The 72,089-nt window shown below is 38.8% G+C and overlaps 3 protein-coding genes and 1 long non-coding RNA gene across 4 annotated transcripts; all 4 read left to right on the forward strand.

Annotated features, from left to right (window-relative positions):
- Positions 1-13,172: 13,172 nt before the first annotated feature.
- LOC110719321 (isoprenyl transferase-like) lies at positions 13,173-18,973 on the forward strand. The gene is made up of 3 exons (XM_021898220.1): positions 13,173-13,686; positions 14,594-14,664; positions 18,172-18,973. Exons 1-3 carry the CDS (start codon positions 13,294-13,296, stop codon positions 18,611-18,613), a joined length of 906 nt encoding a protein of 301 aa, XP_021753912.1. The 5' UTR covers positions 13,173-13,293; the 3' UTR covers positions 18,614-18,973.
- Positions 18,974-37,724: 18,751 nt separating this feature from the next.
- On the forward strand, positions 37,725-38,015 carry LOC110719722 (isoprenyl transferase-like). The gene has a single exon (XM_021898711.1). It carries the CDS (start codon positions 37,725-37,727, stop codon positions 38,013-38,015), a length of 291 nt encoding a protein of 96 aa, XP_021754403.1.
- Positions 38,016-42,103: 4,088 nt separating this feature from the next.
- Positions 42,104-43,983, forward strand: LOC110719255. Its single transcript, XR_002511050.1, has 3 exons — positions 42,104-42,354; positions 42,608-43,328; positions 43,482-43,983. It is a non-coding gene; the product is annotated as an uncharacterized LOC110719255 (long non-coding RNA).
- A 4,425-nt stretch (positions 43,984-48,408) lies between these two features.
- Positions 48,409-49,494, forward strand: LOC110719723 (myb-like protein Z). The gene is made up of 2 exons (XM_021898712.1): positions 48,409-49,048; positions 49,160-49,494. Exons 1-2 carry the CDS (start codon positions 48,409-48,411, stop codon positions 49,492-49,494), a joined length of 975 nt encoding a protein of 324 aa, XP_021754404.1.
- The last annotated feature ends 22,595 nt before the right edge of the window (positions 49,495-72,089 follow it).

Consider the following 72,089-nt stretch of genomic DNA (forward strand, 5'->3'; position numbering starts at 1 on the left):
CCAACAATCTAATATTTGGATAAAAATTATGAGGAACGAAATTCAGTGACCGGTTTTGGGATTGGAGTTGTGAAAAAGGATAATGGGCTAAGTTTGGGCTAACGAAATGGATAAAATGGCTTTAAAAATAATTTTGGGTTAGAACAAAAGGACTATTCAAGTAGTTCTTTGATTCATTACGCAAACCGGATCAAATTAGGCAATGAGAGGTTGTTTCGTCTTCGGGCTTTGGTCGGGGAGACATTTTTAGGTGTCTACAATTACTATTGCCTGATCACACCCCTTTTTGCAGGTTTAAAGAGAATTTGTAATTAAAATCGCGCCTAATAAGATAATTAATAATTGGATTTAGGTTTAACATGATTTTAATTCAAGAGATCACAAGTATTAGATTTATTTGTGTATTAATAATCAACCAACATAGATTAAACAGATTTAGGATTAATTTGATGTATGTATGTCGATTGAAAAGTGTGCATGAACGTCAATAAGGATTAAGAAGAGGCCTATTCTAGGGCCGGTTTGACGTCTTTGAAAGTCAAGTTCGTACCATCATTCCCGAACATCCAGTCATGGTTTCAAACCACTATAGAGTTAGCAATCTCTGTGATTATGAATGGGGTGTAACCTTCACAATCGTGAACGGTTTGCAACTTCCTAAAACTTGTTGGAGACTCTCTTTCTCTAGCTTCTTTCCTAAGATCGTTGGCATGCCTAAAAACATGACTCACGGTAGGATGGGATATAAATTCACTACAGATCTTCAATTTGTATGTGGCTCACTGTAAGCCAATGTGATACAATAATGTACATAGCTGTTTAAGCATAGTTTTGCTTCCTAATGATAGTTTCGCTCCTTAATGATGATTTTGAAAGGCACAAATTTCGTCTTATTTTTAATTGAAAACTTCGGTAGATTGGCCTACCGTTAATTGTGATGAGACATTTACCCTGTTTAATTTAAGACAACTATAATTCGAATTGTACACGGTCACATTTATTCTATTACTCGTAAAGTATCTTAATCAAGTGAACTGCTATTCGTCGCTCCCAAATTACCATGCGTCGCTCCCATTTTAATATGAAGTGACCATTTTGCCCTTTTCTTAATTTGGGCTATATAAGGCTCCACCGCTTTGTCACAAAGATTCCCGAGCACTTTGACCCACCACGTGCTTTAAAAATTTCCGAGCCCACCACCAAAAATCTAAATTTTTTTTTTTAAAAAAATTATGAAGCTTTAGCGACGAGTTTTGGACGATGAACGACGACTACGATCGTACACCAGAGGCATCGTTGGAAGAATCTGTGAGTCGTAAAAAAAAAATTTTTTTGTATGAAAAGGGGACATCCGCCCAGAAATTCCGGATCCTCCATGGAGGATCCGCCTAAGATTTCCGGATCCGCCATGGAAGATCCGGAAATTCCAAGCGGATGTATACATACGCCTGGAATTTCCAGATCTTCCACGGCGGATCCGGAAATCTCAGGCGGATCCTCCATGGAGGATCTGGATGTTCTGGGCGGATGTCCCCTTTTCATAAATTTTTTTTTTTGTATGTTATTGATTATTATTATTATTATTATTATTATTATGATTATTATTATTATTATTATTATTATTATTATTATTATTATTATTATTATTTTTGTATATTATTGATTATTAGTATTATTATTAGTATTATGATTGTTATTATTATTACGATTATTATTATTATTATGATTATTTTTATTATTATTATTATTATTATGATTATTATTATTATTGTTATTATTATTATTATTATTATTATTATTGTTATTATTATAATTGTTATTATTATGATTATTATTATTATTATTGTTGTTGTTGTTGTTGTTGTTGTTGTTTTATAAATATTGTTATTAATATTATTATTATTATTATTATTGTTGTTGTTGTTGTTGTTTTATAAATATTCTTATTAATATTATAATAATAATTATTATTATTATTATTGTTGTTTTAAAAATATTGTTATTAATATTATAATTAAAATAATAATATTGGAGTGTTTTGTGTGTTTTCTTTTATTTTTATAGGATTCAAAGTTTGAAAACGGCGGTGGCGGTGTGAATTATAGTGTGAATTTTGTCACAGACACGTTTTTTCCAACGTTTGATGATGCAGTTAAATGGGCGAATGCTGTTGCCATAACTCTTGGATTTATTTTGGTTAAATTGTCTTACAACAAAACCAGAGATGGTCGACCGTATCGATATTTGAGATGTGATCGGGGACGAAAGAGCAAGCTGAGAGATCTTGAGAACGCAATTCGGAAGGACACAAAAACCAAAGCTAATGGTTGTCCTTTCTACATCAAGATATATTATGAGTTCATCACCGATAGTTGGAAGATTCGGGCAAAAATTGATGCAACTGGGACCAATAACCATCCAATGATTGTGTATCAGGAGGGTCATCGTAAAATTAGTGGCTTGAGCCCGGATGCGAAGAAGGTTGTGTGTGACATGACAAAATCCAAGGTTGCACCGCGTAACATCATGGCGACTATTGCAGAGCAATTTCTTGATGATCATCCAATTATCAGACATATTTACAGTTGTCGGAATGACTTGAGAACGGAGATGTCTGATGGGAGAGGAGTTGTTCAGCAATTTCTTCATTTGGCGGGACAGAGTCAGTATATTTACTGGGTCATGTCTGATGATCTCGGCGTTCTATAGCATGCGTTTATGGTGCACCCAATCACGGTAAACATACTATGCATGTACCCACATGTGATCAGTATGGATTTGACTTACAAGACCAATCGATACGGGATGCCGTTCTTTGAGATAGTTGGTGTGACACCGATAAATCAGACTTTCCTCGCCGGTTATGTGTTCATGCGCAACGAGTGCACGACAAGCTATCGGTGGGTTTTGCAGAGATTAAGAGAGTTGATTGGGTATGATAAGGAACCCTCGGTATTTTTGACAGACCGTGAGCTTGGCCTCTGTGCGGCATTGAGAGAAGTGTTTCCAGGGACATCGCATTTACTTTGTCGATGGCACATTAACAAAGATGTGGAGGCTCGGGTCACTGATATGTTCAAAAACAAGAGGATCGGTGCGAGTTTCAAAAACGGCAAATGGAAACGTATCATGGATGCTGCAACCGAGGCGGATTATAATGATGTTGTGGATACAATGAAAGCTCGGTGGTCAAGTTATCCGGCAGTGATTAGTTATGTTGAGAGAACATGGCTTTGTCATAAAACCAAATTTGTGACATTTTGGACGAACCAAGTTCTTCACTTAGGTAACACGAGTACTTGCAGAGTTGAGAGCCAACATTCGGCCGTGAAGATGTGGTTTGAATCTTCGACAGGTTCGTTGTTATTATGTTGTAGTTGATGTATTTACTTCGTTTTAGTTATTTTAATTATAAATCATAACGGATTTTTATAATTTTAATCAACGGCAGGTTCTTTGGATACCGTATGGGCCCGAGTACATTGTCATATTGGTAACCAGATCATTGCAATTCATAATGGTTTGGAGGCGTCTAGGTCGAAGATTAGTGAGAAGTACGGACAACTGCCACTGTCACGTATTAACGACAAGGTGTCTCAGCATTGTTTGAAATTTCTCGATGACGAGACGAGAAGGATGAGGGAGCTGAGTTAACATGTGTATGAGCGTTGTGGATGTGCAATGTGTGTGACCCACGGTTTGCCATGTGCTTGCCAGATACTTGATTCGCTAGTTGCACAAACAAGCTTGTATATAAGGCAAATTCATCCATTCTGGAAGACCTTGGTTATCGGTGATGGTGTTGATGTACCGGTGTTCGTTAACGAGGTCGACCGAGGAAGCTTCACATTTTCGTTCCCTGGTTGATGAGGTCATTGGTAGTGATCCTGCTGTACTTCGAAATGTATCTCGCATCATTGAGGAGGAGCTGCATTCGGATCATTCAAACCTTGAAGATCCACATATAAACCACAACGTTCGAGGTCGACGAAGGAACAATGATACAAGACGTGATCCCTGTTATTTCGAACATGTTAACCGTCGAAACACTCAATGTGGTGCACAGCAAACAGGTACGACTGGATATTGTAATTTACACGTATTTCATCTTGTAGCTTACTAATAACTGAACATTAATTTTGTGCAGAAGTAGAAGATCCATGTGACATCCGCCAATGCAGGTATTTTCACTTGCTTCTAGGACCGATGTTGCCTCACATCACGGCATGGAAGGATGTCATTGGCGATGGTAACTGTGGCTTTCTTTGTGTGGCCGACTTCTTCTTCGGTGATCAAGCGCAATGGTTTGACGCTCGGGAAATAATAGCAAACGAGGTCGCCGCTCATCCATTCCTGTACGAAAGGATTTACGGGATTAGAAGGGTTCGGATGAATGTGGAATGTATTCGATGGGATGGTGGGGCGGTTGATTCATGGCATTGGATGGTTGCAATTCAAGATTTATTTCCTATTGCTACTTGGTTCAACGCAAGGGTTATTATTCTTGGTGTAGGCACCGTACCAACCTGCTACTACCCATGCCTCACGATCTTACCGTTGTGGGCACGAAACATAGTCAGGGCACCCGCCTGGGAGTTTGTGATTGCTACAGTTGGGGGTCACATTTCATCCGTATTGATCTTGCAGAAAATTCACCGCTTCCCCCAATCGGAGGATGGTGGACCGAGCACCACGAGCCAAGTGTCGACGGATGGGATCAGCAATATGAAGTTAGAAGGAACATGTGGGATGCATTAATTAGGCAGTGAACTGATTTATGTACTTTTACTTAGGTTGAATAGTTGTAGCTATGTAATATAAATCAATAAAAGTAATTAAACAAAGTTTCAACAAAACCAAATATTAAATAAGTCTCTAGTTCTTAAATTACATGCAAAATACAAAGTAGTGTAAAACAATGACTACTAGCTAATATAAAACTAAAAGACAGGTAATTCACAACCCCATCATCGCCTTCCAGTCATCTATCAGCTGCTCAGTCATTGCCCTTATTTCACGCGACATGCTGGGATACTCATCCAGTGATCTTCGGTGAATCTCCATGGATCGACCCATCCACTGCAAATAAGAGAACAACATATTAATTATAGAAATTACAATAAGTTTAAGCGGTATTTATAGTATAATAAAACACAAGTACTTACATAGTCCGTGTTAGTCCTCTCGGTTAGTCTGGTACTCCCATCTGATGACCCACCAGGAGAAAGACGAGGATGAGAAAATCGGTACAGCCACGAACTAGGAGCGACCGTAGGAGCTCCACCACCAAGTCTGGTGAGGGCACCTAAAACAACACTGAAAGACGAACCAAGGACAAACCGAGTCCACATCACAGATGTCATCTGGGTCGAAAAGTCTACCCGATACATCTTCAAGTTCGTCGGTCTCTTGGCCTTCTCAGGCCTGATAATGGTCCTTGGAATGTCCTGCACGAATCCAAGTTGTCGGACCACTCGATCAGGCATGTATGACTCAATAATGCTACGGATGCAGCTAATAAATAGAGTGGCTGGCACGCGTCGTGCAGGATTAACTCCGTACGGTAGCCAGTTAACCTCATTGTCAGTCAGCTGGTCCAATCTAGCACGAAAAGCGAGGAGGCGCTCCATGCTCTTGTTGGAGCATCCCGATCCCACATCCCAAGCAGGCGCACGAGGAATACTAAGCTCCCTCGTCAAGGTACCCTGCTGAGGCCAGAAGCATGGAAAGTACTCGTAGATCCACGCCTGTAGAAGCGTGAGACAACCAGCGATTGAATCGACATCTTTTCTTGATGCCGTACCTAACTGGCGATACAGATATGCTAGAGCAGCTGAACCCCAAGAGAACTTATTGATCGGAAGATTATCAACAACAAGCTCGTTGAGGAAGGGTGGATGAGTACGGTTACCACTCCTGTCCGAAAACAAATATCCGCCCAGTACTAATCACATGTAGGCACTGTAATGGACACCGAAGGGCCTCTGCGCCTCCAAGGTCGACTCCATAATCCTCTCGGTCAGCACCCCACTACCCTGCCAAATGGTTTTCGTACCGCACTTCTCATTCAGCTCTTCTGCAATCATGTCCATGGTAATCGAGCACGCGTCCCGTATGACGTCCGTGCTGGGAGTAGTGGAAATCATGGAACCATCAACACGAAGCCCAAGAATATGGTACACATCGTGCAGCGTGATCGTGATCTCCCCAAATGGCATATGAAACGTATTCGTATTTGGCTGCCATCTCTCAACAAACGTAGAAATCAACGGCCAGTCAAAATGCCTAAACATGATCCCGAGTAAGTGAGACAGACCACTGCCATCAATCAATTCCAGGTACTCCTGTGTAAGACGACCTCGCCAGATAACCAATGTAGAACACAACTGTGTCATGCTCAAACAGCGCAAAACATTACGCTCCTGCCCACCCCATATATATGCAGCCACGTGACTACCAAAACTAGGGATAACAGTACCATCCTTAGGACAACCTGACATCGGCTGCTGACTACCCATGTCTCTGTTGAGCTGGTGGAAGGCTGACTCGCTTGACTACTACTAACAAATCTCCCATGCTGACCCCTATGCACCATATGATAACCCTGAGGGTCATACTCTTCATCTCGATCAGCCTGACTTGCCCGCTCTTCGTCCTCATCGTCAGATGTAGGCACTCCACCCGACGAGTACATGGGGAGGCTCCCTTGTGACTGATGCTCCGCCGACCAAGTACCAGGAGACCCATATTGCTGCTCATGATGATACGGTGCCCTCGTATTTACCGAACGACCTGACTCCCTCCTAACAGACGCATTCAAACGTCTTGATATTGCATGACGAGCACCCGAACCCTCAATCTACATTAAATAAGTACAAAATCAAATATCAGTAATAATTACAAATATAACTATGATATTAAAGTTGAACAACTAATATTCAAATTCAAAAAAAAACAATATTACAATAATAACAATATTAATAACAACAAAAATAATAATGGTAATAATACTAATAACAACAACAATAAGAAGAATATTCCCAACAACGATAATAATAATAGCAACAATAATTATAATAATAGTAATATTGCTACTAATAATTACAATCCTAATACTAATAACATTACTAATAATAATAATTTTAATCGGTTATTAAAAAAATATTAATCACGCAAAAAAAAAAATATTTACAATAATAACAATAATAAAAATAGTAATTATAAACCGCAAATTTCGCAACATACTACTAACAACATTACAAAACAACAACAACAACAAAAAATAATAATGGTAATAATACTAATAACAACAACAATAATAATAATATTCCCAACAACGATATTAATAATAACAACAATAATTATAATAATAGTAATATTGCTACTAATAATAACAATCCTAAAACTAATAACATTACTAATAATAATAATTTTAATCGGTTGTTTAAAGAATATTAATCACGAAAAAAAATATATGTTAAGCACGAAAAAAAAACATGACATTAATCATGAAGAAAAAAAAATTCGGATTAATTTTAATCAGTTATTTAAAGAATATTAATCACGAAAAAAAATATGTTAAGCACGAAAAAAAACATAACATTTATCATGAGAAAAAATAAATTCGGAATAATTTTAATCGGTTATTTAAAGAATATTAATCACGAAAAAAAATGTTAAACACGAAAAAAAACATAACATTAATCATGAGAAAAATAAAATTCGGAATAATTTTAATCGGTTATATAAAGAATATTAATCACGAAAAAAAATATGTTAAGCACGAAAAAAAAAACATAACATTAATCATGAGAAAAAAAAATTCGAAATAATTTTAATTGGTTATTTAAAGAATATTAATCACGAAAAAAAAAATAAGTTAAGCACGAAAAAAAAACATAACATTAATCATGAGAAAAAAAAATTCGGAATAATTTTAATCGGTTATTTAAAAAATATTAGTCACAACAAAAAAAAAATTAAGCACGAAAAGCAAAAAACAAAAAATTAAACAACACCAAACAAAAAAAAAAAAATTCGAAATTCAGGGACATCCGCCTGAAATTTCTGGATGTCCCTAAAATTCCGAATTTTTTTTCCCAATTAACGACCAAATTCAGACCGTACCTGTTCGCCGCCGCCGCCACGACCGTCGAAAGTCAGCCTGATTCGTCGCCGGTCCGCCATTGCTGGATTTCTTGTACCCTCCTTGGATTGGTGGTGGTTGTTGGTGTTTTTCTAATTTTCTGTCTTTTTTTTTTGGGTTTTTCAGATTTTTTTTCCTAAATTTCTGATTTTTTGAATTTTGGAGAGAATTTGAAATTTTAGAGAGATAAAATTTTAGAGAGAGAAGTATGAGCGTGAAATGTGTTGCGCGAGTGAGTGTCGTGAGTATTTATATATGAGGGGCAAATACGGAAATTCATGACAAAAATACGAGCGATCCCTTGTAATTTGGGAGCAACAATCGGATGTCAAATATGTCTTCTAGCTTACACCATAATGCAACCTTGCCTTGACTACTTATATGCCGCCCCAAATAGTCCTCGATATTCCATTGAATGCTATAAACTATGCGAAATTGCCAATCCATTCTATTTGAATTATTTCTTTAATTTTACAGCTTTTCTACAATTTACTCAATAGCACATGACCAAGACAAACTTTTTTCATTTCATTCAACAACTATTTTTTATAATATTTTTAACAAAACATTGAACTAATAATAACTACTACGTATATACAATTAGGTCATCAATTACTTCCACAATTATGAGGTTCACCATTAACTTAAAGTTTTTATTTAGTTGATCCTCTAAAGTGCATATGATGGACAACTAATAAGTACTTCATTTTGTTAAAATCTAGGGACACACATGTAATAATGAGGACAGAAAAATGCTCCAATAACACAGGATATCGTAATCACTATATATACAGATCCAAATAAAACGCCATAATTTGTGTTTAAGAAAGCTTGAGGTATTTCGTAAATTATTACTACTTGTAATTGATAACTAGTGTGTAATCCGAGTATTACACCGAGTTAATACTTTAATTATTCTTTGTGATTATATTTATTTGATAATTAGGGTTTGTTTTTTTTTTTTTTTTTTTTTTTTTTTTTTTTTTTTTTTTTTTAAATTAAACCTTGTGATTTGTAATTATATACATTTATTTTCATGTTTATTACATGGTTGATGATTGGCTAGATCTAAAGAGATACTACGAGTCCTCTGTCCCAGATTCTATCGCTGCGGCATTTGCTTCACCCGGTACTACCAAAAAGTCTCATGCTTATGTTACTCTTATAGATGGTTTTCTTATCTTGGACAACGAAGACTCCGGACGTGCTTTTGGTTTCTATTCTCATCATCACATTTGTTAAATTACTGTCCTTCGTATTAGAGGATGGATGTTTGTCTTGTTATCCTCATGTTTTTACTTGGAGTAATGTTCGCTGATTGGGTGACGTTGCATAATGAAAAGGGATCTACGTGGCACATAGACGTTCTTAAGAACGTTTTTTAATAGATTAGTATTGTTTAAGAGCATTTCGTAAATTATTACTACTTGTAATTGATAATTCTATGTATAAACGTAAAATACCAACTAAAGTGTTAAGTCTCATCAATTATACTAGTATTAAGTTCGCTCCTTCACAAATAAATATTCAACTAACGTTTGCGTGTAGATTCAATTAATTTATTTCCATACATTAAATTCATAGATACCCGATCTGTTTTTTTTTTTTTTTTTTTTTTTTTTTTTTTTTTTTTTTTTGTAAGTGGTACAATTCTCATTAAAGGTCATATCAATATATATTATTAAAACTCATGACAAGACATGTTGTTTTGTCATGTGTCACCAATTTTGCCATTTGGCATATGATGTGTCGCCAAATCATACCATACCATTAATGATTGAAAAACTCCATGCATTAATCTTCATGTATTAATGTTTAGTTTAATTGATAAACTCTTTATATGCGGCATAACAATTTCCCTTGGAAATGTAACTCCTTAATAATTATACAATAATAGAGTTTGTAAGAAATTAAACATTACTCCATTTTTATTTTGTGCATTAATTCATAAAATTGTAGTTATAGAGAAAAAGATTTTTGTGCATTATGGAGTAGTATATATTTTGACATCAAATTTATAAAGATTTGATTTTTTTTTTTTTTTTTTTTGTTTTTACAACGAGTTAATTTTAATGCAAAAAAATTATTCTTATAGTCAAACTAGCTCATACAAACAGCAAACTACTTAAGCTATCATCTTTAAGGAAAAAAATATTCTAAATTGTTACATTTCTCATCATCAAAATAAATAGTTCGATTAAAGTAATAAATCCATTAAATTCATACAATACCTCTGATTTTCTAAATTGTTACATTTCTCATCATCAACGATCTAACATCATTAAGTACTACATTTCGAACGTAATAAGTTTTGTGTGTGGCCAAATTTGTTTATAAGAGTAACTGCTATTCGTTAATATTAGTAACTTTAATTATTCATATCGGTAACCTTATTTTGCCTATAAGAGTAACCCTAATTTATTATACGAGTTATTCCATTTGTCTCAGAAAAATTGACATATTTAACTTTTTTTACTCAACTTTGACCATGTATTTTTGATATTATATAAAACAAAATGTTGATAAATAAGTTGTTAGCTTTATCTTAATGTATAATAGGTTAGTTCCCGTACGATGTACGATTTTTATTATGAGAAGTACTTAAAAGATGTACATGGCTTAATTATGAATCTATAAAAAAATCAAAACAAATTAAGTACAATTATATTTTTACACATACGTGACTTTTTTTTATCAAAAAAACAAAAAAATAATCAACGTGACTTAAAATACAGAGCAAGGCAAATCCTTACAATAATCTATCTTTTAACTAATACTAAAATAGCAATCGCTGACATCATCTTATCCTAAATTTAGACACATGTCATGTTGTCATTAAAAAATTTCCCTCCAAAACATTAAATGATGTCATTATGTTATGAATTTTATTTTATTTTATTTTATTAAAATTCAAGTAAGATATATTATTAATAGTATCAATTTCTGAAAAACAATCTATTCTTTCTAACAATCATAATTTAATTTTTCTTTCTTAGATGACCTTTCATCATTCAATTTTTCTATGAGCTCTAATTTTTTTTCCTTAATATTTGACGTATTATTTGTTTTTGGAATTTATTCTTGTTTTTAATTTTGGTATGAAAAATTAAACAAATTTTGAAAATTTCATTTATTCAAATCGTGCTTCGCACGAGACTAATCTAGTTATCTATTAAATCAAACTCCAATAAAAAATGACTAGAACAACCTAATTTGGAGTAATTAAATATATAAAAAAAATGTGATATCAAATGGAATATGATCAATACTACCATCCTAATAGCTTTTGCGAATAGTCATGTATCACAATAGTCGTTAGTTGGTTACAATCTCAGCCTACACATTTCAAAAAGACAAATGTCTGTGGTTAATACATATTGAAGTATTATAACATAAAGTCAATAATTTTAGTATCATATATAAAATTGGTGACATCACATATAAAATTGGAGGGAAAATATTTTAATAAGAGCATGACATATATGATAGTTTGGGGGTTGATGATGTCAACATGTTTTGTTTTATTAATAGTTAAATAAATTATTGGAATCTAACAAGACGCCACTTAATATATATTTTTTCCTTATAAATTATTGTACACTTAAGGTCAAAGTTTGGTCAAATCAAACAATCAGATCACACCAAATTAGATAATTCATATAAGCACAAATAAAGTGAACTAAACAAGCCCTTAGTCATATGTAGATAGTAGATCCTCAAATCTTCCTTTTATAATAATTGTGGATCTTAGGTTGTTGAGATCAAAGTGACCTCTCTCTAAAAAAAAAAACCCTAAAAAATTCTATGTTCGATCTTCAAACCTAGCCATCATAGTAAAACTTAGGGGCTGGCATCGATTTTATTAATAGTAAACCCCAAATTCTTCTTCAATTTAATGTTTTTAGCCAATAAAGATCACCTTCAGTATGGGGATTATAAAAAGTCCCTCAATGTAAGGTTTAGTGAGTTCCCTAATGGTGGATTTTTTAGTATTGTTTGTTTGTTTGTTTTTCGTGTGTGCAGGGATGCAAATTTGGAAGATTCGTCTTGCTAATTTGTAGAATTGTGGGTCTGTTGATTTAGGGGTGCAGATTTAGAAGATTCGTCTTGCAAATTTGTCGATCATAATGACTTCAAGTTTTATCACTTTCGCAACTATACATCAATAGAGCTCCGTCAAAAACGATGCAAAGACATTTAGAATTGTTCAGGAGCAGTTCATAACCAATGCCATTAATTTGGAGGTGTTAAATACGTGTATTGAAAATTTAGATTCCTTAAGGGATGATTGTAAGTGCTGACTGACTATTATTTATTTAATGAAATCACTCCTTCCTATTCCATTTAAAAAAAAAAAGGAGGTTGTTGAGATTTGAGATCATGTAGGTAGGGGGTTAGGGATGATATTAATTAAATCATGTGATACATAGATTTCCTAGTTTGTAGCTCTAGTTAGTTACGGAGTATTTGTTTTTCTCTATACTTCTTCATCTTTACTATGACCACTAATGTTCATAATTATAAAGTTGATAATTTGAGAATATTATGGTCAAAATTAAACAAGTAAATAGTGTCAATAGTCAAAATGATGTAATTATGTTTAGACGGAAGTAGTTTAAATTTCAGGAGTGTATTGGATACCTAGTAGTACAGGTTCATTTTTCTTTCTCTATTATAATTTCAACATTAATGTGCTTTACAAGTAACTTTGCTCTTTCCCTTTCAAAAAAAAAATAAAAATAAAAATAACTTTGCCATCATTCACAAGTAGGGTTGTCAATTCAACTGTCTAGCATGTCGGGATCAGTAAAGTCGAGTCGGATCGTGTTTATTTTAAATTTGAGTCATGCTAAACATTGTAACCATACAAATTAAAATCTCATTTAGAATTTTTATTCCAAGATCAGGTCAGTCGAATCAGTTTTTGTGCTTCTAGTCGCAAGACTTACAACTCACTATGGCACATGCCTCAAAAGGTCAACGCATCTGATCACTTAATTAAATCATGCGTGTAGCAATTTTAGGCATAATCTTAGATGTTTATGCATATATATAACCATCATAACATTAGTTGATTTAGAATAAAACCCAAAGAGCAAAAATCAACCAATTCTAACACCCAAAGAGAAATAAAAACAATTGAAAACATGAGAATTTTAATTAAAATATGGTCGATTATCATGGCAATAATCCCAAGTTGGATTTTAAGCATGCCATTATTCCTATTTTTCAAAAAGAAACAAGAACAAGTGTATAAAAGGGAATTTGTGAACATGTTATCATCAGCATTCAAGCTGGATGGTAATATTGAAGGTGATGGTGAGCTACCGAAGGGGCTACGACGTGAACTGATGCCACGACACGTGGCTATGATATTGGATGGGAATCGGAGGTGGGCTAAGAAGAGAGGTCTTGTCCCTGTTGAAGGCTATGAAGTTGGTCTTGGGACTTTAGGGGAGATTATTACTCTGTGTCGAAGATGGAATATTCCTATTATCTCGCTTTTTATGTTCTCATCTGAGAATTGGCTTCGCCCAAAGGTGAGTTTGGTTTATAAGGATTATTGTGTTCTTTTCACCTTCATTCAATAACAGACGTACAATTAAATTTGAATAAATTCGGATTAGAAAATAAAGTCCATGTATAGCAAAATCAAATATACGTGAGATTCAAAATTTAGTATAGTAGTGTGCAAATAATTTTTTTTTGGTATTTAGAGAGCCCCAAGGACGGGGTGAGGATCGATTGCAGGATCGACTGCAATTGAGAAGGAAGCTCTAACTACTTGAGTTATCCTTCACTCTCAGTAGTGTGCAAATAATGATAGTGGTGTATTGTTAGGAAATTATTAACTTAAGGTGTTGTCAGTTAACCTCTGTTAGTGGGTCAATTTGTTACGTTGCTAAGGTCATGGGATAGTATTCAAGTCCCCCCTTTGCTTAGGGCGTATTTTACATAATGATATAGTTGGCGTGGCTCTACCACGTTTTATTCCCCCTAGTTTGTTTTTGTCTTTTTTTGTTTTCCAGGGCCTAGTGTCTTGTTTTGCACTCCCAAAAAAAAAAATAAAAAAAATAATGGATAGTACTGAAATCATGTTCCTAAGTCTTAGGCTATTCTAGTTATTCAGTTTGCTATTTATTCTTCAGTTTGCATTAAATATTTTTATGAGAGTATTGAATTAGTCAGAAAATTTGTTCTTTGTTTTATTCTCTCATCAGTTTAGTAGTTTTATGTTTATCATTACAACCTTCCCAATTCTATATATTAGTTCAACAGTTTGTCTAGTGATCCACGCAACAAATAATACATGTAATATTAGTTCGTTAATTATTATGTATAAGATATAAACTATTCACATTAAAATAAAATAAGATTCGGTATATATAAGTTCGTATTCAAACATCTCGATTAATTCATATTTTGTGTTTTTGTTGTTTATACAAGGATGAAGTTGACTTCTTGCTCGAACTTTTTGAAGGATCATTGAAGTACTATCTACTACGCTTTTGTCGTAGGTAAAGAGCACCTTATAATTACTAAGAATTCTTATGCATGTATTCATTAAAGTTCTCATATTTCTATTTTATTATACCAAGTTTAGCAACTATTTGAATTGGACATGCATGCTAAGCTTGCACAAGTTGCACTTGGAACTTTTTTTTTTCTTTTTTGTTGTTGTTGTTGTGAGAGCCAAAAGGCAAATTGATGAGAATCAATCCCAAAATCTCCTGAAATCGGAAGGGAAGCTCTAACCACTCGAACTATCCCTCACTCTCTACACCTAGAACTATAAAACTGAGATGGCATAAGAATAACTTGAAAATACCCGAATTGACCTAATTAAAAAGATCTGATCCCACAATTGACTTATTTAAAGTTCTTTGTAACTAAAATTCGATATGACCCGGCTTTAAGAGATTTGATCCGAATCCAACCAGCACACTTGATTTAATAACTTTTTAGTCTTATAAGTAGTAGGTAATAATTGAAAGGCTCTACTTAGGGGTGACAATTCGGGTCAGATTTCGGGTTGTTCTTAAAATCTATAAAAAAAATAGTATAAAACTTACTCCCTCCGTGTTTTAATAAGTGTTGCACTTACTAAATGCGACCGTATTTCAATAAGTATTACACTTCCTTTTTTGGCAAAAAACTACATTTTAATATTATATCTCTCTCCTCTCATAGTCCCCACCCAAGCCTAGTACTATTTTTTTTATTTCTATTTTTCAATAAATTATTAACCCCACTATCTTTCTTTTACAATTTTTTAATACTCCAACTATCCCACTTACCTCTTATTTTATATAAGTCATCAATGAAATTACCCAAAACCATGTGCCGGTCAAAGTGTAACACTTATTAAAACACGGAGAGAATAATATTATTACAAAATATGAAATTTGGGTCAAATTCGGGTTGTTCGTGTTCGGTTCGGGTTTCTCTCAGTAACTTCGAGTCGGGTTCACGTCGGGTTATCATGTCGGGTTAGGGATTGCCAGCCCTGGCTCTACTTACACCCAGACACTATTTAAAAATAGTACGAGTACTCATGACATCTTGTTTAATTCTTTTAGGGGGCGTTTGGTTAGAAAAATAAAAACGGAGTGGAAATGAAACAAATAAGAGGGGAAAATGAATCATTTAGCTATTACCTTTTTATTTGTTTGGTTTAATCATTAAAAGGGATTTGTTTATAGGAGGGTAAGGGTATTTGTTACCCCAAGTTTTTTAGAGGTAACAAATAAGGGGTTAACCATTACCTTTAGGTAATGGTAATGGTAATTGTTACCATGCCTTCTAACCAAACACATGATAACGATATCATTTTAATCGAATCCGTTTCCAATTCAAAAAATACACTAATCAAACGCCCCCTTAATGTGTGTGATGGTTGCATACTACTCCCTCCTTGTTTTAATAAGTACTCCCTTCGTATTTAAATAAACACAGACTATTGGGTGCGGCAAATTGTTTGTGCGGCAGCGTTTTGGTGGTGCGTGACACTGCTACTTCTCTTCCCCTCTCTTTCTCTCTCCTTCTTCTCTTCCCTTCTCTTTCTCTCTCCTGCGATTTGGCGGTGCGATTGCAGGTGTGGAGTTCGCAATTTACGAGATTCGGCAGATTTCCATTTGAATTCATCAACGTTAACCCTAATTTAATAATCTTCAAAGCATCAACGTTTTGCTTCAAAAGAGAGTAGTGTTTCCCGGAGAAGCGGCCGCGATTCGCTGGTGCAGGTCGCAGGGGAGTTCGCTGGTTCAATTGTTGCTTCAATTGCTGGAGTTCGCTGGTTCATTCGCTTGTGATGAATTGTTTATTAAGCTACTTGTTCGTACATAAACAATTGTTGGCTTTGTATCATTATTATTTGTGATACATGGAGTATTGTTTTTTAAGTTTATGATATGATTTAGGAAGGTTTTGGAGTTACGATTTGGTGCTGGTGGAGTTCAGGAGACTTTTTATTTTTTTTATTTTTTTATTTTTTATTTTTTTTATGAGTTAAAGTTTAAATGTTTAATTTTGTGGATCAACCAATATAATAAAAATATTAGCCAATAAAATGAATATGTCAGTCAATTGATGCCTTATATTAGTTAACATTAAGAACATATCATACATTAATAAAAACGTATCAGCCAACAGAAGGAACATATCAGCAAAAAAAAAAAAAAAACAAAAGAAACATATCAGCCAATAAATGAAATATATCAGCCAACAAAACATATATATCAGCCAACATTAGGAATATATAAGCCAACAAAATAAACATAACAACCAACAAAATAAAACATATAAGCCAACAAAAGAATAAAATCAACAAACAAAAGCAACATATAAGCCAACAAAATAAACATATCAGCAAAAAAAAATGAAACATATAAGCTAACAAAATAAACATAACAGCCAACAAAATAAAGATATAAGCCAACTAAAGAAACATATCAGTCAACTAATGACTAATAGCAACCAGCAAAAGGAACATATCACATATTTAAGAAACATATCAGCCAACAAAAGGAATATATAAGTCAATACAAAAAACATATCAGTCAACAAATGAAACATATCAACCAACAAATGAAACACATCAGCCAAGCCTGCCGCACGCATAATTTGCGTGCGGCAGTCCGCACCCAATACCCTCTAAAATAAATGAAACGTTTCCATTGTGCATGTATGCCAATTCAATACTTTGATTATTCAATACTTTGATTGATAATATCTTTAATTATAAATAAGTAAAAATGATAACAATTGAATATTAATAATCTATTCATTGGGACGATTACAACAAGTGCTCACAAGATTATACTTATTATTATTTATAAATCACAAACATTAGTCAAAGTGAATTAGATGAATAGTGCAAAAAGTCAAAACGTTTCATTTATTTAAATACGGAGGGAGTACTATATTGTGACTTTTTTCACTATTCACATAATGATTTTAACTTGATTAATTTACTAATATATAAAAAAACAAATATAGGTTATTGTATAATACATTTTTTTATTTAAGGTAAGGAGAAGGACCCTGACGATACCTCAACCCTCACGATTTTTTTGGTCCGATATTTGCGAGTCAGACGCTTTGAGAGTGAGGGGGGAAGGGTAAGGAATCCCCACCTCAAAGTATCTTAAGTGGGGGATTGAACCTCCAACCTCAAGGTTAGAAGGTAAAATCCTTACCACTAGACCAATCTTAGTTTGGTATTGTATAACACATTGTTGGATTCGTTATAATGTATACTTTCATAATATGAATTTTCCTATAATTTTACTAATATATATAAGATAAATTGATGGTTAAAGTTATGTCTTGACATACGTGTTTGGTTAAATTGTAACACTGATTAAAACACGGAGGGAGTATCAGCTTTCATACTCACTCTCTTTCATGAATCTTTATCTGCTTCTATCTTAAATATGCAACTTTTATTTTTCAAAGTATAACATTGACCATGAATATTTTTAAATCCCTAGAGTTCTCTTGTGCTAACATAATAAAATAAACAGATATGGAGGACGAGTTTCTATGATTGGAGATAGATCTCCACTATCCAGTTCCTTAAGAAAAGCAGTTGAAGAAATCGAAGAAGCAACAAAAGACTACAATGGGATTCATTTTGTCTTAGCAATGAGTTATAGTGGCCAAAATGATATAGTGCATGCTTGTCAAACCATTGCTACCAAAGTGAAGGATGGCCTTCTTCAACCTGAAGATATAACCAAGTCTTTGTTTGAGGAAAATCTTCAAACTAATGTTACGGACATGCCATCGCCCGATTTGCTCATTCGAACAAGCGGCGAATTACGTATAAGTAATTACTATCTTTGGCAATCAGCTTATAGTGAGATGTACTTCACTGATACACTTTGGCCTGATTTTGGAGAAGATGAATTTGTTAAGGCATTACGTTCTTATCAGCAAAGAGGAAGACGATTTGGCAAAGTATGATATGGATCGTCGTAAAAATGAAACTCTATGTAGTACGATTATCTGGTATTAATTTGTTGTCACATTACTAGTCGAGAACGCAACTATTATTTTTATATGAAAAAGGTAATTATTATGTGTGAAAGTATGTGTGTATATCAAGGAAGTAGTACTTTCTTTTCAAGAATAAAGATGACATGGATGTGTCACAACTTTTCATTAAATAGTTGACTTAAGCTATAATTTAAGGTATGTGTAATATGAATGTGTTGTTGTGTACTAATATATTTGATTAAAGTTATAACTTGTAATCAAATTTCGTGTATATCTTTGCTTTCATGTACTAAATACCCTCACGGACCTACTTCAAATTCTAAATTTTCAAATATTGCAAAACAGAATGAGGGAGTAATATGAAAAGAAAGGAAAATGGACATTGATTGTACAATAAATGTAAAATAAATTTTTCTTTAAAAAAAAATGAAAAAAAAGAGAGTTCTATGGTATAAGAACTCTAAGAAGTATATCAATAATTGAACTTATAGATTACAATGGAACGTTGATACGACTTTGATGAAAACCAAAAGTTACACTTACAAATCTAAATCCCCAACTTATGGAAACTAGGGAAATTATCTAAGATTCCGTAGTAATCCTTTGCTATGAGCCATTTTACAAACTGACCTATTTTTTTAACACTTAATCGACACAACTCTACCTATCTAGAAAATAATTCCAATAATTTATAGAATTGATGATAAATCTTTAAAACGAGACCAACTTTTTTTTTAACATCATACAATACAACACGAATTAACCATGAAAAAGTATGTTACTAAGGGTTTTCAACACATTTAACTAAACAGGTTAACACAGAATGACACGACACTTTTAAGGAACCTCAACCCATTTATCTTTGACTATGAACATGAGCAAGACACGACACACACTATACATTTGCCAACTCTAATTGCAGTAATAGAGCGAGTTGCATTTAAAAAATAACCTATGATCTGATAAGAAGCAACATATAGATTACTCCCCGAATTTATCATTCATGCACATGAAACCCCTTCCACTTTTGGACCGCTTACTGTGCTATGATTAGAATTTTGAAGAAGAAAAGTGGAAGAGATAATGGCTTAAATAATGTGTTGAAAATCAAAGAATCAACAGCTAGGTTATTATCTTTAAATTCTCAGAGCCCTGAGATAGCCTCAAGATTATACTTGGCAAAAGCCGCCTCTGCAGCTCCTTCCTTCTCCTGTATATTTGGCTTTTCCATGGCCTCGAAAGCCTGTAAATATGCGTATGAAGCATTACGATTCGGTGGAGGACTAGGATTACTAATCCGGCTGGCGGCCAAGAAACGGCGTAATATGCCCCGCGAAAAGGGAGCCATCGTGTCCGGCTCATGCTCTAAATAATACATGATCCCGCCCATACAAGCACAAAACAAAGCCAACTGTTTAAAGCAAAAGGAATTGTATCAAAAAAATGTATTAATTTATGTGCAACTATTTTATGCTGTGAAAATGAGGAACTTACGTTAATTTTTGGCCAATTTCGAGCTCGCTAAAATGACTCCTGAAATCTTAATATAATATTTTTGGCACGCAAATTGAGGAAAAAATTGGATTGGGTGGCAATTAACAAATTATTAATACTTTTGGGTTGCAATTTGCGATTTTTTTTAAATGGCTGCAATTTACAAAATACAAACTTTAAATGGATGCAATTTGTTTCGGGGTTTTTGGAGTCCCTCGGGAGAGTTACAATTCCAAGAATGCGCGTCGGTCGTCTGTACCTGCAAAACCACGGAAACTCCGGTTGGGTGGAGTTCCGCCTTCGACGATCAAGTTAGAACGTGTTCGGATGTATAAAAGTGCGGAATGTAAAGGTTTTTCCCTCGGGTTCCGAGAGGATTATGCAATTAATATTGCTTGGTTTTGGTGTGTATATTTATGAATGTGTAATAATTGAGGATTTTCCTCTATTTATAGAGGAAGGGGATCAGTTCCCCTTTTAGGGTTAAAGTGTCACATGTCTGTAGAGGATTGGATCCCCTAAGACCTCTCTGATCACACGTGTCGGCATGCTATAGGGCCACGTGGATAGGGTATTTTTACCCTAAACATTTTCCCCTCGCAGGTGTGACTAGCTTGCCACGTGGCACCTGTGACAGGTGTCACGCTCTGAGAAGGTGACGTTTCGTCTCCTTCTCTCTGTTTTTTTTTTAATTTGAATTTGAAATGGGGAGGTGACAGTTCGCCTTCTGGGTTCTTCTTCTATAAGTAGAAACCCTCCCCCTTATTTTCAACACTTCACATATTTTCAAAAAACTTCCTGAGAAAAGAGCTCTAAGACCGGCTGCTTTTATTTGCAAAAACTTCCCCTCTTTCACTCATCCAACTTCCGTATGAGTGCTCTTTGTCTAATACAGACTTCAAATCGCCTAAGGACCCTTTGACCTTTCCCTAGCTTCCAGTACACCCACAGCTGATCACAACCGTCTGGGGTATCTTCAAGCAAACTTCCAAAAAAAGGTCTGGGTCTTCAGTGAAATTCAGCTGTTATTCAGGGGGTACATTCGGGCTACCGTCTGGGGTATCATCAAGCAACAAAAAGGATTTCCGGCTGCTGACTTCAAGGAGTCAACCGTCTTCAGATTTTTTACAACTTCAAGGTACCGTCTCTACCCCTTGCAATTTTTTTGCGTTTTTCCGGTTGTATAGCTTGTAAAGAATAATGGACTCACCCAACACACACACGGCACGACCTAGGACAGTTGTCAGCCGCTCACTGGATACGACTGAGTCTAGGACTGGGGATGCCGTCTGGGGGTGTTTGTACCACCCTTACTCTTCTGCGAATCCGACCGTCTCTGTTCATGTGTAGGACAGAATGGCTCAGACGTGACGAACGGCTGTAGACCTCGAATATCAGTCAGACGGCTCAGCAGAAGTTCCGTCTGACTTTGTACCTTATGACCAGCCGGGCGTACCTAGCATGCCCGGAGATGATATCTTGGACGATTCCGAGGATACAGGCGGCGAAGAGACTATCCAGCAATTAGACTCCACAGAGTCTACTATGGAACCGGATGCCCCCAAGAGGATAAGGAGGCATATAAATGGCCCTCTATTAACAATCCAACAGAGGCGCACATGACTGCCCGGGATGTGGTCACTCTAAATGCCACCTTTCTCGCATTTTTGAAAAAGCGCCCGGTTGGGATCGGATGGGAGATTGTGGTGCCGCCTGTAGAGGCAACCGTCGTCTGGGATGACGACCTTGATCATGCCGATAATTATTTCGGCTGCTATGAGGCGGCGTTCAAAGCCGGCCTCTAGTTCCCCTTCCATAATACAATAAAAGCCATTCTAAAGGGATACAATCTTGGCGTTTGGCAGCTAACACCCAACTCTTGGGTGAATATACTAGGATATATAGCCGCCTGCGAGATGTAGGACATAACGCCTAGCTGGGAGGCGTTTGCACATATGCACTACCTCAGTCGTGCCCCAGGTGGCTAGAATGCGTGGTATACATTGACCACGCACCCGGAATACATGATGACGCTTGACAAGCCGTCAAAGTGGAGCAGCTGGAACGACAAGTTTTACATGGTTTCTTCCCCATTGCTGCAACTAAACCACCGGCTGCGTCGCTACAATACATACTCGGCTCTCCTTAGAAAGAAATGTGCCCTTCCTAGGGTGCCGGAAGAGGCTTGGACACAAATAATGGAGACGGGTCTCTTCGAAAAGACCTCCTTGCCTTTGGATGATGGGACAGAAGTCATTGTCGCCAACAACTGGGTCCCTCATCCGGACTTGCTAAAGGACGAGGCGTTCCTTTCCGCCTGTGGCCTCAACACAATGTGGAGCAGACGTATGTTGATTGTTAACCGGTACTTTATGCCGTATGTAACATACTTGAATGGGTTTTGACTTTTTGATTTTTTTCCTTCCTTGCAGAGAAAGGATTAGAGATGGTGCCTCTTGAAAAGGCACCGGCTAAATCTGCTGCATAGACCCGGAAGGATCAGTTGGAGAAAAAGAGGGCCTAACTGGCGGCCAAAGATGATGGGGTAAGCGCCAGCTAAGCTCTTTTACCGTTTGTATGGTTTGAAGCTAATTTTGATATTAACCGGCTGCTTGGTCTTCTATTTCAGACGGGGAGCAAGAATGTTCCTCGTTCTTTAAGACAGATGCTGAAGAGACTGGGAGAGGAGCCCTCCCAGCCTGCTTCCAAATGAAGAAGGGTTCCGACTGCCCCTGCCTCTACCGGAAGGCCGCTTGTGCCTGAGAGGCCTACCTCAGCAGGCAAAAGCCTGAAAGACCTTGGCCTAAGCACAGGGCCGGCTGAGGTTGGAACGAGGGAGCCCGAAATTCCCTCAAGACGGGTGCTTGCTGTAGCGTCCGACTCTAATGCGGCTTGGGGTGGTTGACCCCTTAGCTTGAAAATCAAGGTACGACTCTCACCTTTAAACCCCCCTAGCCGCTTGAGCTTATGCGAGTCAAGTCCCAAGCTACCCAATCAGGGGATTCTTCAGGCAGCCGACAGAATATAGGTGCCGCCTACGCTCAATACTTAACCGATAAATCTATTAATGCAGATGCCTCTTCTCGTTAGCCGGACCTCCAAAATTATTCCAAGAGAATGCTGAGGACCCTCACCCGGTCCGAGAAGGAGGCGGTGCCGGGTGTGCACCAAGTCAACATAGACCGCATCAACTCACTGCTCGCTGAGGTAATTAACCGGTTGGGGTGCTTTTGTGCCACTTTATTCTTTTGCCGGTTGTATCGTGATTGAAAGACTAACCCCTTTTCCGGCTGATTGTGTAGGTGATGCTAAGGGTGGACGGCATGAAGGTCCCTTTGTGGAAGAAGCAAGAGGAGGTAAGGGATGTCAATAGAAGGGAAGCCGACCTTATTGATGTTACCCAATATAACACCCTTATGTATGAAATTCAAACTAAAAGCCGGGAGATGAAATAGGAGGAGCTAATCAAGGAGCTCACGGCTGCTACTGACACAGCCAACAAGAAAGCAGCCAACTTCAAACTTCAAGTTAAAAACCTACAAGCTGATGTCAAAGCATTAGGGGAGGCTGACAAGGAGAATACTGAGTTGCAGTCTGAGGTCAACCGCCTGAAGAATGATTTGGCCCAGACCCAGGCGGACCATAAGGGGAAGCTGGCGGCTGAGCAAGACCAGCTGATCGGCGAGAATGAGCGTGACTGTGAAGAGCGCATGAAGATGGCCTGGTCTATGATCCATCCGGACACCGACTGGGCTTTCTTTGACCTGCGGTACAAGTACGCCACTGAGGTGTTCGATGCCCAGGTTCTCGGAACAGAGAAACCGGCTCCCTTTGATGAATGGGCTTGCATTGCCGAGGAGGAAGAGGAGGAGCAGACGAAAGATCAAGTGCCGGGTGAGGCTAACGAAGCTCAAGCCCAGAAAATTCAAGCCGCTCCTCCTTCCGGCCAGGGCCAGCCGTCTCAGCATCAGCAGCAGCAACATCAGTAATCCGATTTGTTTCTTTTTTCTACTTCCGGCCTGCGAGCCGTGTACTTTAGATGTATCTCCTTTCCCCGGGCATAGGTCCGACTGATAATCATTTCTTATCAATATATTTTCCCGACTGATTCGGTTTGCCTTTGATGTTATTTACTTCAATTTTTGCAATTTTTGCTCGTACAGATCTTTTTCTTTTTGCAATTTGATTCGGTACGTGCGGTATGCCGGATGCATTGGCTCTGCCTGCCCCTGGACGGTTGTTTGCTTAATATACCCAACTCTAAGTAGGCAGCCGTCCAAACAAGCATCCAGACGGATAGATAGGCGGTCATTGATCGTATTTAAAGAAGTAGAATTATTCTAAGTTGGATTAACAAACGGCGCCGGCTAGGGCCAACCTAGATTATTCTTCTAACCGTTTGCCGGTTACCCTTTGGGTATCCGTCATTGCCGGCTGTTGGGATGCAAGCGGCCAATGGCCGGGCGTATGCATCATAACCAAGTTGTGAATTAATTGCTACGGTTTTGACCTTGCTTAATTTGGGTTTGTAACCGGCTGTAGTGCTTTTGGGCAAAGACCGGTTATATTCGACCAAGATTCGAGTTACCACCTGTGTTGCTTTGAAGCAACGACCGGTTGTATCTTGGTTTCAATTGATCATTCAAACGACTATGAGTTATCTTTAACTTAGACAGTCGGTTAAAGTCGCTTGAGTTATGATTTATAGAACAATGTACCACCAAAATGAGAGATGCTCTCTTCGGCGAATTCACCCAGATGGGCGTCGCCGTTTGCCTGCTCATGTTGGAGCAGGCGGTTTAATATATATCCGGCCATTGGCCTTATGAATAGCTAAGTTTGATACTTAGCCTACGTCTACTCAGTTTAGAGCAGACGGTTGCCCGATTGTGCATTGCACAGATGGGACTTTGTACAAAAGACAATGAAAATAAAGCATTTTTTCATTAATATACTCTATTTACAAAGATTTACAAGTCTTTAGAAGTAGTACTTTTTCAAGTTATCTGCATTCCAAGTTCTGTTTAGCTGCTTGCCGTCTGGAGTTTCCAGGTGGTAAATGCCGCCTCTTACTTCTTCAAAAATCCGGTAGGGGCCCTCCCAATTAGGGGTTAACTTTCCTTGCTCATTAGCCCTACCGGTTGCCTCCATCTTTCGTAACACAAAGTCCCCCACTTTTAGGGGCCGTTTGTGTACTTTCCTGTTATAGGCCCTCGTCATTCTCAGACGGTATATCTCATGACGCAAGGCGGCATTGCCCATGAGCTCCGGGAGTAAATCCAATTCTAGATGCATGGCCTCCCAATTTGCCTCTTCATCATAGAGCATGATTCGAAGTGTTGGCTCATAAAGTTCAATAGGCGGGACGGCTTCAGTTCCGTATGTCTTGAGAAACGGGGTTTCACCGGTTGCCCCTTTTCCAGTTGTTCTGATGGCCCATAGGACATGAGGCAACTCATCCGCCCATAGACCGCCAGCCCTTTCAATTTTGTTTTTAATGCCGTCTGAGATGAGCTTGTTGAAGGCTTCAACTTGGCTGTTTGCTTGGGGACGACCGACTGATGCAAAACAATGTGAGATCCCTTGATCTCCCAACCAGCTCTTGAGGGTAAGTGTTTCAAACTGAGGGCCATTATCAAAGACCATAGACATAGATACCCCAAACCGGGTGATGATGTTTCTCCAGATAAAAGAGATGACATCTTTTGTCTTAATGCCCTTGACTGCCTTCGCCTCAACCCATTTGGTGAAGTAATCTACAGCCACCAAGATATACCTCCGTCCGCCTGTAGCAGGTGTATATGGACACAGGATGTCCATGCCCCAATTTGCAAATGGAACCGGGTTGTAGATAGCCGTCAAATCAGTAGCCGGACAGTGTATGAGCCGACCGAATCTTTGACACTTATCACACTTCTTCACCATTTCCATGGCGTCTGCCTCATGAGTGGGGCAAAAGTAGCATTGCCGCCTAGCCCTCTTTGCTAGAGTTCTGTCGCCTATGTGCGATGCACAAAAGCCCGAGTGCAGATCCTTTAGAACTTCTTTCCCCCTTTCTAGGGTAACGCATTTCAGCAGCGGCTGGAGGTAACCTTTCCTGAAGAGTTCTCCCTTATAGATCTCAAAACTTGAGGCTCGCTTTTTCAACGCAGCCGCTTCTGAAGGGGCGTCCGGCAAAGTGTCGTCTGCCAAATAAGCCCGGATGGCATCCATCCAGGTAGAGCTTCGGTCAAGAATTCCAATGGGATCATGTTCAATGCTTCTTTTTTCCATGACTTCCCAAAAGACTGACCTAGGCGCATCACAAGAGGCGGATGATGCCAACTTAGACAGTGCATCCGCCTGATTATTTTCTAACCTGGGCACCTGACTTAGATGAAATTCGTCAAGTGTCCCGGCCTCGTCTTTGACCGCCTGCAGATATTTGATCATAGCCGGATGGGTGGCCTCATAGTCACCATGGTATTGGCTAACAATCAACTGAGAATCTGAGCTGGCGTCAACTTTCCTTGACCCTGCCGCCTTACACATGCGGATACCGGCTAACAGGGCCTCATACTCCGCCTCATTATTTGAGGCTTGGAATTGAATCGTAGTGCATATTCATATTGGTCCCCTTCCGGAGACTTGCTAATTACGCCTGCATCACAGCCATTCCTAGTAGAGCTCCCGTATACATAAACCTTCCAGACCTGATCAACATTGTCCGGTTGAGCCGGCATTGTCATTTCCATAATGAAGTCGGCGAACGCCTGACCCTTCACTGCCTTTATTGGTTCGAAGGTGATTTCCAGACTTTGCATTTCAATAGCCTACTTGAGCATTCAGCCGGATGACTCCAAGGTTGTCATTGGCCGCTTGAGGGGTTGGTCTATGTAGACCACCACCGGATGTGCCAAGAAGTATGGTTTCAACTTCCTGATTGCCATGAACAGGGCAAGGCCAAATTTTTCAACCAAGGGGTACCGCAGCTCAGCATTTCAAAGAACATGGCTATTGAAATAGATCGGGAGCTAAATGTCGTCTCTCTCAACTAGGAGAACGGCACTGAGGGAATGATCTGAGACGGCTAAGTACATATACAAAACCTCTCCTGCTAGAGGGCTGACCAGCCGTGGCAATGAGTAGAGGTGTTCTTTCATTTTCTAAAATGTCGCCTCAACATTTTCCCCCCATTCAAATCTAGTCTTCTTTTTGATTGCCTGGAAGAAGTAGAGGCACTTGTCGCTTGACCGGCTGAGGAATCTTCCCAATGCCGCCAGACAGCCGGTAAGTTTTTGGACTTCTTTAACAGTGCGGGGTGACTTCATGTCAATTACAGCCTGTACCTTTTCTGGGTTGGCCTCTATCCCCCTTTGATCAATAAAAAATCTGAGAAACTTCCCAGACTCAACACCAAAGACACACTTTTTGGGATTAAGCATGACCTTGTGCCGCCTGAGGGTGGTGAAGGTTTCTTGGAGATCGGCAAGGTGATCCGTCTGTAGCTTAGATTTGACTATCATGTCATCAATGTACGCCTCTACATTCCTCCCAATTTGATTAATGAAGACTGTATTAATCATTCGTTGGAAGGTAGCAGGCGCATTCTTCAGCCCAAACGGCATCACCGCATAACAGAATAACCCTTGATCAGTGACGAATGTCGTCTTCTCTTGATCTTTCTTCCGCAAGGGTATCTGATGGAAGCTTGAATAGGCGTCCATGAAGCTCATCAAGGCATGACGGCTGTAGAGTCGACCAGACTGTCAATCTTTGGAAGTGGGTAGCTATCCTTTGGACATCCCTTGTTTAGATCTTTATAATCAACACACATCCGCCAGGTACCATTCGGATTTTTAACAAGGACAACGTTTGCTACCCAATCCAAGTAGTAACATTGCCGAATGAACCTGGGTTCCAGCAGCTTCTTGACCTAGGCGGCTGCCGCCTGAGATCTTTCCTCGCCGTGGTTCCACTTCTTCTGCCTAACCAGCTTCTTTTTTAAATCTACGGCGAGTTTGTAAACAGCAAGATCCGGGTTGACCCCTGGCATCTCTTCCACTTCAAAGGCAAAAATGTCTTTGAATTCCTTCAGTAGTTGGTGCAAATCTGCACCCAACTTTGCAAAAGAAACCATCCCCACTTTCACGGTTCGTTCCGGACGGCTGTCGTCTAGAATGATGTCAATATTTTCACCAGCCGGCTGGGGACGGAGATCATCTGACCGTTCCCCGATCAGTGATTGCTATTGCTTCTCTTTTTTGACGGCCACTAGGTGCTCCGCCTTTCTCTTTTTGCCGGCTGCTTTGGGAGCAGGCTCGGCTTCCATGAAGCCATCAAGGTCAATGGGCTCCTCGCCTTGGCCAGCTGCGGCCACAGTAGGCTTGACGTCTGAGAGATAACACTCCCTTGCCGTCTTCTGATCCCCATTCAGGGAACCCACTAACCTATCATCCCTCTCAAATTTTATTAGCATGAGGGATGGGATGATGACTTCCTTGGACTCGTTGAGTGTTGGACGGCCCAAGATCAGATTATAGGCGGTCAATTCCTCGACCACCAAGAACTTGACGACCATGTGCCGTCCTTCCCTCTTTTCTCCAAGCCGGATGGGTAGGTCAATCCTCCCTACCGAATGCACTACCCCTCCCCCAAAACTAACTAAGGGGGTGAGAGACTTTGTGCATGGTGCTAGGCTTGTACTTGAGCTTCGCCAAGCACCTGTAGCTGATAAGGTCAGACGAGCTCCCGGTATCAATAAGGATCCGGCCCACTCGTTGGTTGGCAACCTTGCATTCGATGACTATGGGGTCATCATGAGGCCGCCTAACCTTGCCCCGGTCCTTCTCAGAGATGGTGACCTCAGGGAAGGTGTCTTTCGACGCCTGGCCCTCATCCACTGAGTTAACCTCCAACTTTCGGATGTTGTCCTTGGTACCCCGGATGGTAGGACCTCCTCCCGCGAAGCCACCTGCTATAGTAAAGATTTGCTCTTCATAAGTATCAGAGCTTATAGCAAGGTTATCAGGCTTCTTGGACGGCTGTCCATTGTTTGTTTTGGGGTTACCCTTGGACTTTAGCATATAGGACTTCAAAGCCCCCTCATCAGCCACACGGTCCAGTAACTGCCTGAGGCTATAGCAGCCATTAGTGTCGTGGCCTATATTCTCATGGAAACGAAAGTACTTAGCTTGCTCTTATCCTGGCTTTTGATGGGACTTTTCATTGCAACCGGTTTTTCAATGGCTAACCGGTCTTTAATCTCTATGAGGATGAAGGAGCAGTCCTTGTTGAACTCATACTTGGGGACGTATGGCTTCAACTCTCTCTTTTTCTTCTAAGACGGCTGACCAGAAAGGTCCGCCACCCAGACTTCTCATCTTTTCTTGCCCTCTTCTTTCTTAGCCGGCTGAGCAGACCGGCTCTCCTTTTTGTCGGAATTTTTAGGTCCGACGGCTATTTGATGGCACATAGCTCCGTCGCTTGTATGTAGGCTTTGGCTTCCATCAATGCCTCTTGGAGGGTAGCAATCCTCTTTCTAACCAGGTCAAACTTAAAAGTCGATCCGTCTTTCAGACCCTTGAAGAAGTTTGTGTAGGCAACTTCATCAGACAGCCCTTGAATCTTAATTCTCATCTGATTGAACCGCCTGACATAGGACCTTAGTCTTTCTCTATCTCCCTGCTGAATAGCCCCCAAGTCGAGACTTGTCTTTTTGCCTGGGATGTTCATAAAGAAGTTGGACGCAAATAGGTATGCAAGCGTCTTGAAGTTGTTGATGCATCCGGCTGGCAGATTTCCAAACCATCGTTGGGCTATGGCCTTTAATGTTTCCGGGAAGCATCGGCACCAGGCGGCATCGCCCAAGCCCTGTAAGTACATGAGGTTGGTGTAAGCTATTAGGTGGTCTTCCGGGTTGGTGGTACCATCATAGGTACCAACTAACACGTTATTAATCTTGGGCGGCTGAGCCGCCTCAGTTATCTCCCTAGAGAACGCCGATGGTTGTTCCCCAAGGTTTAGCAGTCGGAGCTTCCAGTCCATGGGCTGGAGATTTTGTGCTGCTTAACCCCCAAAGAGGGTCGGCTGCATGTATGGTGATCCATACGGCATGTATGGCCGTTGGGGCACATACGGAGCCGGCTGGATAATCTGAGGGCCAGTACGTGCAGACATGTCGCGTGACTGACTCTCTTGGTTTGTTTCCGAATACTTCATTGAAGTATTCCGGAAACTGTCTGGGTAAGTCGACGTTAAGGCCGACTCAAACAATTGTTGACTTCTCTTCTGCTGGATTAACATCCGGGCATTTGAGTAAGTCCTTTTTGACCCATCTGGCTGTACTTGCCGGATGACCTTCCTTTGCCCTGATTCAGGGAAACAAAGTTTGGACAAGTCGATCATGGGCCCGTCTGCCCCCTTTGGTTTAGGTTGTGGCGTAGGCACACGATCTTTCACATGCTTCTTCCCAGAAGGAGAAGGCTTCTTGGCCGACTAACCCTTGTTGGTGCCAGTTGACTTATTTATTAGGTCCTTGATTCCCCTTTGAAACTCGTCATGAATTTCATGAGTTCGTCTCTAGATACGGGGGCAGCACCCTCCGCCGCCTGGGGTCGCCCAGCCGGCTTGACGGTTGGGCTGCTAGGACCAGCTTTGTCTTCGCCCCATTCCCTTGTTTCCTTGGAACGGGTGCGTCTTGTTCTGAATGACCCGTCTGGGGCCACGTAGGTGTCAACCTCAAAGTTGTCACCACTATCTTGGTCCATGTAGACCTCAGTTTCGGCCATAGCCGTTTGCCTTCAACAGGCAGTACAGACTCTGATGCCATATAGGAAGTACTCTCCCCACAGACGGCACCAAATGTTTCGAGGTTTTTGGAGTCCCTCGGGAGAGTTATAATTCCAAGAATGCGCGTCGACTGTCTGTACCTGCAAAACCACGGAAACTCCAGTTGGGTGGAGTTCCGCCTTCGGCGATCAAGTTAGAATGTTTCCGGATGTATAAAAGTGCGGAATGTAAAGGTTTTTCCCTCGGGTTCCGAGAGGATTATGCAATTAATATTGCTCGGTTTTGGTGTGTGTATTTATGAATGTGTAATAAATGAGGATTTTCCTCTATTTATAGTGGAAGGGGATCAGTTCCCCTTTTAGGATTAAAGTGCCACATGTCAGTAGAGGATTGGATCCCTAGGACCTCTCTGAGGCTGACACGTGTCGACATGCTATAGGGCCACGTGGACAGGGTATTTTTACCCTAAACACAATTGGCAAAATTTCCTTAATATTCGACAAACTTTTAATCTTAACATACATAAAATAATTTATAGTTTTTAATACATATCTTATATAATTGTCATATTTGCATCATCAAATTCGATTTAAAAAATGCTATAAAACAAGATTATGATATATTTTCCGTATCAAAAAAAAAAAAAAGATTCTGATATATTTTAACCAATTATTAATACATTATTTAAGTATGACAAATACAGAAAAATATTATAAGAAAGATTATTTTTCTAAATTTTCAAGATTAATACATGAGCCATAATTATGTATTATCCAAAAAGTATAACGAGTTTACCAATTTAACACTCATATATAAAGGTTAAAAAAAATAAAACATAATTAAATATTTACATGCATAATACTTTATTTGACTTTAAAATATTCGTGTAATTAAAGTTCTCTATAGTTACTTCCTTATCAAACATTACTCTTTCCCAATTTAAATTGATTGCCTATTTATTCAATAAAAAATAACGTTATTAAATCATTAATAAGTGAACTATGTAATAGATTTAGGATTGGTTTACAAATTTACCATTCATGCAACCATTTGAGGCATATTTCTTGAATGAAAATAAGTTTCAATGAGTAAAAATACGAACTTTTATGTGTGACTGGCCACACAGGCACACAGTGTGGCCAACTATTATTGGGATTACTTCTCGTTAGTAGTGTTATAAGGGTTAGTCGATCAATATTGTTATAAAGGTTACTTCGTCAGTGTTATAGAGGTTACTCAATTAGTGCTAGGTGTTACTTGGCCAGTATTACAGGGGTTACTCAGTCAGTGTTATGGGGGTTAATTTGTTCGGCCACATAGTGTGGCCAAGCACACAAAACGCGCGAAAGCATAAATTGTCTAACTTTAACGATAGATTAAATACTCCTTCCGTTTTTAAATACTTGCTCCACTTTTCATTTCCGGTCGTTTTTAAATACTTGCGCCATTTCCTTATTTGGAAAGCTTTTACTATATTTAATTCATTTCACTCAACTAGTGGACCCAACATAAATCATATTTTATTAATTTTATATTATTTCTCCTCCAATTCTCTCAACTACTTTATCATTTTAAAAATTTTTATTCTTCCACAAACCCCGCTACCTCTATATTTTATTACTTTCTCCAATTTCTCCTTAAACTCCGCGCATGGAGAACTGGAGAAAGTATTTAAAAACAGAGGGAGTAGAAAATAAGAAAAAAAAAATTAATAAGTAAAAATAATTTAAGTTTAGTAAAATTATCACTACAAGAAATAAGATGATTTCTGTCGGAAGATTTTTTAAACGATGGATATTTTCAGTCGGAAAAGGTGTTTTGACGGAAATCCGTCGGAAACTTCGTTATTTCCGATAAAAGTGTTTACGACAACCCCTTTTTGATGGAATTCCGTCGAAAACACCTATTTCTGACGGAATTGTGGATATTTCCGACGAATAAATTCCGTCGGAAATCAGCTTATTTCTTGTAATGTATTTAAGTTTACGAAATTTAAATTTTGGTTTAAATAAATAAGATGATAAAAAGAATAGAGCCATAAGGATATATTTTAATTTATTAATAATTAATCACAATCTAATATGATTGTTATAATGTGTTATTACTATCAAGTGATCATTTTACATTCATTTATTCTTGAATAACATATTTCTTGAGTAACAAAGTAAAGTAAACTAACATATATGTCTAATAAAACTACAAAAAGTACGCTACTCTCTCCGTATTTTATTACTTGCTCCATTTCTTCTGGACACGTGTATGCCGATGTAATTCTTTGATCAGTAATATTTTAAATTTGCAATAGTAGAAATTATAACAATTGAAAATAAATTAATAATCTATTTATTAAGACGATTCCAACAAGTACCCACAAGACTATAATTTTTTCTTATGTATAAATCACAAACATTAGCCAAAGTAGGTCAAATGAATAGTGCAAAAGGTACAAATGGAGCAAGTAATAAAATACGGAAGGAGTATTATATAAATCAATGATATCGTATGTCTTAATATCTTACTCCATCTATTTTAACTCACTTTGTTTTTAACCGTCTTTTTATGTTTTACTCACTTTTGGTTTATTCCTTTTATGACAATTTTTATCATCCACAAGTCCACAACCCCACTTTGTAGACCCAATTAGTACATCCTCCATCCTATAATAGTTGACACAATTGATTTTTTTTTTACCAACTTTGACCATCTTTAATTTATTGTTCTAATATAAAATAAAATTTTAGTAGAAACTTGATATTCCAATAATCCATTAAGATAAATCCAACAAAAACTTATTTATTAATATTTTATTTTATATAATATCAATAAAAGATGGTCCAAGTTCATAAAAAAAATCAAGGGTGTCAATTATATTTTTTTGGACGGAGGAAATAATCTCTTACTCTCTATCTTTCTCTCCTTTAATACAAAAGCACCACATGTATAGTTCTCATTTTTACTTTTCGTTGATTTGGTTAACTATAGTAACTGAGTAACACTCAGCAAAACAGAGAGGTGTATTATCAAAAGGGGTTATATATCAATACTATGTATGTGATAAAATTTAAAATTCAAGTCAAAAGGTTTATCCTAAAAGACTAAATTTTTATCAACAATTTGGGACATTGTCTGGACACAACTATTGACTAATATATAAAGTCGTGCAATTATCCAAGCTACTAGAGAATAACACTTGACATTCCAACTTTTTACCAAGTATGCGCCACGTAATCGACAACCAATCATTATAGTTATTAATTAAAGACACATCGTAACACTTAACATTCCACTTTTTTCGGACAATTTTTTTCAGGTAGGGTCATATAAATTTAGATCATGCAAGGTCTATATGTTTATGTGGATCAAATGTAGAATCGGAATTTTTGTTGGTTATTTCGAACATTTTCTAATTGTACTCGGGCCAAATTGATTTTATAGTTCTAGCTTAGGCTTCTAGGTTCAAGTAGAGGTGTCAATTTGGATGATCGGATCGGGTTTGGTGAGGTCGGGTCAGGTCGGATCAATTTTTAAAGTTGAGTCATGCTAAATTATTGTGCCTACAAGAGTCGAAATCTGAATCGGATTTTTCAAATTGATTTCGGATCAGGTCGGGTGTGGTTTAGACACTACCTAGGTTCAAGCATAACATGTCCAATTCTAATAGGGACAAAACTAGATAGGTAAAATAAATTATGTGTGTGTATGTGGCAGGATGGAATATGTTAAGATAGAATATGGGAAATCAAATAAATACTAAGAACTTTAATGAATAACATTACTTGATTTAATATAGGTCATGTTCACTTCACCTTAAATAAAAATATTCTGTAAAAATACATTTTGTTCATTAAAAGTAATTTCAGGTCTCGTTTGGTTTATTTGGTGTAATACATTTTTAATGAAAAACTAGTTTTTATGGAAAACATATTTTCAGGGAAAATTACAATTGCAGATTAGTTCACCTTGTTTGATTGCATACAAGTAAAGTTCAAGAGAATATAAATTAAAAATTAAAAACTTAAAAAATAAAAAAATAAAAAAAGGGTTGTACTAAACAACGCTCCCCTTTTACCAGGTAACGCTCCCATTTTATTTTGAATGGACCTGTTTACCCTTCTTATAAATTATACCAATCTCCTTCCATCATTCACTTTTTACTTCACTCTTTCATCACTACTTTGACAAAAACATTAACATTTACACACTTTTCTCTTCTAAAATAAAAAAAATTCAGATTTTTTTTTTTTAAAAAAAAAAAACTAGAATACATCCACACACCACTAGATCTTCACTAACAACCACTAATAATAATAATAATAATAATAATAATAATAATAATAATAATAATAATAATAATAATAATAATAATAATAATAATAGGAAAACATAAATTCACGAAAAAAAGTTTAAACAGGCAAAACGCCTAGAAATTTGCTTGGAATTTTCAGATCTTCTAAGGGGATCTGGAAATTCCAAGCGTTTCCCCCTTGAAGTTCCAAAATTTCCAGGCGTTTCTTAAGAAAATAATAATAATATGAAAACATAAATTCACGAAAAAAATTTTAAACAGGCGAAACGCCTGGAAATTTTGGAACTCCAAAGGGGAAACGCCTGAAATTCTCGGATCTTTCAAGGGGATTCGGAAATTCCAGGCGTTTCCCCTTGGAGTTCCAAAATTTCATGGTGTTTCTTAAAATAAGCAACTTCATATGACGTATTATATTACAAAATTTTTTAAAATATTTTGAATTATGACGTGTTTGTGATGGGGTCAGGGAGGTACAATTGCATGTGGCAAAGTATATGGGAATTGAATAATGAAATTAAAAGTGAAAATGGACCATATGGGACTATTTTATAAGGAGGGCAAGTTAAAAAGAGAGTGTTACCTGGTAAAAGGGGAGCGTGGTTTAGCGATTCACTAAAAAAAAATGGGAATGTGAGGTTGAATAAGAAGGAAGTAATAAGGAGATTAGGAGGAGGGAGGAAAACGTAGCTTCCCTTATTTAGTAAAGGAAACTGTTTTCCATAAGTGAAATTCTTAATACCGCCATAAAAATCATCAAACCGCCATAATTTCAAGCAAAGATACATCCTTGCCCCTACTAAATTTTTTTTCCATTTTCTTTCTCTAACATTAGTCCATCCACCACAACCAAGTCAACCACCACCAATCAAGACACTGGTACAATCCACGCCACCACATCAACCACCACAACTAACCCACAACCACCGTGTCAACCCATCTACATCGGACTGCCACCACGACCGCGAAAGTCGACGAGAAATGGATGGTGATCGGGGTGGCAAGTCGAAAAACGAAGAGAACGCCGCCGTCGGCTTTTCAGCAGGTACGACTTATTTTCCAGTGGTTTATAGTGGTTAGATTGGCCGGAGAATTGAAACCGCCGTTTGACGACGATCAACCGGAACCAAAAACTGATAAACCGTCGCGATAACCGTACCGGTTTTGGGCTCTAGTTACCTTGGACAATCGGAGCTGAAAACCTGTTACCGTCCACGGTAACCAATTTTGACCTTCGGTTACCGTCCACCGTAACCTATTTTGACCTCCGGTTACCATGGTCAATCGGAGCCAAAAATTGGGTACCGAGTACGATTAACAGCGGTCAAAACTCAAAACTGGTACCGTCCGCAGTAACTGGTTTTCGGCTCCGGTTGACCTCTGCCTGACCAACCGCCTACTTCCGCGCTGTCGCCACCACCAACTGCAGCCGGTAACCTTTACTATGTGGTTGACTGGTTGTGGTGGTTGTGTGGAAAGAGGTTGGTGGTTGGGTCTTTGATGATAGAGAAAAAAGGGGATAAAAAATGGGTTAGGGTTTAGTAAGGGCAATAATAACCCTTTGCGTGAAACGATGGCGATTTTGATAAATTTGGAAGGCGATATTTAACACCTTCCATCCATAATTAAGGATGCAATTTTCCATCATTGGATAAATTGTTTTCCACCCCTTCACAAACCAAACAATGGAAAATGGGAAATCATTTTCCTTAAAAACATTTTACATCAAACCAAACGGGGTCTCAGTCAGTACAAATAATTTCAATTCAGTATAAATTAGTAACTTTAAAGAATATAAAATAAAATCAGTAAAAATAATTTGAGGTCAAAATAATATCAGTTGAGTAAAATTAATTTCAGCTTTAGTAAAAACCTTTTATATTCAACAAAATAATTTTAGTTTAGTAAAAATAAGGTGAAGTGATCATGAGTTTAATAAGTTTGACCAATTTTTGATTCATTATATGACATATATCATATGATTTTGAAAAAAGAAAACCAATAAACAAAAATTCCCAGCGAAACCAAATGAACCTTTAACCGTAAATTTTTTTAATTACAATAAACTAGTATTTGGGTCGAGTCATGACATGAGATTAACCAATGGTGTAAATTTAATTTTTAACTCCATATTCTCTAGATTAAATTTTTTATTCATATCATTAATCGCTACATATTAATGTTTTCCAAAGAAAATACAAAAGTATGACATATTTTGGTGGTAAGGCATGCATACAGTGTTAGAATTAGAGATTACAGCATCTTCAGATTTTTAATGGGTAATTTTTTTAATTTATTTCTTAAAAAAAAAAAAGTAGATGATAACATCAAATGTGAAACAAATTATAAGTTTGATCTTGCTCGTACTTACATAATAAAATAATAAAAAGATATGAGGACTAGTTTCAGTGATTGGAGATAGATCTCCACTCCCCGATTCTTTAAAAAAAAGTAGTTGAAAAAATTGAAAAAGAAACAAAAGACTACAAAGGGATTCATCTTGTCTTAGCAATGAGTTACAGTGGCCAAAATGATATAGTACATGCTTGTCAAATCATTGCTACCAAAGTGAAGGATGGCCTTCTTCAACCTGAAGATATAACTAAATATTTGTTTGAGAAACATCTTCAAACTAATGTCATTGCCATGCCATTGCCTGATTTGCTTATTCGAACAAATAGCCAATTACGTATAAGTAATTACTATCTTTGGCAATCAAATTATAGTGAGATGTACTTCACTGATACACTTTGGCCAAATTTTGGAGAAGATGAATCTGTTAAGGCGTTACGTTCATATTAGCAAAGAGGAAGACGATTTAGCAAAGCATGATTTGAATCAATGTGAGATTGATTGAAATCATATGCACTACAAATTATCTTGATTTAATTAGTTCTCACATTATTAATTTAGAACGCGATTGTCATTTTTATAAGGAAAAGGTGAAAATTATGTGGATATAGTATGTGTGTGTATCAAGTAGTGCTTTCTTCTCAATAATAAAGACATAAGATGTGTCTCAACTTTTCATCGATAAATCTATTCTAAAGGTGGATCTCATTAGTGGATCTCAAATGACATGATGTGTACTTACATGATTAAAAAATTGCCCACCTATTCTTTCATTCAATTTTTATAATCTTACTTAATCTTAATATATCTTAAATACTATAGTATCTTTTTCACGGCTAAACCTAATAATACCTTTCTTTTTTTCTTCTTCTTCTTCTTTTTTTTTTTTTTTTTTTTTTTTTTTTTGAGGAGCTATCAAGCTTTCACTAATTAAGGGACATACGGGGATACATCCTTAGGGCAATGTTTAACCCATACTTATTCTAACCCCAAAGGGAATAATACGAGATAAATGATGGGCTACGGCATTCTCGTCCCTTTTTCCATGAGACCATTTAATGAAAGAAAATCAAGAACAAATATCGAAAACATCTTCAAGCAGATTATCCAGCTCAGAGAGATAGGTGTTTCTACTAGATAATCTTGAAATCAGACTCCAGAATGGCCTCCCTGATTCCATGGGTTTTGGCAAGATGAGCAGGAAGCAGCAAGGCATCACATTCAGCTATTATTGGAGACCATCTTCCCCTGACCCTCCGCGAATTAGCAAAAAGAATCTCACCAAGGTGGTCACGAGCAACCGCACCAAGACCAATCCAACCATTATTATTAAGAGCTGCATCACAGTTGATCTTTACACATCCTTGAGGGGGGGCTATCCACACTGACAGGCTGACAGTAGCAGCAGGTTTTTTAACACCATAGATTTTAGTTGCATAGCTGTCATAATCTTCAACAAGTTTGTGCATTCTAGAAATGATCATGGAATGGGGAGTATCAGTGTTATTGAATACCTTGTCATTTCATCTTGACCAGATTCGCCAGATATGTGTAGCACCTTTTTTTTTTTTTTGCAATTTTACATCCAGTCCGCTCCAAGCTTCAAAGATGTCTTTGAAGTCATCATTGAGGTCAAATTCAGTTAGCTTTTCACAATTGTCTTCCACCCAGAGGTCCCGAACCGCCATACAGTTGAATAACGTGTGGCTGATGGTTTCAGGTTCAGAAAGGCACCATGGGTATGTTGGAATATTTGCTTCAAATTGTTAGTGGTTAGTTAACTCCTAATGTATAGGAATATGCTCTACTAAGTATTAGTTTGTGTTAGTGGAGTCATAATAGTAGTGGGTTAGTTTAGTGGGTTAATGTTCGCATGATCAATGATCATGGGATCATGTTCCTTACTTAGCTTAGATATTTTGCACTATATATATATTGCTATGTAGTACATTTTTCAATGGATTGAGTACAACTTTATTTATTCTTTCCTTTCTCTCATCTCCACTTATTTTTTCAATATGGTATCATAAGCTTCAGGTTAGATCTTTCCTTCTCTCATTATAATTTCAACTTGGTATCAGAGCCAGGTTAGATCCGGGAAAAGAGAACGGAAAAAGATAAAGCCCCCAAAAAAAAAAGCGAGGGAGAAAGAGAAAAAGAGAGTATTATTATAAAAAAAAAAGAGTAAGAGAAACAAGAAATGCAGCTTGATTTCATTGTTTATGAGAAATATCTTCTTTTTTTTGAGTGATTTTTTTTGTGAGTGTTTTTGTGTTTAACCATGGAAGTAATGGTTGGTTTGGTATGTTGATGAGTTCCCTTTTAGCCCATGAAATGGATTTTAATCTTGTGAAAAAGAGGGAGAAACATTGTTTGAGGTAAAGATCGCATAATCTTTACGAGTGTGGAAGTCGTAATCAACGCAGAAACGGTTTCCAAGATAATTCCAAAGATTTTTGGTACAAGCAAATTGACATGGTCAATTGAAGGACAATGTCAAAGAGAGTTAATGGAGAGATGTGCTCCATTGAATGTAAGTTGGTGAAAATATTCATCAACAAGATCAAGTAGTTGATGAGAAGTGCATCAACAAAAAATGTCGAGGTTTGATTGTGCGGAGAGAAGTGCTCCGAGAGTATCATGTTGGTGATAATGTGCATCAACAAATTATGTGTAGGAGATGAGATGTGCATCACAAATTAAAACGTCTAGCAAGATGTTATGAAATTTGAACAGGAAGATTGCAAGCTCTTCCAAAGTCGAGTGTGCGGTTAAGTGTTCGTGTTGAGATCAAAATATGTCAAGTAGTTCAAGTTGAAGAAGTCCATTGCAATGTGGAATGTTGAAGTCAATAGCAAAGTTTAGTGGAGTGTATGAGACTTTGAATCAAGGGGGAATGTTGGATTGATTCAAAGTAGTTCCTATAATTTAGGATAGGAACATGTTTTGTTAGGTTGTTAAGTATTTTGCTGAATATGTGGAGTTAGTGGGTTACTTAGTTGTGCATTATTACAGTTAGACGTGGGAATATGGGTCATGCATTCTTAGCTATACCTTTGTTTGTTAAGCCTATATAAGGGCTTTTATTGTAGTTAGTTTTAATTGAATAAAAATACAAGTTAGTTTTGTAATTCTTTCCCTTCTCTCATCATAATTTCAACTGGGTAGCTATCAATCTCAGACACGTGCCTTCTTTTTAAAAGAGCTCGAACAGGTAGGGAGTGGGTACAGGCGTGCCAGAGCATGTGTCTCACCTATGGTGTTGTCTCCAGCTTCCAGAGGTGGACCCATGCTTTGTGGAATGAATCAAAATTACATCCTTTCCCAATCATGTAGGCTGTCTTGGCAGTGTACAGACCATTATTGGAGAATGCCCAGGTAAGGCAGTCCTTGGGTAGCCTAGTACTCAAGGGGATTGTGAGGATGCAGTTGATGTCTCTTTCCTCAAAAATAGAGCTAATTAGCTCAAAATTCCACTCCGTTTTATCAAAGTCGATGAGCTCATCCGCCACCCAAACATCGTCCCCAATTATTTATGTTGCAACCACTGCCTACTCTCCAAATCAAACCATCATGCAGAAGATATTTTGATCCCTAGATACTACACCAAGAGTGGCTAGTAACATTGCCCACCTTGAACTGAAAAAATCACCATTTGGGTAGTATTTCATTTTGAGAACCCTGCTCATCAAGGAATCTGGCAGAGATATGAGGCGCCACGCTTGTCTGCCAAGCATTTGGGCGAGCAAAGAGTGTCCCATTTGATCCAATGCACTTTCTTCTTAGCTTTCGTGTGGCCCCTAAAATACCGAGCCGTCATGGCCTTAATCTCCTCTATGATGCTAAGTGGATTTTGTGGACACTCATAATATATCATAATATAGGTTAGGTTTTGCTTGGATCACCGATTTTATGAGAGTTTCTTTTCTACCTCTGATTTGATGAGTTTATAAGATGTTTTTACCTTCTTTTTATATCTTTTTTTCTTAACAACTGCTTGGTTTTATTCTTTTGCTCTGTAGTTTCCTTATTCTTGTTTATTTGTGTTTTCGTCCACTTTTGTGGTTTTTCTCGAGTTTTTCCCTTTTATTTGTTCTTTTCCTTTATTTGTAGGTTTAAGGCGAAGCTCGAGACCCGTCACGATGATTTTTCGAGTTGGAAGAGGCTCAAAGTGCAAGGTGGAAGCTCACGAATAGCTCACAGGGCAAGGAATGACTAGCTCAAAGACTTGGTGTTTGCGCTCTCATGCTACGCTTGCATAAAATCGTGGTGTTGAACCCACCGTATGTAATACCCCGTATTTTTTTTCTTATATATTATTATTTTAAGAAAAATTTAAACTATTATTTTAGGTTCAAAACAAGATATTTCATACGATATAATAAGTACTATCGATAGTACTATTATCTTTGCCTTTGAATTTATTTCCAAAGTTGATTTTATTTCTATTATCTTTTACATGTTTTTAAGTCTAATATATATATATATATATATATATATAATATATATATATATATATATATATATATATAGGGAATGGATCATGTAAAAACAAGTCTAAGGCTGAAAACTAAAAACAAGCAATCTAGACCATTAATTCTAATCTGACGGAGGAGATTAATTTCGTGTATTAGACATACACTCCCTTACTTCTTTCTCATTCACGCATCTTCTCTCTAAAATTTCTCTGCATTCATCTTCAGATCATCTCTTCGTTATCGTCAAGATGATGCTTTCTCGAATCGGACGTTCTATCTCCAGATCTTCTCGCTCTTCTCTCTTCAATGCTGTAAGTTTCATCCTTAATTTCTTCAAATTTCTGTATATTTCGCCAATTTACTGTTATAATTCGATTTTAATCTGTATAAATCAGTTTACAATTCATTATAAATCACTGAAATCATCAAGCAAATTCAATTCAAAATCAATGAAAAATTTCAGTTTCAATGATTAAAATGATTGATTTTAACCTAGAAATTCGTAAGAATGATTTTGTTGTTTCAATCAATTTGAATTTGATTTTTTGATTGATGTGTATGTAGACCCTTGGTTGTGAGGGATATGGAGCTAGAATTGCTAATCAATCGGGCGGAATCGCGCCACGCAGCAGTGAGCAAGGGCTAGGGTTTCTCAATGCTTATTTTTCATCAATTGGTGCTGGAACTGGAAAGCAGACATAAGGAGGAGTATCGTTGGAGTAATATTAAAAAATCTGATTTTAAATCACCAGGTACCTCCTTTGTACTGTTGGAGTAACGATCAGATATAATCTGAATTCGTGAAGCATAGTTTTTTGAGGAACTTGAAAACTGTTGGTAATACAACCTAGAAAAATGGAAGGAATATTATTGAGGAGATAGAGAAATAGTATATTGTGTAGCAAAGAATTGATTGGCAAAATTAATATAGTATAACCAATTTAAACTGTAATGGAAGTGAAAATATATAGCAAAATTTTACCTAAAACGCTAAACCATGTGCAAGACAAGTAGCATTTATAAAGAAATGAGATTATTTGGGTCTTGAAAGCTAGAACGGTGTCTTATAAAATAAGTTGCTCAGGTTATACGAGGCTTAGTAGCAGATTAGCATTGAAAGCTTTGTTAACTTATGTTATAAAAGTTCTTTGAAACTTTCAAATGTCATTATGCCAGAGCAAGTTACTAGTGGTAATGACAAGTTGTATGAGGCTCCGGAGATTTTTCCTGAAAGTGACTGTATGAACCCTGAAGTGTCTGCTTTTAGACCCACAACTTTGGAAGGGTATGTGATCTGCTTGAAAACTCTTCAATTTACAACTGAAAACTTCCCTTTCTACTGTAAAACTAATAGGATGGTGAGTTACTATCCCTGTGCTTGGCAGCTGAGTCTAATTGGTTCATGATGTCCACTCTGACTTTCTTGAGGTTGCTGCAGGCGTTGGTGACACTTAGCACCATATCATTTTCTGTCGATAGGCCTACATGCTGTTATGGATTTTATGTGTGGTATCAAATGTTGAAGAAGCAAGATATGAAACTGTCAGTGACAGTAAATCAATACACTCATCAACATGAAATTCCTGTTGACGGTGTTGATCCATCAACTTCTGTTGCACTGTCTGTTTTCCAAAGGTCTCTTAAGAAGGGGGTAGTTTAGAGTAATTTTGAGCTTGGTCTTGAATATGGCATGTACACAAATAGTTCTTGTGATGGAGGATAAAACTCAGCTCACCACTTTGTCGCAAGATAATCTTCTTACTGATGTTGAGCTTCACCTGATATTACCTCTTACTTTGATATTTAATTATACTGTGTTTGTTGCTTTCGTTCTTTTGAAATTTAGTTTAGCTGATCTGAAGTTGTTCTGCTTAGGTGTTTCCTTCTTCGTTGAGTGTCAAGGCTGCCATAGGTAATCTGAGTATACATGATGACAATATTTCTCCGGAGATCCTATAATCTTAGGGCCTGTGTCATGAAAACCAGGGAGGAGTTAATTTGTAAAGGTACTTGACTTTGGTGAATATGTTTATGAATCTAAAATATGTGTTGGTTTTAAGCCTCTACGTTTTTGGCATGTTGAAAGCCTATTAGCTCAATTGGTCGAGCACCGTGTAATCACGGGATGTAGGTTCGAATCCTACATAGACTTTTTTAATACTTATTTTTATATTTATTGACCTCTGGGTAAATGGTGTCAAATTGATATATATAATTACCCGAAATTTATATATAGTTACCTTATTTTCGATATAATGACCTTAGATTTATGGAAATGTTGTAAATTTTGGTTCAATCACCTTATTTTTATATATAGTGACCTTTATTTTTGTATATAGTGACCTTTATGTAAATGGTGTCAAAAACTCAGATATAGTTACTTTATTTTTGTATATAGTGACCTTAATGTAAATGTTGTAAAAATTGTTATAGTTACCCTATTTTTGTATATAGTGACTTCTATGTAAATATGGTCAAAATTGATATAGTTACCCTTTTTTTGTATATAGTGACTTCTATTAATAGGATCAAAATTGATATAGTTACCCTATTTTTGTATATAGTGACAAATGTTGTAAAAATTGATATAGTTACCCTATTTTTGTATATAGTTACGTTATTTTTATATATAGTGACTCTATGTTATTTTATTTTTTTTAAACCGTTAGATCTTGTTAGTAATAATGGATGGTTGAGATTTTCTGTTTTTAGTTTTCACCATAAGCCCTGTTTTTAGCGGAACCTCCCCGTATATATATATATATAATATATATATATATATATATATATATATATATATATATATATATATTATATATATATATATATATATATATATATATATATATATAAACTGATTTTATTATTTCTTTTATGTTTAAAAAAAAAAAAGAAAAAGAGAGGAACTGAAGCATTTCTCCAGCCTTCTACCGTCACTATTATTCTTCAATATTGGTAATCAATATGTGTCATGAATAATTAGCTATACAATTCCATCTGTTACAACGCTTCAGTTGCTAAATTTTTACTTCTAAGACTGATTCATTGAACCTTGTGAAGGTATATATACCCCTATTTTCATCCTTCTGTCATCCTTCATTTTCAATCAATATGCAATTTTCTTTCTTGAAGGTAAGAACACCATTGGAATGTTTTCCATCATCCTGCTCAAACTACAAAATGGAAAAAAATATTATATCAGTTACTCATTCGATTACTACCGAGTACCGACCTCGCAAGATTTTAATCTGCGGAGACCTATCTTTGTCGTCGTTTTTTTTTTTTTTTTTTTTTTTTCTTTTCCCTCTGTCTTTCTTTTCTCAAATAAATTGTTCTTCTCCCAAGTAATAAATTACCTGGTATCTCGCTGTCCCCTATCTTCTTAAACCTCTTTCACCTTTTCGGCGGCAAATCCTAGAAAAATTAGAGAAATTAGGGCATGGTTAACCCTTCAGGGAAAGGTTTGTCTTCCTTCTCCATTGAACCTTGTTCGTGCATTTCTATTTCTCCATTAAAGGTTTTTAATTTTTGCTAATGGAGGTGAGAGAATGGAGGAAGAAGAGTTAGCTATTTCTGCTAGTTACCTCCGTCAAGGTCGTCCACCAAATCACCCCACGTGGAAACAGTTGGCAAGCATCCTTGTACACATCATATGACAGCATACCCCTAAAATGACTATAGTGCCCCCAAGAGAAACAAGTTTGTTAATCAATAGGAGAAACAAGGAATCATCCATAATTTTCTTTCTATATTTATATGAATGCTACGATTTTGCAAACTTATTTTGCTTTGTTTTAAAAAGTTTTGTATAAATATACTATTAGTTTAAAAGCACTACAATATGATTATTGTGGGAGTATCTTTATTTTGACTTATACATTATATAGCTAACTAAGTGGTATTAGATTTGAATAAGAGTTTAATTGAAGGTTTATTTTGTGGTTAACTTGTAGACGGAGGTTGTATAGACAACGGTCAAGGGTACTAGTTTTGGATTCTACGCGGTTCGAGAACAACACGCTTTTTAAGGTAATTTTCGATGTTCATCAAGAACTTAAAATTCTGTTAGGAAATCGTTTTGATGCGACTATGTGATAGATGTATTATATGAATAAATTATAAGTATGTAATTTATGCTATAAAATTTATAAACGATTTTCATTTAAGTGAATGGTAATACTCTTATTACTACTAATATCTTCGTATCTGATAATATTGAATTATTTTTGGTATTATACTTTGGGAATGTTGGTTTCGAATGTGATGTTTTGATACGATGATTTTATACAACATACTATGATACTTGCTTAATTTGAACGAATGACTAGGGTACTATAATTTTTAAAAAGTATAGTTATGGTTCATATATGAATTACATGATTGAATGTTTGTCTGCGAGGAATTTAAAATATAATAAATTAAGAAGGGAAATGAAACCCCAAAAGGGTGAAGAACAGGTTGCCCTACTAGATGTTGTTCTATTGGTGCACATATGTGGATACCCAATAGGCTTCTAGCAGGTTTGGTACTACATTTTCTATCAACTATCTTTCATAAGTCTTCCTCCTAATACTATTGGTGCGTGGTAAATTGCGGTTACCCATTAGATTAGTGAGGGGTGTGCACGCTGGGAAGAACATATACTTGGCCAAAATAGGGTGATGCGCAACCCATCACAAGTAGGTGGTTACTTTGGGATTAGTCCCGGCCTACTAGCGTTCTCTTTCCCTCTCTTAAATATAAGCTTAAATATGTAATCTATATAGAGTATTTTGTTTGTTAGTGTGTGTAAAGTCTAAAGTTGATTTTATTGTTTCATATTATTTTAACTTAATTATTAAATATGTTTTCAAAACAAAAATATGTATTTTACGGGATGGAGTCATAATTACTCAATTTTTCTGATTTTGGAGTTTTCCCTTTGTGTTTCTTATTTATTTTTGCAGGTTAGTAAGACGAGTTGATTCGAGTGAGGATGTAGAATAAGACTTTTTAGCTTTGTCACCACTTAATATACTATTGGTTTACGTTTTACGTCAAGTTTGGGTTGTAATAAGTTATACTTGTTTTAGACCAAGTTAAAGTACAATAGTTTATTGTTTGTTTTTATCGAACTTTCTTATGCCTCTTAGTAACACTCCCAAAGTTCGAACGACGATTCTCAATAAAAATATGGTTTTGATTATTATAAAAAGGGTTCAAATTTGGCAGTGTTACAAATTGGTATCAAAGCCCAGGTTCGTTAGGACTAAAATTGGGATTAGTAAAATAGATTAAGCTATGATTAAAATTTGTAAATAATATTCTAAGGTAATAAGTCGTGAGTGTGGGAATGCGTTAAGGGATTTATGTGTTAAATTGCAAGTAATCTTCTTAGAAAGTACTTATTATTTGATTATTTTCTTTTGATAGATAGTTCGAAGGATGTGCACGGCAAGATAGAGTGTGGCAAGATAGACCCCATTTGCCGCCCCTAACTCACCCTATGGCATTCGTATGAGATATGGCGAAGACATTCGATCATATGTTAATCATCTAAAAGTAGCTATGGAAAGTTACCATCTTAATGAATGCTTTGGAGATTCTGATTTTATGACCTCGGCTAGACAAGCCCGTGTCCTCCTTTACACATTGCCTGACAGGGGCCCATTAGGGAATATCAAAAGGAAGTAGTCGAATGTGATACTCTATGGGAAGCCAAACTCAAGGCGTTATAGGTACAAGGGTCATTGGTTTCTTACCCTTAAATACTTGGAGAAAATAATGATTGACACTGCCCAAGAGTATGATTACAATAGGAGTTCTTCAACCGATGATGATTTTAATGGGGAAGAAGTTCATAGTAACCCAGTCCCACCTAACCCTATGATAGTGAATGGAGATGTTGTGATGGAGGAGTAGTTAATGTTAGATCTTGGTGATGCATGTATATAGATAGTATGATGCAAATAAGGCCACTAGGCCATTTGTTTAGTTAAGAACTTATGCTAAGTATTTATGTTATGACTTTATGTTCTCCTAAATGAAGATGATTAGAATGATTACATTGATGAATATGAACTATGATTACGATCTTATTTGCAAACCATAAGTACAAATTGCAATTTCTTATAGTTGTAACACAAAACGCGTCTAAATGTGTTATGGTGGTAGCACCATTATTTTTTCAGGTTATGTATGCAAAACTTTACTGTATACACAACTACACAAGGCCATGCAGACGACGAATCGAACAAATGGTTGAAACGCCCGAACAAGTGGCTGCAAGATTAAGGTCACTTGAGCAACTAAACTAAAACATTGGGTTATTTCTCCAAAATCAAATTGCTAACAACAACAATGGTGAAAATGATCCACAGGCTGCCATGGCCAAGAAACTGGCCACACTCAAACCCCCACTCTTTATGGGAAAGGAAGACCCTATGTTAGTTGAAAATTGGGTTCGAGACTTTGACAAAATCTTTACTGTTGCCGGTACCCCTGAAGCTCAAAAGGTTGACCAAGCTACCTTTTACTTGCGTGAGAATGCTGATACTTGGTGGGAAAACGAGGGTTCTGTCTTTAGGGCGCAAGAAAACTTTAAATGGGAGGTATTTAAACAGCCATCAAGGATTGATTTTTCTCCGAAACACATTAGAAGACAAAAGTATAGTGAGTTTAGTAGGTTTAACCAAACTGTTGGTATGAGTGTGCAAGAGTATGCTGAGAAATTTAATAAGTACGCTAGATTTTGTCCTAATGTAGTGCCTAATGAGAGAGCCAAGGCTCAGAAGTTTGAAGATGGGTTGACTTTTAGGATCCAAAAGAAGGTGATTGGGGCTGGTACTGCTGCTACTTATAAGGAGGCATATGATAGAGCTTGCAATATCGAAAGGATTTTGAGACGTGAGCAGGAGGTCAAAGATAGGCATAAGAGGAAAGGGAATGGTAAGAGTTCATCAAACCACCAAGGATATGACAAGAAACCTCGTCTTAGGGGTAATAGTCATGGGAATAGTGGAAATGGTCAGTAAGGAGGCCGTAATAACAACAATAATCGCACCAATTTTCGGGGACAGGGGTAACAGGTTCAACAAGGATCTCGTCCTTGCAGAAGGTGCAATAAGATTCATCCAGGGTACAATTGTCAGGGTGACCCAATTACCTGTTATGAGTGTAGAGAACCTGGACATAAGGAACGCGATTGCCTAAGGAAGCAGAATATCAATCGTCAAGGGCAAGGTCAAGCGGGTCAAGGAAACAACAATGGAAATAATGGAGGCGGATTTGGAAGGAATTTCAACTATAATAATCGCTTCAACAACAACAATGCCCCACACCAAGGTGCTAATTCTCAAGGAGGTAATAATGGCAAGAACAACAATGTCAATGCCGGAGGCAACAATAATGGTCGAAACAATGGAAATGGAAGGATTAGCAACGGAAGAATCTTTGTTATGAATCAAAATTAAGCCAACAACAGCGGCAATGTTGTGACGGGTACTTTCCTCGTTAACTCTAAACATGCCTATTTGCCTTTTGATTCTGGAGCATCCCATTCTTTTATAGCCACTTCATTTGTAAATAAAATTAGATTGAAAACCACATCTTTGTGTCAAGCCAACATAGTCATACCCTTAGGAGAAGTCGTACTTTGTAGGTCTCTTTTTAAAGACATTCCTATTAACATAGCTGTAACTGAGTTACCTGCAAACCTTATCCAGCTTGACTTGTCTGACTTTGATGTCATCATGGGGATGGATTGCCTTAGCAAGTACAAGGCTAAGATTGAGTGCCATAACCAAAAAATATCACTTGGAGGGCCAAGAGGGAATAGGATCTCATACCAAGGAGTCGTTTCAAACCTAGAATCAATATTATTTCTGCCATGACTTTCCCCTCTTATGTTAGAAAAGGCTACCCTATTTATCTGTGTCATGTCAACGATGTGAGTATAGAGGAGAAGACGATAGAACAGATTCCTGTGGTAAGAGATTTCCAAGATGTATTTCTATACAAAATCCCCGGGATGCCACCAGTTAGGGAGATGGACTTCAAGATAGACTTGGTACCTGGAACTGGACCGATTTCCAAGGCACCATATCGAATGGCACCTGCGGAGATGACAGAGCTTAAGGTACAATTGGAAGATTTGCTTGAAAAGGGCTATATACGGCCGAGTGTCTCACGATGGGGAGCATTGGTACTTTTTGTAAGAAAGAAGGACGGTTCCTTAAGGTTATGCATTGATTATTGTTAATTGAACAATGTCACAATAAAGAACAAGTACCCCTTGCCGAGAATTGAAGATTTGTTTGACATCTTAATGGTGATGGTATCTTCTCAAAGATTGACTTACGATTGGGATATCATCAGTTGAGGATCGCGGAGGAAAACATACCAAAGACGGCTTTTCGTACAAGATATGGCCATTATGAGTTCACCGTCATGCCCTTCGGACTCACTAATGCACCAGCGGCATTCATGGACCTTATAAATAGAATATTCCAGCCGTATTTGGATATTTTCGTTGTTGTATTTGTATGGGATAGCTCCTGCTAACCTATCACCAGGCTCCCAGCTTCGCTTACGGGGTGCGCACTCACCGCTGGAAGAACACTCAGAGGGGCTCACCAGCCCGATAGAGCCAGCCCGCAGGCTAACCAAGTATGACTCCACCCAAAGGAGATCGTACACCTATAAATAAGGATTCAAGTACAACGGAAAAGAGGTTAGACACACAAGTTGTCACATTCTCTCTATCTCTCTAAGTACACTTTCTCTGTCTAAACACATCCTAACTTAAGTATCGGAGGGGGGTTCCTCGAGCCACCCCTGAGGGCAGTCACGTGTGTTTCCTTGTGTAGGTTACCAGCTGGACCCAACCTGCCCCAGTCTAAACCCCCTAGATCCGTGGCCAGAACAATCGGCGTTAGAAGGAGGGGAAAGGATTATCTCAACCTTAGGTTCGCTAACTGAACAAGGACTGGCTGGTTAACCGCCATGGCTGGAGAGGAAGCGACGCAAACACCAGTCTCAAAAGCCACTGAGACTAATCAGACACCACAAAAAACAGCATCAATAACTATAGATCCTAAAGGATCAAGCGAAAAACCCTAATCAAATATATCCCATAAAACCAATCCCGTCGGATCAACACTAGGTATGACAAAAGATATGGTAAAACCAGTAGATATGGGATCCAACTCTTCATTTAAGTTTGGAATGCCAGTGACATGTCTGAATAATGAACCTATCATCTAAACACCTGTAACCCAAAAATCTCAGCCTGTCAATATGTCGGCCATTCTCCAAAGCCTTTATAAGTGTAGCAAAGAGCAACTGGCGGCAATGACGGTAGTACTTACTAACTTCGACGGAGGAACAAGTTCAGCATCAGCAGCTACTGCTTTAGAGCCAGTGGCCAAGAAGCTTCGGAGTAGAAGGAATTGATCTAGTTGAGGAAGAAAGTGCTAGAGCTGGAAGCTCGTAATCTAAATCAGGAGTGGCGAGAAAATGCAGTAGCAGACAAAGGCAACCCGGAGGCATGAGTCACTCGCAGCGATCTCCAATCTCAGAACGAGGGCCAATCCAAGACAGGGGAAAGCGTGCACGGCTCTAGGTTATTCCGGATGATTCCCCATTTTGCATGGAGATTCTGGAAGAGCCAATGGAGAAGGTCAAGATGCCCATCTGTAAGTACAATGGTACAACAACACCTAAGAATCGCGTTTCAGCGTTTGAAAACCACATGGTGTTGTATACTATGACTGACTTGGTTTGGTGTAAGGCATTTCCCCCAACCTTAGAAGGACTAGCTGTCGAGTGGTGTGGAGCCAACCCGAAGGGATCTGTCTACTCCTATAACTAGTTGAAGAGGATGTTCATGGAACACTTTTTCACGCTGGTAGATTGAACCAAAATGACTACCGAGCTGATGTCATTAGTCTAGGGGAAGGAGGAGCCCCTGAGGGACTTCAGTACCAAGTCCAACAAGGAGGAAACAACAATCCCAGATATGATCCAGGAGGTAGCCCTGCTGGCCATGCAGAGCGGTCCCCTACCCGGCTCACCATTTAGAGCATACATGGGACGAAAGAGTCTCAAGACACTAGCTGAAGCGCTGGGAAAAACTCACGAGTTCATAAAGGCAGATGAGACTGATAAAGCCATGTTGAGTAAGAGAGCACCAAACAACCTAGTCAAGCGGGCTGAAGTCACCCGGGCTGAGAATTCAGCCAGGGTGGATCAACCAATCAAGGCTTAGCAAGGTTAAAGGGATGCAGATAGGTGAGTGGTTAGGAGAACTGACCACAGACGAGGAGCACGAGCTGGCAAGTTCGAGCAATGCACTCTGCTTACTCATTCAAGGTCCCACATCTTCAGCGTGAATAAAGCTGATGACAAGTGGCAAAGACCACCCAGAATGGTGAATAGAAACCGTGACCCTAGCAAGTGGTGCGACTTCCACAAAGATCATGGTCATACCACCGATGAATGTACATACCTGAAGGACAACATAGTGTATTTAATCTGGCATGGATACCTGAACTAGTTCAAGCAGCACTCTGACTACAGCCGACGAAGAGAGGAGGATAAGTCAGGCTATGACCCAGCAGAATGGGTCAAAAGGATCAGGGTGAAGGTAGAGATCGAGACAACAAGCCAGAAGGCAGGGTATATGTGATCAGCGGTGGACCAGTGCATGGGGGAACAGTGAATAGAGCAAGAGCTGACTTGCGAGCAATGATTCATCAAATAAACTACAATGAAAGACGTAAATGGCCGCCCCTACCACCGCAACCACAAGCAGTGTTCGATGAGTATGACCAAAAAGGCATAATCTATCCTCATGATGACCCCCTAGTAGTCACAGTGAGAATTGCAAACTGGGAGGTGGACAGAGTATTGATAGATGGTGGCAGCTCGGCCAACATAATCTTCATCAGGACGTTTAAGGATTTGAAACTTGACAAAAAGGACCTGAAAAGGGTGAGCTATGAAGTCACCGGGTTCAATGGATAAGGCCTTATACCAGAAGGTATAATGGAGCTGTCAGTCCGAGTAGGGGAGGGATCCAGGCGACGTGACATTCGGGCTGAGTTCTTAATAATAGACTCACCCTGACCCTACAATGTGATTATGGGAAGGCCACTCATTCACAAGATTGGAGGGTTAGTCTCTACCTATCATCTAGCTATGGCCTACACTGCCAATGATGGAAGATCCGCCAAGCTCAGAGGAAGTCAAAAGACAGCACAACAGTGATACATCACACCCCTAAAGCAGCCAGCTAAGGCAAAACTGCAGCCCAGCTCGGAGAGGAAGCAAGAGGGTTAGAGTGAAAGAAAATCTCGGAAGAGAAAACGAGAAGAATACCGTAGAGAAAAGGACAAATAAAAATTGGCCATGGAAAACTTTAATTCTGCAAAAGAAGAGGCAGCTAGACCATTACCCAGCGGTGAGCATGAAGCAATTGAGCTCACAGAGGGAGACAACTCCAGGAAAGTGAAAGTTGCAAAAGACATTGAACCAGAAGTAAGAGTGAATCTCGTAGAGTTGCTAAGGAGAAATAAAAGCATCTTTGCATTTTCAGCAGATGAAATGCCTGGAATTGACCTAGAGGTCATGGTCCACAGGCTGAATGTGAAGGAAGAGGTCAGGCCAATTAAGCAGAAAAACGAAGCTTCTTTGTAGAAAAAATCAGGCCATACAAAAAGAAGTGGATAAGTTACTAGAGGCTGTATTTATAGAACCATGTGATTACCCAGAGTGGCTAGCCAATGTAGTCATGATGAAGAAGGCAAACGGCCAGTGGAGAATGTGCGTTGATTTCACAGATCTCAACTAAGCATGCCCAAAAGATTGTTATCCGCTGCCGCGGATTGATCAGTTATTAGATGGAACAAGTGGGAACGTATTGCTAAGCTTAATGGATGCTTTTTTAGGGTACCACCAAATCAGCCTACACAAACCAGACAGGCAGAAAACTGCATTCATCACCAAAGGGAGAGTGTACAATTACATCGCTATGCCCTTCGGGCTGAAGAACGCAGGGGCCACGTTTTAGAAAAAAATGGATAGAGTGTTCATCCACCAGAAAGAGCGAAATGTAGAAGTGTATGTAGACGACTCGATTGTCAAAAGCATCACATAAGCAGGACATATTTTAGACCTGGAAGAAACATTTGTCACGCTGAACAAGTATCACATCAAGTTGAACCCAAAGAAATGCGTTTTTGGGGTGAGCTCAGGAAAATTCCTCGGCTTCATGGTAAGCAAAAGAGGAGTTGATGCCAACCCTGAGAAAGTAGAAGCAATTCTCAGTCTCCCAGAGCCTAAATTCACCAAAGACATTATGCGCCTGATAGGGAGGATGGCAACGCTGACCCGCTTCATTAGTAAGTCAGCGGACAAAGCTTTACCGTTTTATCAGTTGTTGAAAGGAAATAGAGAATTCAAGTGGGATGAGGCAGAAAAGAAAGCTTTCGCAGGGATCAAGGAGCATTTAACCAAGCTCCCCACCATGATCAGTCCGAAGCAAGGTGAAAAGCTCTAGTTGTATATCTCAGCCTCTATGCAGACAATAGGAGCAATCCTCTTGATTGAGAGGAACAAACAGCAGAAACCAGTTTACTTTGTAAGCCATGTGCTGACTGAAGCTGAACGTACAGAGGTACCTGCTGGTGGAAAAGTTAGCTCTAGTAGTGGTTACAACAGCAAGAAAGCTGAAACCCTACTTTGATGCACATGTAATCCAGATCCTTACAAATCACCCGCAGGAAAAAGCCCTGCAGAGAATGGATGCTGCTAAAGTGGGCAATTGAATTGTCTAAATATGAATTCAAAGTCAAGCCTAGAGCAGCCATAAAGGCCCAAGCTCTAGCTGATTTCATAGTGCATGCCTCGTACGAGGAAAAGGAAGATGAGGTAAGAACCTTGAAAATAGCGGTGAACGGATCATCAGCTCAAACAAGCAGCGGCGCTGGAATAATCTTAACTTCACATGAGGGCAATGTGTTTGAGTATGCCATCAAGTTTAAATTCAAGGCATCAAATAATGAGGCTGAATACGAAGCAACCTTGGCGGGATTGAGAATGAGCATCGCAGCCGGAGCATATTGACTCCCAGTTGGTAGCCAGTCAGCTGAAGTGGGAGTATGAGGCCAGGGAGCCTACGACGCTAAAGTACACAACCAGAGTGAAAGAATTAGCAGAACAGCTGATGCACTTTCAAGTAGACCTGGTCCCCTGAGCAGAAAACTCCCAAGCTGACGCACCATCAAAGTTAGCCAGCTCCACTCTTCAGAGTCTTACAAGAACAGCCATGGTAGAAGTCCTAACATTGCTGAAAGTAAAAAGGTGAACTGTACCACGCAGCAACAAGCATGGTTCTCAGACATATTAGCATATAAGATACACGGCGTGCTGCCAGATGACACAGTAAAGGCCAAGAAGGTCAGGAGGGATGCCAACTGGTACGTTGTGTTGAATGGAGAGTTAAACAAGAAATGTTTCTCCAAACCGCTCTTGAGGTGCATTCCAGAATGGGAACAAGAAGGAATTATGGAGGAAGCACACTTAGGAATTTGCGCAAATCACATTGGCGGAAAAGCTCTAGGAGCTGAAATACTTCGAAAAAGAGCATACTGGCCAACATTAACACAGGATGCTTTAGCATATGTCAAAAAATGTGAGAAGTGCCAGAAGTATTCCCCAGTTATCAATCAGCCAGCTAATGATTTGACCCCGATTCTCAGCCCGATCCCGTTTGCTCAGTGGGGAATGGACATATTAGGACCTTTCACCACTGGGTCAGCGGGCAGAAAGTACCTCATAGTGGTAGTAGACTATTTCACCAAGTGGATTGAGGTCGCGCCCACAAAATACATAAAGGAATCTCAAGTCAGAGCGTTCATTGGAAGAATATCATCACAAGATTTGGTGTGCCACAATGCATAGTTTTTTTACCACAGCTGTCAATTCGACTGTGACACTATCAAGGACTACTTGGAAAAACTGAACATCAAGTACGCAAGTGCTTCAGTCTGCCACCTAGATAGAAATGGTCAGGCAGAAGCAGCAAACAAGCTGATATTGATAGTCTTACAGAAAAAACTGGAAGAGCACAAGGGTCTGGGCTGACTTGGAGCTAGAGGTGTTATGGGCGAATTGAATAACAAAAAACGAAGCCACTAGCAAGAGCACATTTGCCTTAGCTTATGGAGCAAATGTTGTTGTCCCAGTAGAAGTGCAAATCCCCGGCCTGCAAATCCCTTCAACACTACTAGCAACAAGGGAATGAGAAGCGCCTGCTGGAAGAGCTAGACTTCCTTCCAAAGATGCGATTGAAAGCAGCTATCAGACTGGATGCCTAGAATAGCAGAATCTTGAAGGCTTTTAACAAGAGAGTCAAGCATCGAGAGCTGTTGCCTGGAGATTTGGTTCTCAGAAGAACTGCAATAGTGGGAAGAGGAAATTAGCACGGAAAGCTATCAGCCAACTAGGAGAGCCCTTTTCTCATCCATGAGCAAGTAGGACTAGGTGCTTTCCTAAAATCTGACCAAGAAGGTCAAGTCTTAAGGAACAGTTTTAATTCGGATGTGTTAAAGAAATATTTTGTTTAAAGTCATAGAGAAACTTTGTTTAAATTATACAATGTTAATGAAGGCAATTTAAGCCATTTAAATTCAATGAAATACGAGCCTCTACGTGAGGAGTATCCTACATGAACTTGTCTAAACATGTTTATATATTACATTATGCTTTAGCATCATACGCTAATATGCAGGGAAGTTAGAATAAACTTAAAGTCACCATGTTTATGCCATAAATACCAAGGCAAGATATGGCAAGACACACTATCATAAAGGGTTGATCTCAAAAATTGCCCAAAGTCACGTTGGTTACCAAAAAGAAAACGTCATCACTGCCTAGTTCAACCTACCAACTCAAAGTAAAACAGGGCACCACCTCAGGGATGCTTGAGGGGGCTGCCTAACACGTTCAACTTGAGGTGGAAGGAGTGAATGAAAGACGCAAAGGAACTGAGCGAGCAACACCAAGGCTCTCTTGGTCTCACCCAGCTCAATTTTTGTGGGGAGTAGAAGGGATAGCACATTGGCAAGCTCTCACATAAACTAAGTGAGAAGCTCAGGCAAAAAAGCCATCGCCAAAAAGGATGAATAGCATACCCATAAATCCTTACATAACTAAGTAAGTGACACAAACACAAGCTCTCGTCACGAAAGATGAGCAACACAAATCTAAGTCCTCACACAGTTAAGTTAGTGACATGACTTTCACAAATCTAAATCCTTACACAGTTAAGTGAGCGACATGACTTTCACAAATCTAAGTTCTCACCCAGCTAAGTGAGAGACATGACCTTAAAGTCCTTGCCAAATAAGGGACAAAGTGCCGGCAGCAAAAGCCCCACGCAGCCAGGCAAAGGGGTAAAGAGGCTGAAAGCAGCAGGACGCGTAAACCCATACTAAGAAGAATACGTAAGCGCAAAAAGCAAGAATAAAGCATGAAACATACAAACAACAAAACTCAGCAGGCAAAGCATAAAAAACAAGGTAGGAAGCGTCGGAAAAAGGTACACGTTTCCCGACAAGCGTGGAAACCCAACCTAAGTGGTTTCACCTGGAAGGGGAAGGGAAATGCTAAGTTAAGGCTTAGGCAACACTATACATTAATTCAGCAAGATCCCTAGAGAAAAAAGAAGCAGGAGGAAACACATAATAGACAAGGTAACAACAGAAGTTATCAAAGTACATACATATGTCTAAGTTGAGCCTCCACCCACCAGGGTGAAGAAACATTCAGCCAAAAGTCAGAAGCATTCACATACTGAACCCTCAACCGCCAAGGTGAGGAAACATTCAATCAAAAGTTGAAGAAACAGAGAAACCAAGTTGAGCTGGACAAACCCAGCAAGGAAGAAATAAAAAGTGTTAAGTACAAACACACAGATAACATAATCTTTGGCAGATATACACCCCAAAGATAGAAACAAACACTACTGGTGACTATAGACCTAGATGAGGGGAACTCTGAAGAACCGCTGGAAAAATGGGGGAGACAGCCGCCAAAACCTTTATTGCTCATTAGCCAAAGTTTCCACCCCAATGTCAAGGCAGAAGGGCACCTTAAAATTCAGCACAACATGGTTAGGAACCTTGTAGTTGACAACATGAGGATGGTCAGCAGGAAAGTTGTGGTGCTCAGCGTTCCCAGCAATGTCAACCCTGGCCCAAAAGGCCTTAAAACGAGCCTGATGTTCATCACTTTCCCTATATAGGTTGTTCACACAACAGGCAAACGCTTCCCAGCCCCCATCATGACGATAAGTAAGCAGCCTGGCAAAGGTCTGAGAAAGCACAAAGGACATAAGTGCTTCCTTCTTAGCCGCTACAAGCTCACCCTGTCGCCCAGCCTGTAGGCGAGCCATTTCAGCTTCCAAAGACTGCACCGTGACCTGAGAAAACCCCAGCTCCCTCTCGCAGTCTGCCAGCTTAGTCTTGAGGGGCTGGAGTTCCTCCAGCTAAAGTTGGAGGGCGCCCACCCCCTCCTTTAGGGGGGTCACCTTACTCGCTAACGCATCCCCCTCAGCACTAACCCGCCGAATCTCCTTATCCTTCTTAGTAAGAGCAGCATTCTAATTCTGATAATCTCTCTCCACTAAAAAGCAAAGCATTAGCCAAGTCCCCAACAGACTTGGTAAGCTGCAAAATGGTAAAAGGAAGAAGATAACAAGTTAGAGAAAAAAGACAAAGAAAGAAAGAAAAGGAATAACAAAAGACAAAAGCAGAAGAAATAACAAATAACTGGATTAAACTGACCTTCTCAAGATCATGACACGCAGTGATAGCAGGAAGGATGACTAAGCCACTGGTAGAGTCTGCAGGGAGGCGAATACCTTGAGTAAGGCGGTACCCCAAAGTGCCACCCTGCTGAGGGTTATCCACAAAGATAGATTCATCAGCCCGAACATTCATCAGAGGCGGGAAGAGAGCATTCTCAGCCCTAGTTGGGCACAGAATAAGACGAAGAGAAGCATCAATAGGCACCTCCCAAAACCCTATAGGCCCAGTAGGGCGAAAAGTGCCACCAGCGGGCATAGAAGTAGTTGAGAGTGGATTCTCAAAAGCATCACTCAAGAAGTGGTGAACAAAGTGGTTGAGCTCGCTAGAGTTATGGGTGCCAGCTTCCTTCGCAGCATTCTCATTAAAAAGTCCAATGTTGGTAGAGTGAGAAGCAAAGGGATCTAGCGCTGAAGAGGTGCGAGCCCTTTTGGCGAGCTCTTCGTCAGCAAAAGGTGAGACTATAGGATCGTCCTCCAAATCAATAAATTGAGAAGCCCACTGTTGTGTCCCCGCAGACTGAGAGTGACCACCCCTATTGGCACTTCGTAAAGAACCTGGAAGTCCAAGAGACCGGGGAGTGATTTTGGGAAGCTACTTGATAGCGTCATCACGGAGCTCAAATTCAGAGGTTTTAGTAGTAGGAACAACAGGTTCCTTTGCAGCAATAGAGGTACCAATACTGGTAGTAGAGAGTAGAACATGCTCAGCAAAAGTTGTGGGTTTCTCACCCACCACAGCGTCAGTCTCAACCTCCATCTTAGAAAGAAAGTTGAGAACACTGTCAGCAAAATCATCGACATTATCATTCTTTTGACCATCACAAGCTTGTTTTTTCTGGTTGGTTTACTTTGGAAGATGAGGTGCCACCTGGCCGGAAGCCGCTACAGGGTCCTTCACAGAGGATGAAGTTCTCTGCGCCACTAACGCCTCAAGTCCCGAAGTAACTTCCCTCGGCCTGTTCCGAGGTTCTCGCTAGCTCCCCACAGTAGAAGAAGAAGGTTTAGCTTCAGCCCTGCTGGGCCCAACAAGGTCTACAGGGATCAAAGTACCAAAGACAAATCTCAGCTCTGTAGGGGCCAAGCGAATTTCACCCTTTAAGGCACCACCGTGAATCACTAGAGTGTCAAAAAGCTCAGGAGGGTTGTCAGGGTGGTAGTAATAGGACCTTCCAATTTTCCTGCTGACCGAGAATCTGTCTGTCTAACTTGTTATAACCTGAAATAGCAAAAAAAAAAAAAAAAAAAAAAAATTGCAACAACAGAGAAGAGTATAAGACAAGGACAAATAGTTTCTTTAAGAAAAACAAAAAAAAAGGAGAACGTATCAGGCTCATGAGTAGAGCACAAGCGAATGGCAGAAAGCAGCGTGTTGCCTACAATGTAAAGAGAGTTGGGCAACCAAATCTTGGGATACTTAAAATCACCTGTACTAGCACCCTGCAGCGGATCAAAAGCTTGCGTCTCTCGAGCAGTCTTAGAAGGAACGACAGTATCCCCAGCCATGTTAGTGCGAATGAACCTGAAGTTGCGCGGTACTGCAAAGGACGAGGGAACAAAACCCCAAAAGAACTTGTCAATCCAGTTCTTGAAGCGACCAAGCTTAGGATAAGACAACACTCTCCCTTCCTTAGGAGCCACATAATACCAACCAGACTCAGAAAAGCTGGAAGATGTTCTCTTCAGGCTCATCAAGGACTTGAATAAGTTCAGCAATTTGGGGTAATGCTGAAAACACAAAAACCATTGCAGGAAGATCAGGGTGTGTAGGGAAGCAGGGTGCAGTAGGGCGATGCAAAGATTAAAAGCACAAAAAACCTTGTCCAAAGTTTGGTCCAAGGGAAAGCGCAATCCCATTTTAGTTGGGAGGCGAAAACAGCAATGTGCCTAGCAGGAGGAGCAAACAGCTTTGTGAAAGGAATGGTGTCCTTCCAACAAAAGTATTATTCCGATAGAGGGTTCGGAATTATTAGAAAGCTATTTATTCAGTGAGGTCAAGTAATTGGAATGTCTAGGTGGAGGCCGCTTCCGATCAGTAATATTAATGTATAATTAATATTACAGCTTAATCTTGACTGAACCTTTCGGGTCACACCCCTATCAAGTAACCAATCCAAGGCAACGAATAAATCCGAAGGATTAGATGAGTCATTAGAGTATTACAAACAAAGACGTCGGATATCGAGCTTAGAGTGTCGAAACCGAGCGTCATAAGTCGAGTCAAATTTAGAATTTGACGAGAAGAAAAATCAAGCAAACAACAAATTACAAATATACCGCTAGCCTCGGAATGCCCCGAGCAATCCGAGAGCCAAGGGCAATATAGCTAGACAAGGCAACCACACCATGCCGAGCCAGCTAGCAGCGCATGCGTGCTAGCATCACAAGCTAGCAGCGCTGGCTAGCTAGCTGGTGCAATATGGAGCCTTGTACATAGGATAAGACAACACTCTCCCTTGCTAGCATGTTAGTGCCTTGTACATAGCAGCACCAGTCGCACCATCACAAGGCCATCAGCACGCAAGTGCTGTTGGGCCTCGCTAGCACGAGCAACGCAGTAGCAGCAGCAGCACGCAATGCGTGCGTGCGCTACGGGTGTGCGTGCTTACGTGTTAGGTTGTGTGCACGCACAGCGCCCAGCTAGCAGGCCTAGCCAAGGGGCCAGGCCGCCAGCAAGGCAGCCTTGGCGCCCGTGCATTGATTGTGTGTGTGGGGAGCCGGTTAGTGTGGGTTGCTTGGGGAGCAAGGGGTGGATGGTCCCCCCCTCCCTTGTGGTCCTCACCTAACCTCTTGCTCTCCACTTGACACTTGTTGTTTGTTGATTCACTTGCATTTTAATTTGTTTTTGAATTAAAATAAATTGAATAAATTGCATTTTAACCAACTCTACCACATTAATGGGAGATTGGAATTCAAGGCTCCCTTTCCTATAAATACGCATCATTTGTAATAGGGAAGGGACACTTAGCTTGAGTTGAGAATTTTAAGGGATCTCCAAGAAGAGAATACCTTAATTCTAATCCTCTAAGTTCTTGGTCAAGCTCCGACTAACCTCGGGGTAGGGACCGTTCGGGTCGGGTCTCGAGGGTGTGAGCCGTCGGAGGCTCACGCGCTTGCGGAGCTAGCACTTTCAAGTATGAGCTCTAAAGAAGCGAAGCACGCGTCGAGGGTAAGATTGTATTTTCTCTCACTTAGTTAATTAATTACGTGATTATTAATTAATTTGCATGTTTAGTTACATTAATTTGTGTGCGGGTCTTGGGAGGGTTTCATTCCGTGTAGTGTCGGACACTACGAAACCCAACAGTGGTATTAGAGTCGCGCTTATTTAATTATTGTAACTAATAATTAATTAAGGTGATTTAAAATGGATTTAAATTTCTGGTTTTGCTTTATAATTAGATTAGAAGCTCGTTTTAATTAGTTTTAATCTTGAATTTATACTAATTTTGCTTAAGAACCCAGATTTCGACCCAAAAACAGTGAATTTTTGGTGGAATCGATGTTCTAAATGGTTTTTGTCCTCACCTAACCTCTTGCTCTCCACTTGAAAAACCTCAAAGAGGAATCTGTCTAGAAGCCAAAATCCACCTAGAAACATGTTTTTGGAGGGTTTTTTTTCGTTTTTGACGAAAAATTTTAAATCTTTAATCCTTGATTAATTATAGCATGTTAATGTTAGATTATGTGTATGGTCACATCATTAATATACTGCAATAATAACCCTTATTAAGCATGTTTATGAAGTCATATTTGGTGCTTAATTTGGTGAGTTCAGTTTTCACATGAACTTGTGATTTCACATTTTTGCAAATTAATTGCTTCAAGTGTGAATGTTTATGGTGAATTTGTAATTTTGAAGTTCCTAAAAGTGTTAAAGATTCAATCTTTAATTGTTTATTTGGTTGGAACTTAACTTTCTAAATTCCATGTTGAACTAATTTTGGATTTAATCATTTTTGAGTTGATTAAAGTCTTGAAAGTTCAAAACTTGTGATTGAAATTTAATTAATCTTCATATTGGAAGATGTAATTTTTCAAGTTTACACAAGTTAGTGTTGGAAATTTATCACTGGATGATTGTGTTTAATTTTCCAACCCTTTTAATATTGTCAAATCTCATTATTAATTTATGAATGGTTAAATTAATTGTGAGTATAGTCCTTCAATTTTGTAGCATCAAGATGAACCAAAAATAATTTAAAGAATGGTTCTTGAATTGATTTTTGGTTTGTGCACTAAAATTGAATTTATTTAAGTTGGACTTGATTTATTTTAATTTTGCTCAAAATTGGTTCTAAATAAATTTAGAATTAATTTTAACATCACACAAAAATCCGGATAAAATCCCGAGGGGGCACAAGCACGCAAATCGAGGCACACAAACTGCAAGCACTCCCTTGGCCAGTCAGGCTGCTTGCGCAGCCCACATGTGGCTGTCGAGGTGTGCGGGCTGCTGGTGGTGCGATGCGTGTCTCTTGGTGTAGTGTGTGCGAGCTGCGTGCACGCTTGGTGCTAGAGTGTACGGTATGATGCGTGGGTCCTGCAGTGTGCGGCAGTGGGCAGCACAACCCTGCATAGCCTTGGGCCTTTGAGGCCGAGTCTTGCTTGCACGCAAGCACGCTGATGTGGCCAGCATAACGCGAGAGCGATGCTGTCAGCCACTCCCACGTGCTTGACGCAACAAGGGGTGTGCGAGGGCAACAACTATACATGGCAGTCGCGCCATGGTGCCTGGCACACCGAGCCTCGGGCTTGGTGCTAGGCACTTGGGAATCGATGGGCTATGTGTTTTGCGATTTTTTGTTGGTTTTAATTATTTTATTATTTTAACGAGACTAGGCCTCAGTTTTGCCCACACTTGCAAAATAATTTGGCGAAATTTGGGTTAACCGACTTAATTAATTGGATTGATAAAGTTGGATACGGAATTTAGTGGGAGCTTCGTTAATTACTCGAGCTAATTTTACTGCGTTTTAATCACATAATCAGTTAACAACTTTGACTAGTTTTAATTAGGCGCGTTAATCAGATTAACCACCTAAGTTAGTTACTAGTTTGCGCGTGTCATGCATTGTTACTTGTTCTTCGTTGTAAAATACATGGGCCATTCACCTATAGTGAATGGATGAATGGAATGTATATTCTATTAGAGGTTTTGTGAAATTGGCAACTAGTGGGGCCCGATTAGGATAGAAAATACGGACTATGATCCGTTATGTATTTTTGTAAATCTAAATATGGTCTGCGTACCGTTGCGTATTTTTGTACCTTAATATTTAGTTTATGCCTAGTCATAATAACTAGTAGTTGCATAATTGGTGGAGATGTCTCGAAGACAGCGTTTCTAAGAAGACATGCCAAGAGGATACAACGAAGACCCCTGATGACTCGAAGACTCAAGGGGTCATGCTAGTTGCCAAATGCATCTTTTACTTATATTTTCTATATATATATAATTATATTTATATATGAATGAATGGTATGTTAGATGCATGTTTAGGATTTCGAATGTTGTGATGATTAATTAAGTACTTAAATCAACCAACATAGAAACCCTAGGTCCCTATAATATTGAGCCAAATTTGCCATTCCAAGAACAACACTTACCGAACTAATGCGCGTGGTGATGGGCTACGCCAAAGCGAGGCATCATTACTTCCGTAGGAACGTAAGGTATACTAGGTATACAAGTTAGTTTTGGTTAAGCTCAACGATATCAGTAAGGAGTCCTTAGATGTCGTGGCAATAGAGACAAAACGTCAAGGAAGCATTAGATGTGACGTTTTATCGAAACAAGAGTAGCATAGAGCTATTAGCAATTGGATTGCTTACCCTAAAATATTAAGTGTTAAGACAAGCCAAAGCATGCTTAATCACTTTTTGATTTTTGGGATCTTGGAATCGTTTTATTTTCGCCTAAAAGGGACAAATATTAATGCATGGATAAAACGCTCAATAAGATTGAAAATGTGCATGTATGCTTTTAATTTCAAACTTATTGGTTTTATGAATGGTTTTTCATTTCAAACTCTTTCAATTGTAGAATCATGTCTGCATCTAACAACAACAACTCAATGTACCTGGAACTCCCCCACAAGCTGGCTCTTAGCCTTAACTTGGTCAACTTCAAGGAGTGGGAAGAGGAACTCTGGACAACTCTTCGGAATTGTTCCATGGAGTATATACTTGATATTCCCAATCCAAGCTTCTTCTCTAAGGGAATCATGAGTGATGAAGCTCATGATGAATGGTCTTCCAATTGCAAGAAAGTCTCACGACTTATGGCTAATTCCATCCCGGAAGAATGGAAGGAAAAGTTCTCCTCCTATTATCCGGACATGTTCCTCAAAGCACTTGAGGACGTTGTCAATGTGAGAGTCACCAAGAGTCTCAATGGCAACTATGATGGACACGTGTTTGATGTGACTAGGTCACTCTCAAACATGAAGATTAAACCACCGGATGAGGGTTGTCTTACTAAGGAGAGGTACCGGCTTTGGTTAAAGGTATATAATACCAAGTTGATACCCGGTATGCCCCTCCAACCTCATGTGCTAAGAATGACTAGGCTCTTCAAGCACATGGAGCTTCTCGGAATCCCATTGGAGGATGAGATGGCGGGTCATATCTTGCTTGCTTCACTCCACTCGGGCTATGATGCACTTAGGATGCATATAGCTGCGGGAAAGGAGATACACTCTTTAAGAGATGTAGTACAGCTACTACGCCAAGCCACCTCCTATGAAGCAACCAAAAATCCCTTGAGAGCAAAGAAGAAGGAGTTCAAGAACAAAGCGAAGATGCGATGCTTCTATTGTTGTGGGCAAGGCCACTACAAGAGGGAATGCAAGATCTTCCAAAGGGATGAGGAGGAGAGGAATGTTTCATCTACCTCAGGTATATCTTCCTTAAACACTTGTGTATAAAACTATTCATAGGTATTAAATACCATTTTTAACTCACTTTATGCTCCCATTTTTAGGGACCAAGTGAGAAGGCTTCATAAGTGGATGTGCAACTACAAGCGGACAATGAAGATGGTCTTTCCGTCGTGCTTGTAGGCACATTATTTGTCTTTGGCTTGTAATTAAACTAATTTATGTTTATTGTGCCTTTGAACATATTTTGATCTATGGCGTTAGACACCTGGTTATTTGATCACAAGACTATAACAATGGTTGTTTTTTGAATGTCTTGCTTATATGTTCTATGAAAATTGCATATTTTAAATTTAACTAGACAAACAAGTTTATAATGTTAATGATACCACCAAAAGAGCTAAGACCATTGAGTCAAATCAAACCTACTTGTGGCATTGTCGTCTTGGCCACATTAACATCAAATGCATCAAGAAACTTCTTCATGAAGGTATTCTTGACTCATTCGACTTAGAGTCGTTTAAAAATTGCGAAGGATGTCTATTAGGCAAGATGATAAAGCAACCATTCTCCAAGTTAGGAGAAAGGGCAAGTGACTTATTAGGTCTTATACATACGGATGTATGTGGACCAATGAGTACAGCCGCAAGGCAAGGTTATCGATATTTCATCACCTTCACCGACGAATATAGTAGATATGGTTATGTCTACCTTATGTCGAACAAATCTGAATCTTTTGAGAAATTCAAAGAGTTTTAGAGTGAAGTGGAAAATCAGCTTGGCAAGAAAATCAAAGCACTTTAATTGGATCGAGGTGGCGAGCATTTAAGCCACGAATTCGACGATCATATGAAAGATAATGGCACTCTCAAGAGTTAACACCTCCCGGAACTCCACAATGGAACGGCGTGTCCGAAAGGAGGAATCGAACCTTGTTAGACATGGTCCGATCAATGATGGGTCTTAGTGATCTTCCTATCTCTTTCTGGTGACACGCATTTCTAACCGCGGCACTAAGTTGTCAAAAAGACTCCATATGAATTATGGACGAAGAAACCTCTACGGTTGTCTTTTCTTAAGATTTGGGGTTACAAAGCATATGTCAAGAGATTAATTTCTAACAAACTTCACCCAAAATCAAACAAGTGTTTCTTTGTGGGATACCCAAAAGAAACTAAAGGGTATTACTTCTACAACAAATCCGAGAACAAAGTGTTTGTTGCTCGTGATGGTGTCTTTTTGGAGAAGGAACACCTTTCCAAAATGACAAGTGGGAGGAAAATCAAACTCGATGAAGTTCTAGAGGACGAACAACAAAGTCAACCTGACAAAATTGACAATCAAAGTGCTTTAGAAGCAGCTGTTGACATTGGTCAGAGTCAAACCGACGATGCAAATGCTCAACCTATTACCCTACATAGGTCGCAACTGACAAGATCTCAACCGGACAGATACCTCGGTGTTGCCTTAACCGAAGATCAAGACATTCTAATTATGGATGGAGATGAGCCAGCGACGTACAAACAAGCTATGACGAGCCCCGAATCTGCAAAATGGAAAGAGGCCATGAAATCCGAGATGGACTCCATGTTTGAAAATCAAGTCTTAGACTTGGTTGATTTGCTCAAAGGATACACACCTATCGGTTGCAAATACCGACAAAGATGGAAATGTATCTATATACAAAGCTAGATTGGTGGCAAAAGGTTACGGGCAAATTCACGGCGTTGATTATGATGAAACCTTTTCGCCAGTCGCCATGCTTAAGTCCGTCCGGATTATCCTAGCAATTTTCGCATATTGTGATTATGAAATATGGCAAATGGATGTCAAAACCGCCTTCCTTAATGGGATTTTGGAAGAAACTGTGTACATGACACAGCCAAAAAGTTTTGTTGATTCAAGCAATGCTGGGAAGGTATGCAAGCTTAAGAAGTCCATTTATGGACTAAAGTAGGCGAGCAGAAGTTGGAATCTAAGATTCGATGAAGCCATTAGTAAGTTTGGATTTATCAAGAATCCAGATGAGTCTTGTGTTTACAAGAAGGTCAGTGGGAGTGACATCTCATTCCTCGTCTTATATGTCGATGACATATTGCTCATTGGAAACAACATTCCAATGTTGGAGTCTGAAAAGACTTGGCTTTGAAAGTGTTTTTCAATGAAGGACTTGGGAGAGGCACAATACATATTAGGCATCAGGATGATTGGATTGAGCCAAAGTACTTATATTGATAAGGTACTAGCACGATTCAACATGAAAGGGGCCAAAAGAGGGCACCTACCCATGTCACATGGCATAACTCTCAGCAAGAAGCAGTGTCCACAGACACCTGATGAGCGAGAAAGGATGAATCAAATTCCATATGCTTCGCTTATTATGCCTAAATGGAGGAGCATTTAGTTGGAAGAGTGTTAAGCAAAGCACCACTGCAGATTCTACAACTGAAGCCGAATACTTGGCAGCTTCAAAAGCAGTCAAGGAGGCAATTTGGATTCGTAAGTTCATTAGTGAACTTGATGTTGTACCCTCCATCAAAGGGTCCGATAGACCTCTATTGTGATAACAATGGAGCTATTGCTCAAGCTAGGGAGCCAAGGGAACATCAGAAGGTCAAACATGTCAAGAGGCGATTTCACATGATAAGGGAATGGAAGTCTGAGGGTGAAATCAGAATTTGTTAGATTGGAACAGACGACAATGTAGCCGATCCACTCACTAAACCTTTGCCTCAAGTGAAGCACAACAATCACGTTGAGACATTGGGAATCAGGCACGTTGGAGATTGGCTCTGATTTCCCTATTATGTGTTTTTATTAATTTTGAGGTTTTAATGTAAAACACCATGTTGAACCATTCGTTTTTGGAGTAATTTAATTTTTGCAAAATTATTATCACTCCATTTCTATTTAATTGTGGTTTAGAATTAAATAATGAGTCCATTCAATTTCTGAGAATATTCAAAGCAGGGTATGGTCTCTTGGATAAAGAAACACCTTTTAAGTGAACATTGAATATTTCAATCGAAAATTATCCCTAATCAAGGTCATTAAAATGATGGACGATTAATGATTACTTGAGATTAGCGTGTAGTATGATTTATAGCACCGTTTCTTGTGCTACGAGGACATGATTGTCATAAATCATTTGCACAAGTATTGGTTTGGAACTGTACCGGATCGACTTATAAGAGTACTTTAAGAGATTTAAAATCGTCATAAGTATATTTCTCATTATAGCTATCGGAACCTCTTTCCTCGACCATGAGTATTGTAAGTTCACTTGTTTGAGTACTAGTCCGTTTTGATGTTGTCAAACGTTTGCCGTAAAAGGGGATTATAATGGCAACACTCGGGCGACTAGGTCCTCTTAGTAAGGGAATCTAACAATACAAGACTGGGAATGTCCCCCTATTAACAATAGGGAACATGTCTTTGTTGTTTACAAGGCCTCTCGAAGAGCGAGACTGTGAAAATGCATGGCGTGCTCAGATGGATTTTAGAAATCATTTTCTTGTTGACAGTCGAACTCGGAAATCGAGAAACACTTCTGCACGTAATAAGGATGACGAAGAATCTTACCTTATAGTTCATGAAGAGACATTAAGTGACATAGAAAATGGGCTATACACTAACTACACACTTGTCCGGAAGGACAAGTGGGAGATTGAAAAGAATGGTGTCCTTCCAACAAGTGTATTATTCCGATAAAGGGTTCGGAATTATTAGAAAGCTAATTCTTCAGTGAGGTCAAGTGATCGGAATGCCTAGGTAGAGGCCGCTTCCGATCAGTAATATTAATGTATAATTAATATTACAGCTTAATCTTGACTGAACCCTTCGGGTCGCACCCCAATCGAGTAACCGATCCGAGATGACGAATCAATCTGAAGGATTAGATGATTCATTAGAGTATTACGAACAAAGACGTCTGATATCGAGCTTAGAGCGTCGAAACCAAGCGTCATAAGTCAAGTCGAATTTAGAATTCGACGAGACGAGAAATCAAGCAAGCGAAAAGTACGAGCTAAGCCGTAGCCTCGCATTGGCCTATCCATGTGAGTGTTAGGCTAGCCTAAGCCACCAACCGCACCGCAAGTGCATGCTGCAAGCCAAGCATGCATATGCATGCTTGCGGGGCTGGTCCGCAAGCAAGCTAGCAGCTGGCGCGCTAGCATGCTGGGCCTCGCACCCAACTACTCGCAGCATCGCAGCAGCTGAGCATCGCCCAGCATATGCACATCGCACAGCACACGCAACTCAGCAGCAACAGCAGCCCGCATTGCGTGCGTGGCTTGCTTGTTGCGCGCATACGTGTGCGAGCTAGCCAGCCAGCCCAGCCTTGGTGCTAGGCGCCAGCTTGCAGCCTTGGCAGCTAAGGCAAGCTGCCTGCCAGCTGTGCGTGGGCAAGCATCCGGTCAATGGGAAGACTGGTCTTGGTGCCTTGCTTAGGGAGCAAGTGGTGTTTGGTCCTCCATCCCCTTTAGTGGTCCTCACCTAACCTTGCTCACCACTTGCCACTTGGCGTTTGTTGATTTATTTGCATTTTAATTTGTTTTTTGAATTAAAATAAATTAAGCAAAATGCAATTCTCCCACATTGATGGGAAATGAGAAATCAAGACTCGCTTCCCTATAAATACCCATGTTTTGGGTTTGGGAAGAAGCACTAGAGTTGAACTCAATAAGGCATCTTTTTATAAGTGAGAAAACCTTTAAGTTCGTAATACTCTAGTATTTCCTTGGTCTAGCCACGACTAACCTTCAAGATAGAGACCGCTCGGGTTGGATCGAGGGTGCGAGCCGTCGGAGGCTTACGCACTTGTGAAGCTAGAGCTTTCAAGTAAGAGCTCGTAAGCAAGCGAAGCACGCGTCGAGGGTAAGATTGTCTTTTCTCTTTCTCTCTCTTTTGCTGTTTAATTATGTGATTGCATGTTTAGTTACATTAATTAGTGTGCGGGTCTTGGGCGGGTTTCATTCCGCGTAGTGTCGGACACTACGAAACCCAACACTTATGTTGAAGTGACTGTATACTTCTGAAAAACGCTAAGTCCAAGATGTTTAAATCAAGATTGTTAGGTGGTTGCTACACTAATATGAAAGTGAATTCCCCTTGTTGGTAAACTTTTTCCACTCAGGATCATCTTGTTTGATATGTGTTATGCAATTATCTTGCTATATGTAGATTGTCTTTGAAGTGCCATCATTAGGCCCCTTTGTTTTGATAGCTGGAGCAATTTTGTCTATGAGCATCCTTCTTGTTGTTTCCTTTGTGGCTGATTCTATAACTTTGGTCACCATTGTCCCCTTTTCTTTGTACTTTGGATTCTTCTTGGCTAGTTCTTGAAAAGTGAATGGGAAGATACCAAGTCTCCCATCAAAGTAACAGCCCCCATCATTTCTAAACCTTGGTTTAATTGTTGGTGATACAAACATTGTCTTTAGTATTTTTGTGCTTGACTACCTATTCTGTATTTACCTTTCTCTGATCTTGCCAAATAATATCTCTGACTTTTCTTGGTTAAATTAAACCACTTTTCATCAATGTAGAAAAATTCATATATGGGATAATATCTGGTTTTTGTCCATGGTGTGGATCTCATCAACAATCCAAGGATCCATTTCAATCTTGTGATCTTGTTAGCTTCTGTCATCTTTGGCTTTAATGCATTAGTGTGTGGTTTTAAATCACCCCTCTGAATCATCTTTTGGGCTATACATCTTGATATGTGTAGCATTTCTACAACATCTCTAATGCAAGTCCTCTCCCCATTACCCAATTTTGTGATTTCATTTTCTAGGATTTGCACCCTCTTCCTTACTGCAAGATTATACTTTGTGCATGGATTGTACTTGTTGGTTTACTGTTTTTGCTTCTTTGAATCATGCCACAATTTACTGACTGTATTGCATTGCTTGTTTAATTGCTCCTCTATTTAAATTGTCCCTGTCAGAATTCTTCAAGAGGAAATTGAGGAGATTGAACCTCTATTCAGTGCTGAGCTTGTGCTTCTGTTAATGATGAGTTGGTGGCCTGCCATTGTTTGGTTAACCTTGACCTTGCGGACCATTTTGAATGTGTTGAGTTTCGCTGTGATGTTGTTGTTCATCAGTCCTAAAATCTTCATCCTCATCAGACACCATATTCAAATCAATGCCAAGTCCCATGTCCAGATCATCTTCACCATTAATTTCACTTTTGTACTCACTTTCTTCATCATCACTAAGAACCACAGTATCATCTGGAGGCAGGTTTAAATCCAAACCTGAAGCCATGGAAGAACAAGGCAATAATGCCATTTTTTTTTTTCCTGATGTAT

This window comes from Chenopodium quinoa, unplaced genomic scaffold (assembly GCF_001683475.1).
Source record: "Chenopodium quinoa cultivar QQ74 unplaced genomic scaffold, ASM168347v1, whole genome shotgun sequence".
In the NCBI taxonomy this organism is placed as follows: Eukaryota; Viridiplantae; Streptophyta; class Magnoliopsida; order Caryophyllales; family Amaranthaceae; genus Chenopodium; species Chenopodium quinoa.

What these genes read in the sequence shown, in the direction of transcription:
- LOC110719321 (XM_021898220.1), top strand. Translation starts at nt 13,294, where the DNA reads ATGAGAATTTTAATTAAAATATGGTCGATTATCATGGCAATAATCCCA. An exon ending in AGAATTGGCTTCGCCCAAAG is followed by an intron (nt 13,687 to 14,593) that starts GTGAGTTTGGTT and finishes TGTTTATACAAG; the next exon opens with GATGAAGTTGACTTCTTGCT. An exon ending in CTACTACGCTTTTGTCGTAG is followed by an intron (nt 14,665 to 18,171) that starts GTAAAGAGCACC and finishes TAAAATAAACAG; the next exon opens with ATATGGAGGACGAGTTTCTA.
- LOC110719722 (XM_021898711.1), top strand. Translation starts at nt 37,725, where the DNA reads ATGAGTTACAGTGGCCAAAATGATATAGTACATGCTTGTCAAATCATT.
- LOC110719723 (XM_021898712.1), top strand. Translation starts at nt 48,409, where the DNA reads ATGGCCAAGAAACTGGCCACACTCAAACCCCCACTCTTTATGGGAAAG. An exon ending in TCATGGGAATAGTGGAAATG is followed by an intron (nt 49,049 to 49,159) that starts GTCAGTAAGGAG and finishes AGATTCATCCAG; the next exon opens with GGTACAATTGTCAGGGTGAC.